The 71629-nt window shown below is 36.2% G+C and overlaps 5 protein-coding genes across 10 annotated transcripts; 2 read left to right on the top strand and 3 right to left on the bottom strand.

Moving 5' to 3' along the window:
- The first annotated feature begins 12478 nt into the window (after window positions 1-12478).
- LOC112275228 (WD repeat-containing protein PCN) lies at window positions 12479-17870 on the top strand. Its single transcript, XM_024505405.3, has 11 exons — window positions 12479-13162; window positions 13644-13790; window positions 13933-14218; window positions 14364-14427; window positions 14649-14762; window positions 14982-15138; window positions 15324-15507; window positions 15697-16493; window positions 16709-16881; window positions 17010-17270; window positions 17424-17870. The coding sequence occupies exons 1-11, from the start codon at window positions 13001-13003 to the stop codon at window positions 17773-17775; spliced, it is 2697 nt and encodes an 898-aa protein (XP_024361173.1). The 5' UTR covers window positions 12479-13000; the 3' UTR covers window positions 17776-17870.
- Window positions 17871-26788: 8918 nt separating this feature from the next.
- Window positions 26789-30725, top strand: LOC112275305 (peptide-N4-(N-acetyl-beta-glucosaminyl)asparagine amidase A). 2 transcript variants are annotated; one of them, XM_024505556.3, is made up of 2 exons: window positions 26789-27474; window positions 28262-30725. In XM_024505556.3, the coding sequence occupies exon 2, from the start codon at window positions 28333-28335 to the stop codon at window positions 30130-30132; it is 1800 nt and encodes a 599-aa protein (XP_024361324.1). In that variant the 5' UTR covers window positions 26789-27474; window positions 28262-28332; the 3' UTR covers window positions 30133-30725. The 2 variants fall into 2 exon arrangements, with proteins under 2 accessions (XP_024361324.1, XP_024361323.1); XM_024505555.3 differs by having other exon boundaries at window positions 28253-30725.
- Window positions 30726-32268: 1543 nt separating this feature from the next.
- LOC112275226 (uncharacterized) lies at window positions 32269-38238 on the bottom strand. 4 transcript variants are annotated; one of them, XM_090246140.1, is made up of 13 exons: window positions 37866-38238; window positions 36102-37555; window positions 35867-35968; window positions 35666-35722; window positions 35450-35515; window positions 35001-35174; window positions 34665-34751; window positions 34364-34505; window positions 34188-34234; window positions 33800-33930; window positions 33540-33606; window positions 33219-33378; window positions 32269-32938 (listed from the first exon to the last, which is right to left on the bottom strand). In XM_090246140.1, exons 2-13 carry the CDS (start codon window positions 37158-37160, stop codon window positions 32322-32324), a joined length of 2709 nt encoding a protein of 902 aa, XP_090102266.1. In that variant the 5' UTR covers window positions 37161-37555; window positions 37866-38238; the 3' UTR covers window positions 32269-32321. The 4 variants fall into 4 exon arrangements, with proteins under 4 accessions (XP_090102266.1, XP_024361171.1, XP_090102265.1 ...); XM_024505403.3 differs by having other exon boundaries at window positions 33195-33378; window positions 37866-38180; XM_090246139.1 differs by having other exon boundaries at window positions 33195-33378; window positions 37818-38050.
- A 5473-nt stretch (window positions 38239-43711) lies between these two features.
- Window positions 43712-50087, bottom strand: LOC112275401 (phytyl ester synthase 2, chloroplastic). 2 transcript variants are annotated; one of them, XM_024505766.3, is made up of 19 exons: window positions 49604-50087; window positions 48784-49066; window positions 48403-48662; window positions 47987-48194; window positions 47680-47784; window positions 47361-47540; window positions 47134-47231; window positions 46780-46993; window positions 46498-46554; window positions 46238-46312; window positions 46047-46126; window positions 45664-45712; window positions 45443-45499; window positions 45182-45288; window positions 44848-44985; window positions 44574-44670; window positions 44382-44397; window positions 44146-44210; window positions 43712-44022 (listed from the first exon to the last, which is right to left on the bottom strand). In XM_024505766.3, exons 2-19 carry the CDS (start codon window positions 49054-49056, stop codon window positions 43951-43953), a joined length of 2151 nt encoding a protein of 716 aa, XP_024361534.1. In that variant the 5' UTR covers window positions 49057-49066; window positions 49604-50087; the 3' UTR covers window positions 43712-43950. The 2 variants fall into 2 exon arrangements, with proteins under 2 accessions (XP_024361534.1, XP_024361535.1); XM_024505767.3 differs by having other exon boundaries at window positions 49655-50077.
- Window positions 50088-50855: 768 nt separating this feature from the next.
- On the bottom strand, window positions 50856-57314 carry LOC112275363 (protein NRT1/ PTR FAMILY 8.2). The gene is made up of 7 exons (XM_024505685.3): window positions 57059-57314; window positions 54799-56031; window positions 54181-54398; window positions 53240-53817; window positions 52939-53026; window positions 52291-52632; window positions 50856-51905 (listed from the first exon to the last, which is right to left on the bottom strand). Exons 2-7 carry the CDS (start codon window positions 55178-55180, stop codon window positions 51390-51392), a joined length of 2124 nt encoding a protein of 707 aa, XP_024361453.1. The 5' UTR covers window positions 55181-56031; window positions 57059-57314; the 3' UTR covers window positions 50856-51389.
- Between the last annotated feature and the right edge of the window lie 14315 nt (window positions 57315-71629).

Genomic DNA, 71629 nt, shown 5'->3' with positions numbered 1-71629 from the left:
TCTATTATACATACTTAAAGTTAAAAATAATTTATTCTTATTTAAATCCTAATATTTCAGGTTTTCTTCAGGTATATAAATTTAATTTAATATAGATATTTTTTTATCCAAGTTTTAATTTCTATAAAAAAAATACATTTTTAAAATTTATTTTTATTTTTAAAAAAATATTTTTTTATATAAACGTATATATATAATACTCTTTCATGTTATGGTAGTAGTTGCAAGACTTGCATTCAATTCGTACTAATCTTCTTGCCAACTTATTGCATCCAAAATGACATTACTTTTTTTTTTTTCGATTTTACATGTTATTTAAAATTCTTAAAAACTATAATATCATGTCAATTATAATTTTTTACATTTATTTTCAGATGAAAAAAACATACATTAGTTGTGTGTATTTTAATCTTAGTATATTATGACAAAGCATGATCTATTTCAATTGCGAATTAAATGCAATTTTTTCCACATTTATGTAGTTCATGATTATTTGTATAAACATTCAACTTTTAAGACCAAAAGTAATAACAACTTATGATTTTTGTATTGCTTAATTTTTTAAATTTTGAATAGCTTAATTTTTATCAATTTTTCATAAAGTATTAAAAAAATCCTAAAAATTAAATATAACTCTATTGACTAAAAATAATTTTTTTATTCAACTTGTGATTTAATGTACTTTATTATATTTTAGGAGGATATTAAATAGATCCATATTTCTATTAAATCAATCCATCTATGATGAAGAATATGATAATTATGATGAATGTGATTGATTTTCATTGATTGTAGAGATAGTAGTACAAAAATGAATCTAGAAGTCATTTTTTTCTTTTCATAATGTTTAAAATGAGTGGATCAATATAATAAAAGCTTGAAACTATTTAATGTTCTTATTTTATTGTATCCAATCTAATGATAGTACAAAAGAAATAAGAAGATTTATAATTATTAATAAAATCTTGATAAGAAATAATAATAATAAAAGTAATATATATAATAGTAGTAATTTATAGGATTATAAAGATTAATTAGATATAATAATAAGAATTTTATTTTATTTATTAATTTATTATTATTCTATTAAATAAAATTATTTATTCTATATCAAATGCATAAAAAATTAAGACTAATAAAAATAAGTTTTAGATTTGTGTGATTGTTACATACAAATAAAAATATTAACTAGGATATAAAAAGAATAAATTTTCTACTTCAAAGGTTTTTAAAATATTAATAAAAATAATACCATCTTATAAAATTTTAAAATATTAATATTTTAAAGATGTTAATATTATTATGTAATAAACAATTAGCAATTAAGTTCATTTAATTTGATATAGATGCATTAGCCTTTATTACAATGTTTTTTTTATTTGGTATTTTTTTTGTAGAAAATAATTTTTTGATAAAAAATTGATAATTTCTTGTATTTTATAGATATATTAAATATGACTAAATAAAAAATATACTAATTTAAAGATATTGCTACGTATAAGTTATTTATTCAACTATAAAAAAATTCTCAAAATAATGCTTTTTATTTAAATAATTTATTTAAATCCTATTAATATAATTTTATAAAAAAATAAATGTAAGTATATCTAAACTTGTCAAATTCAATGCTATTATATTTGATATGCTGCAATAGCCAATAAAATTTCAATCTATCAATTTGGTTTTTTAATTAATAATTAATAATCTCCAATACTTGATATTCAATAAATTTACTATGCAAAATTGGATTTCTTAAGTGCAAAATTAATTAAATTTTTTTATTTTTGCAAACTTTTTAGCTTTTCACATTAATTTCATACAAAACCTAAGACTAGCAATGAAAAAAGAAGATGCCTAAAGAATGTTGAATTAAGCAATTCTACTCAACATTTGTTTATTTGTAGACTTGACTTTGTATCTTTCTCAATACTTTAAGATTAGGCCCAATACCATTTTTCAAATGCTCTTCCTTAATTTTAATAGCATCTCTCATCACCAAAGACTAGACATCTAAATTAAGCTAAGATCCATATGCTTCTATTTTTCTTTGTCTTCAATGATAATGACTAATTTTAAAAGCTCCTTATTTGTAAATTCATGATAAATCTCTTGATCACTTTTTGAATTTTATAAAGTTTTAATAGATAAGGAGTTTCTTACTCTAAGAGCAAATATTTGGTAGGTGAATTCTTTTTTTAACATGAGTTCCTACTTCAATAGGCTAAAATCATATGATTCATCTTAATTGCATGACACATCTTATAAGACATCTTTTAAAATAGGCTGGTAGTCTTCATAGTAGGAAGGTGATATAATATTTGTATATTTTTAATAGTTTGAGATTATATCAAAAGAAATATCATTTTGTACTATCCTAACTCATCTCATTGCTAGAATCCAATCCACCTTATAGATGTTAATACATGATTTATCATCTTCTTTACAATCAATAATATGTTAAAATTAGAAGCTCTTATAGGATCTTTTCAAATAAGTAATAATTCAAGCATCCATAGATTCTATTTTAGAAGTAGTGTTGAGAAGAAAAAAAAAGTTTAATGTTTGTAAAGTTGACATTTTTGAGTATATATGACAATGTGTTTAAAATGAGAATAATACTATAATTGTCAAATTTTATTTTAAAGTTGATATATTTATGCTATTCTTAAAAAACAAAGTATAGTTATTTAGATTTTTTTATTATTGCAATACTAGAACCTAAGCTTAATACTAATCTTCTTATTGAAGCATCTTAGTTTTTTTGTATGGTCAATGAAGAAAGGATCCAACATGTCTTTGTCATAAATATTACTAATCAAGGCTATAATCAACCAAATTTTGTCTTTTTTTGGTCTTCTAATTTATTAAGGAGCAATGATTATATCTATAGCTATAGAAGAAAATAGACATATTTTTTTTATGTTATAAATATCATATAAAATATATTTTTTGGTTTTATGCTTGATATTTGACAAGCTAATAGATATTGTGTCCTTATTTGCTGAAGTGCTCTCTCTCTCTCTCTCTATAAAATGATTTAAAGCCATGATAATTTTAAAAGAATTTAAATCAATATTTTAAAAATTGTATATCAAGGATATGAACCTCACAAAATTAAAATATCAATATACTCTTGTATCATTCAAAAAGACTAAAAAATCTTTCAAAGATGATATAGTATTAAATTAAAATGATTATTGCCAAAGACAAAAAGACTAGAGAGTTTTGAAAGAAGTCTAACGACTAAAAAGACATTGATAAGAGTGAAGAAGGCCTCAATATATACTCTTAATTAGAAGCTACAAGGCAATGTCCTATGGGACCTTTAAAATGTGTTGACTTTGCAAGTCACATATCTTAACTTACAAGGCAAGTTTTCTAAATGTGCGCCTCGTAGTTACCTTATTTTATAAGCTACAAACATGTGATTAACTTTTTGATTAAGTTTCTAACCTATTAATCAATTAAAAACACATATAAAGTCAAAACAACATCTATAAAGCTACTAAGAAGCTTCTCTAGAAAATATCATAAAATAAATCTACTTTTATTTACTTCTATTTAATTATATAGATAAATATTAGAATAAATATGTATATTCATGAAATTATTCCTCTTCTAAGGATGAGTTCAACGAGAAGCAATCATCATATGTTGAAAAAATCTAAAATGTGGCAAATTATATTTGCTACATACTCTAATCTTTATTTTCTTCAAAGATGGTTGATAGATCCTATCAACGATTGATAGTGCTTTATACCAAGGTAAAAAAAACCACCATATTATTTTATTGTTGTTGAGGCCTTCATAACTCCTTTCAAATAAAATATTTTAAATACCATCAAAAGTTGTTCTTACTTGGAATAAAATCACCAAATATCAAGAGTCCTTCTAACATTGTGATATTGAACATATTCTTATTATAGATTCTAAATAAATAAAATAGTATCAAAAGATATTTTATTAATAAAACCTTTTATATTTAAGAAGCTTTATACATATGGCTTTCTAAAGAATCTAGAAATGTCCTAACATCCTTTTACTATATCAAAGCATAATTAATTAATTGCAAGTAAGTTTAATTTTCTATAAATTAAAAAAAAATCCATAATCCTCTTATAAAAATTCATCTTTATATCATAAATTTTTTCATAGCTCCATATCTCCGTCTTTTACATATATACAAAGTCTGGGCTTCTAAAAATTCTTTTACTTTGCATAAAATGTCCAAATTATTGCAAAATCCTTTTAAAATATTTTTTTCCTATAAAAGATTTTTTTCTCTCAAAACTTTAGAAATTCATACCTCTTGATCCAACCATTTATTATTTTTCAAATTCTAAATGATGTAGACTTTATCCTTAAGTGCTCTTAAATTACAAGCATTGACTTCAACTTCCTATGATTTCTTCATCTGAGTTTAGAATTCATCAAGTAGTACATAAAAAGTGTAGCCAAAAAAGTGCTCTCTCCAACCTTGGTTGCTAATCCTTCATTACTTTTTGTATGTGCATGTTATGTTCAAAATAATGAAAATAGATACAAAATCAATACCTTAACTTTGAGCACATATATCTCTTTTATAAAAATTCCAAATCATATAAAATTTATACCACAACTATAGTCAAAAATCTAAATTTCTTGATCCTAGCCTCCTAAGTTTGAATGACCTTACAAGAGTAAACCTAATCTCTAATAAGGCCTTTGGCAGCTTCGTTGAAGCCCATTGGACATGTCTTTTAGCCAATAGCAATAGAATTTTTTTTCATTCATCTCCATTTATCTATATGGATGACCTAAATTATTTTTTCAATGAAAATTCCTCTCCAATTCTTTTTTTTATAAGATTTATATAATAAATTCTTTTGCGATACACCATGTAAAGTCCACAGCAGCTCAAATTTTTGTACCAAAAGCCTTGCTACCTAAGTTGGTGAGTCTACTGAAGGAAAAGATACAAATGAAAATACTTAAACCATCTATGGCTCCATACTCTAATTCATGGTTTATAGTACTAAAGAAGTTTGGAGCTTTGAGATTCATTCAAGACATGCAACCAGTCAACAAGGTGACAATAAAAAATAAGGGATCAGGATCGATTGTGAATAAAGTTGCTGAGGCTTTTGTAAGATATACCATCTATTCTATTGGAGATTTTTATTTTGGTTATGATCAATTTCATCTTGCATCAAAAAGTAGAGATTTGAAAACTATAAAGACTTTATTGGGACTTATGAGGATATGCACTTTGTTTCAAGGCACCACTAATTCAATAGCTCATATGCAAAATGCCATAAATCAAATATTGAGGGATTTTGCAGATAATATACTAAAAAGACTATTCATTTTGTGGATGATATACCAATTAAGGATTACAAAGAAGAAGCTAGAGATTTAATATTGGATACTGATGGATGCAAAAGGTTTGTGAAAGATCACATTGAAGATGTAGAGAAGATTTTGAAGAGGCTTGAAGAAGTGGATTTAACCTTATCCATTGACAAGTCGAAGTTTAGAGTTGATTAGATTGTGGTGGTTAGATACTTATGTAGAAGATATGGCAGAAAATATAATTCTAAAAAGATTGATACTATTGGTAGGATAAAAGCATGTAATAACATCACTAAAGTAAAGAGGTTTTTAGGAGCTTGTGTCTTCTATTAGATTTGGATTCTTCACTTTACTCACATAATTGAGTTATTATATAGTTTCTTGAAAAAAAGAACTAAGTTCAAGTGAGAAGAAAAGCAAGGACTAGCCATGGATGGTCTAAAAGATATTTTGAAGTCTCCACCAATCTTGAGGCAAGTTGACTATGATTATGGTAGAACAATTGTTGTTACTATTGATACAAGTCCTATTGCTATTGAATGGGCTATTGGTCAAGATGATACAGAAGGTAAGAGATTTGCTATTAAGTTTAGAGCAAGAATTTTCACGGATAAATAGAGAACATATCCACAAGTAAAGAGAGAGCTTTTGGAAGCACTTACAGCTATGAAAGCAGACAAAAATTATTTAATTAGGGCCAATGTGGTGCTAGAAACTGATTACTTACCATTATTGGATACAATTGCCAATTGTTTTATTCATGATATTTCCATGCTAAGATGGATAGCCTGTATTAGATCATTCAACCATGTATTGGTGTATATTTTTGGCAAGAAGAATTTTGTAGCAGATATGTTATTTAGAGTCAAATATATTTATGAAGAAGAAATGAAAACACAAGAGATTAGTGAAGATGATGAAGATGAAGACTATGGCTATGTCTTAGCCATTAATGGAATAAACATAAATAATAAAGATGTGGCTTTTAGAGAAGATCTTTATAGAAGCAAGTTAAGAGACATTGATATCTATTTGAGTAGTATGAAGAGAGAAGGCCTTCAAAGACATCAAACACTAGTCTTATAATTATATTTTGAGAAATAGTTTATTATAGAAGACATCAAAGATGATAGATGGAGTATCATTGAGAGTAGTAAATGATATAGAAACTAAGAATCAAGTTCTTAATGAGTTTCATGATATACTTTGGGTAGGCCATAGGAGAGTTTGGGCCACCTACCATAAGATCAAAGAGCAATATTGATAGAAGGGCCTCTACAAAGATTAGGAGGAATTTATGGCTTCTTATATTGAATGCCAATTGTAGTCCAAAGTTAGATATAAAGATGAATTACATCTTACATATCTACTTGCTATGCATTTTTTGTAGGTGATTGACTTGGTGGCTATGCCATTAGGATTATGGAGGATGAAGTATCTTGTTTTGGCAAGAAAAGAGCTCTCAAACTATATTGAAGGGAGAACTTTGAGAACCAAAATCATAAGAGGAGTATATAGATTTATCTTAGAGGATATCTTTAGTAGATATGGTAGCATTGGAAGAATAAGGGCTAATCAGGGAGAATTGAATATAATAGAGGCCAAAGATTTTTTTAAAGATATGGTGTGAAGTTGAAGTTGACAACTGCTTATAATCTTGAAGCTAATGGCAAAAGTGAGAGAAGACATTACATACATAGTGACTAGACTAAATGCACCTTCTAGATAGTAATTCTATTCTTGAAATAAATAGAGAATTATAAGAAGCTCTTTGTCATAAGTCTCATAGTTAATCTCGGCTATTGAATTTTTTTTATAATGAAAAGCTACTTAGTAGAGTTTGTTATTTGCTCTCATTTTTGACAAAACAACATGTATAAGAAAATTTAATGCATATGTTTTCATAAAGAATGGCTTCAAAAAGTTGATGCAATATAAGATTGGTGCAAAAATAAATGTTCTCTTCAAGGCTTCAAAAGATGCTTTAGATTCTTTTTTCCACTCAAGTTTGTCTTTACATGTCAAGCGTATAAGATGACCTGCAACTTTAAAAAAAATCTTGATGAAGATTTAATAATGATTAGAAAATTTTAAAAAATATCACACATCTTTGATTATTTTTGAAATCATTCAATCTATAATAGTTTGAACCTTCTTAGGATCCATTATATGACTAATTCTTGAAATGGTGTATTTTAAAAAATCAATTTAAATAGTATGAAATACATACTTTTTTGTTTTGGCATATAATCTTGTATTTTTTAGTTTTTATAATACACCACAAATATAAACTTCATATTCATCTTTGTTCTTAGAAAAGATTAAGATGTTGTCTAAATAAAAAATAAATAAATAATAAAATTGTCAAGAAACACACAAAAGACATCATTCATTAGATGTTGAAAAGTAGCTAGTACATTTGTAAGTTCAAAAGGCATGACATTATATTCAAAATGCCCATACATGGTTTGAAATGCAGTTTTTTATTTATCTCTTTTTTTAATAAATACCAAATTGTATGTTCTTCATAGATCTATTTTTATATAGATCTTTACTTTATTCAATTGATCAAGAATTCTTAAAATCAAGGATAGAAGATACCTATCCTTGATGGTGATCTTATTGAGTCCTTGATAATCTACACACATCCATCAAGCTCCATCTTTTTTCTTTATAAATAAAATAGGAGCCTTGGCTGGAAATTTTAAAAGACACATGAAGTTCTTTGCCAAATTTTTATTAATATATTCTTTGAATGTAGCCAATTTATTTGATAATATGCTATAGATAGGTTTGAATGATAGTTGAGTTTCTTTTTGAAGATCAATGGAACAATCATAAAGACAATGCTCTAGAAGCATATTTATATATTTTTTTTAAAGACGTCTTGATAATCTTGGTATTGGCTTGGAATGCTACTTAAAATCTTTTTTCTTTAATAATAGATATAGCGTATATAACAAAAGTTGGCCCTTCTTTTATAACATGCATGAAAGTTCTTGCACTTACTAATAATGGTTTGGATGTATTGAACTTATGGATTTCTACTTGCTTAGTAGAATCTTAAATTAAATTATGGAAATATCAAGATTGTGAGAAATCTAATCAATCATGTATATATTTGATTTTCTTAATTAAAGACACATCTTATTTTTTGACAAAGTCATCGTCTATAAAACAAGCTGAGGCTCTTGAATCCAATAAGACCAAGACTTTGTGATTTTTTGGTCCTAAACAAACTTCTATTATAAAATAAGGTGAGGGATCTGAGAGAGAGAATAAGACCTTTACTAAGAGTTATATAAGATTTCAGTTGCATGATTCCTATGGTAGTTGGAGAGACTTGTTTTTTGATATATTGTCTTCTTTAGCAATCATGCTCCTCATTTTGTGGTTGCATTGCTTCTTTGGATAATGTTGAGTAGTGTGCTTGGATTCTCTATAATATAGGCACAATTTTTTTTCATGGCAACAAGTCTTTTCTTGCTTAATAAGAGGTTTAATATATACCATATTAATTTGTATTGATTTTGGGGTTGATAAATAAGTTTTTAAAAACTAAAAAATTACTATTATTAATTAACTTGTTCCTCTCCAACCAAATCTTTGTTCCTAACGCCTTTCAAATAATTGATTATTGTATGCAATGGCTTGAGTAATAAATTGTTTCAAAGATTTTTCTTTTGATATTATCATTAATAAATCTTTGATGTTGTCTTTTAATTCATATTAAAATTGATTAATAAGGGCTTTGTCATTCCAATCCACATCACAAGCAAGGATTTGGAATTTAACAACATATATAGTAGCTAATCATGATCCTTGTTGTAAAGATAAGAGTTTGGTTTTTGCTACTCTTTTTTGATTATTTTTTCTAAATGTGGCCATAAATTCTTCTAGGAATGAATTTAGATTATAAAAGAATCATGAATCCTTTTCTATTAAAAGTACAAAGTAAGAGAGAGCACTTTTAGATAGAAATGTATTTATGAATCCAACTTGAGTAAATCCATGAAGGTATTGGAAGGGATGCAACCTTAGATAGAATTTGACTTATTTCAAAAATCCTTGAAATTTTGATCTTGTTTCATCATACTTCTCAAGAATATTAATCTTTGTCTTCATTATACTTGTAGAAGCAAAACTTCTTCGATTTGGTTGTGAGGTTGATCTATTTGCTTCCTTTAACTGAATAAATACTTAATATAAATTTTGAATTTCTTTCATAAGCATAGGATTAGTGTTTCTTTGCTTGGCATTGGTGGTGTGAAATTTCCACCCTAAAAGTATTGACAAGTTTATAAAGATTTGCAATAGAATAAAATCTATTTTTATTTCTTCTAAGTGTAGCATCCATAATTTTTTTTTCCATTTAAAATAACTTAAAAAATTTACAAGTCAAATTAGAAAAGGATAATCTGCAACCTTTAATATTAAATGAAAATTTCCACAAAGAAGAATAATCTACTCTCTTTAAAAAAAATCAATATTAGAAAATTAAATAATTTATCTAAAAATAAGTAATCTACAAACTTCAAAATACAACAATAGAAGTGGGATTATCTACTTACTTCTTAAACAAGACAAAAACAATGAATTAAGATTCTTGTAAAATTGTCAAAGACATAAATTTTATAAAAATAAAATATTAATACATTCTTATGTTACTCAAAAAGATTAAAAAATCATTCAAAAATGATATAGTACCAAACTAGAATGACTATTGCCAAAGACAAGAAAATTAGAAAGTCTTGAAATAAGATTAAGGACTAGAAAGGCATTAAGAAGAGTAAAGAAGGCTTCACTCTTACTTTTATATATACTCTTAAATAAGAGCTACATAATGATGTCCTATAAGACCTCTAAAACATGTTGACTTTATAAGACATGTGTTTTAACTTACAAGACAAGTCTTATAGTTAGCTTGGTCCACAAGCTAACAACACGTGGTTAATGTATTGGCCAAGTTTCTAACCTATCAATCAACTACAAACACATGTAAAGTCAAAGTAGCATCTATTAAACTTCTAAGAAGCTATTCTATAAAATATTATGAAATAAATCTACTTTTATCTACTTCTAGTTAATTGTATAATTAAATATTAGAATAAATATGTATATCCGTGATATTGTGATTATTTGTTCTCAAGAATACTAAGCTAGTTGGCAAAAAATTTGGGCTTGCGTTGCAAGAACCATTTGACCAAACCATTGTCGAGCTCTGGATGGTTTATTACGCATTGTTGCTTCATCTTTAAGTTTGTTAGAGTCATATCAGCATATTCATTCTCTTTCTTAATAATATCAAAAATAGTACTTTTAGTAGATATTTTTGCTAGACTAAATTCATCCTTGGTCCAAGTTGCTAATTTTTTTTGTATCATTCATGGTGTACTATCAATTCTTGCACATTTTACTTTCTTTTGTTCATTGTGGAAGTTGCGAAAGACAAGGGCTTTTTTTAGACAAGGCATTTTGTAATAGCTTGTAATAATAACAAGCTATAAGAGTGTTTATTCAAGAATAAGAGTATATATGCAAGAAAGCAAGTGTTATAAGATAAGAACAAAAAAATGGAGTTTTTTTTTTTTTTTTTTTTTTTTTTTTGCTTGTTTGGTATAGCAAGTAAAAAAGTAGAGTATTTTCAAATTTTGAAGTAGGATTTTTTGTCTTCAATTTACTATTAACCATGATGAAGATGATAAATCATACTATGTATTACAAAATAAATCCATTAAGTGTAAAGAGTTCTAAATTGCCTTTACTACATACCAATTGTCTCTCTTATACATGACTAAAGAACAAGAAATGATGAATACATTTACTTGTGATATTTGATACAAACCACATCCATGGATGGTTTTGGATTTGATAAGATTGATTATATCTAATAATATTTGTTAAATATTTAATTATAATTTTATTTATTTATTATTATGTAAAAATAAAAAGTAGATTTATATTTATTTGGACTTAATGCATTCTTATATTAAATATATATTATTTGTTATATTGACCAACTAACTACCATAGTTTGATGGACATGCAAAATATATGCAATGTTGTCTTCTTGCATTGTATTGTCAATCCAAATTTTTAGTACTATATAAATCTAAAATATTTAATATTTAAAATATCTAAAATATTTTATTATTTTGACATATATTTATATAATATTAATATTAAAAAAACCATTCAAGATCTAAGGCATATAAAAGAACTAATTGTATGATAATTAAAATAAACAAATAAAAAATTAGATAAAAAATTATATATATAAATTTATTTAAATTAATTTGAATTATATATATAGATGATTATATTAAATATAATATAGTTTGTAAGTAGTTCTAATAAAATTACATAATGTTGTTCTATTATATATTAGCTTGTCAAATTTAACTCTTATATCTAAATAGAGAATAAACTTATTTTTTATTTTACAAATGTTACAAAGTTTAGTAGTAAATTCAAACCTTTTATATCAAATTTACTAATGCAAGATAAAGGTATAATTTGACATAAATGTTTGAACTAACATTTATTTTGATAAAAAAGAAAAAAATAGTATATATAAATATATGTATTTATATATATATATATATATATATATATTGAGAAAGAGAGCACTTGAGTGAAATTTTATGCATTGACCTAGGAAATATAAGAGAGGCAATATTTTTCATCCAACTATGTAAGATGAAATATTTGCTACTTGTACTAGTATAATTTCCGAGTATGTTACGAAGCGTAATATACTAATTTCAGGTCCCATTTCAGGTCTTAAGGATCTGATCCAAAAAGCGCAGAATTCAAACGTCGGTTTATAACTGATGCCCGTTTGAGCCGTTCTAAACCCTAAACCCTATTGCCGTCCACTGAGGACGACCAGGCTGTGTCGCATTTCGCCGTGGGCCAAACACATCGTCTCGCTGTTGGATGAAGTTATTTCGGAAGGAGAACGTCATTCATCCACCATGACCGTGGTCCCCTGGAAAGGAAGGATCTCGAGATAGGACCGAGGGATGAATGAGTTGGGAGCACCCTATGTTCATTCATCCACAAAACTTTCATTCATTCCGGCGTCCTCACGAAGGCTTCTCTTAGTCATTTGTATTGCTCCTATACCCCATTCTCTTTGCGCCGCCCTGGGCTCCCCCTCAAGCCTCCAATCTTCTGTCGCGACGTTTTTTGGCTACGTCTTCCGTGTGGTCTCGCAGATTAGCTTGGAAGTCATATTTTTTTGCGGTGGTTCCATCGACATCTTTCTGGCGCATTTTGAGCTGCTGTGGACTTTACACGGTGTATCGCAAGGGAATTTGTGCATCTTTCATATACCTGGTTTTGTAACCCAATTGCGGTGCCGGATGGGCGTGCAAGCATGGCAGCATTGGATCTCGGGGCTAACGAGATTGTAGGTGCGGAGTTGGAGAATATAGCTTCTCGTTGGAACTGTCTAAGCAAAGTTGATGCGGTGGCTGAGTCGCAGTTAGCTGACGAGAGGGAATGCTACCGGGAAGTCTTTCTTTTTTGAGCAGTGGTGAATCATCACCCTAGGTGCTGGTTTGTCGCAGTTCCTGAACTGGAAAATAAGCATTTTTCTGATCATTTTTTGGGAGTTGCCCCTTGGGCTCCTAAACCCTGATTCCATTTTTTGGGTTTCAACACGATGCTGGAAGTGCACAGATGCCGACAGATTGAGTGGTCCCCAAGCGCTGTAGTTGCACTTGCCACCAGCATAAATGGGGCTGCTGTAGCTGTTGCTCGGGAGAACGGTGCTATAGAGATCTGGAGTGTTGCCGCTGGGTCCCTAGGATGGCATTGCCAATTGGTACGTGCTTGTTACTCTTTTTTCCTAGCTCCTTGCCCATGTCAAATTTAGGTTTAGGGTTGGGGTGGCTCTGGCTTGTGATGCTCACTTGTTTCGTGCTTACACAACTTGTCGTGGAAGAAGACGGGTCTTAAGTCTTTATTCTAAAGCTACGATAGTGTTTACATGCACTTGAAAATTGAAGCCGCTTACAGTTCAGAATTCATGTTATGCTAACGAATGGTAGTTGTCTTTGATTGCTTGGTATGGAGATTGTTGATTCTGCGCATCACAGTTCAAACTACGAAGAACCGGCAACGTAATGAAGAGGATTATATGGATTATTCAAAATCACAATGAGAGACTTGAGGGTTTAAGGGTTTTAGCCACAAGATCAGGTGTTTTGTTGCGGAAAATTCAGTGTGTAAATATTGATGGGAAATTGGTGACCACAAATAAGGACTGGATCGCATATTCTAATTATTGGATGTGTTGATTGCAGATCATCCCAGGGAGACAAGGTGCAGCTATTTCGTCCTTGTTATGGTGCCAGTCCCTGGAGGAGGATGAGTCCCCTCTGGGCAGATTGTTCTCCGCAGGGTTGGATGGCTTGGTCACTGAGTGGGATCTTCAAACTCTCCAACCGAGGGTGAGAGCGCTTGTTGTAATGGATTTTGGCTGTTCACTAACCATGACCTTTATTTCTGATCAGAAAATTCGAATGCTTTAATTCAGTATACAGAAAATAATCTTGGGAATACTGGCTCTAAAGTTTTCTTCTTTCATCGCAGGCGGTCGTGGAGTCTATGGGAGGGTCTATATGGCATTTGGCTGCTGAGCACATTGACGCGGTAGTTCCGAAGGGCTTGAATGGAAGCTCCGACAATAGAATTCGGGGAAGTGAGGAGAATGACAGTGACGATGAGGGAAACAGTAGCAGCAGTGATAGTGATGACGAGGTTGAAAGGAAACCGCAAAGAGTAGCGCTAGCTTGTGAAGATGGTGTTGTAAGAATATTTGAAGTGGGCAACTCAAAGGATGGCCTTGTCTATCGGAAGTCATTCCCTCGAGTGAAAGGTAATGTCCAGGGTCGAATCGTCCCTGTGTGCACGTACATCTTCATAATGCCACGCAACCATCATCCACTTCGTTCCAATTGTTTGTTATTTTCCACGTGTAATTATACTCGGTTCTCACAACCTTAACGTGCTCTAATGCTCAGGGCGAATTTTGAGTGTCGCATGGTCATGGAATGGTGAAAGGCTAGTCGCAGGTGGTTCTGATGGGTGAGTATGTACTTGTTTGTGTCATCAACTTGTTGCAGTATAAACTTCAGTCATCAGTTCTTGCTGCTGTTACGTGTTGTCTCTTTTGAAAGTCTGAACATCATGATGTGATGAACATTTGGGCCAAAAACCATGGTTCAGTTTCTTTGACAGATCTCCAGTCGGGATTTTGAAGTAACGGTTGCAATCCCGAGTGAGTAATTATCGCAGTGCTTTTGCAGGTGCATAAGGTGCTGGGATATTGCTAATACTAGAGAAATTTATCGAATCACTGCTGGCATCGGAGGCAAAGGGAGGGATTCTGATTTGTGTATTTGGTCCTTGTTGGTTCTAAGGTGAATACTTTTTTACCTCCTGAAGTTTTTAATGAGTATTCCATTAGCATCGATTTTAATATTATGTTCATATTCCTTGATACTTAGGTATAGAATTCAACACTAGACTACTTAGAGTATGATTTTTAGTGCCTCTATCAGGAGAAATGTCCTATTGGTATGAGTTACACTTGGAACTTCGATTAAAATCCGTTAATATTATTGTATCGGGTTACACAGGAATGGAGACATTGTTAGTGGTGATAGCAGTGGGAGCACTCAGTTTTGGGACGGACAACTTGGCACACTGTTGCAATCTCAGACTCGGCACGGTGCTGATGTGTTGGCTTTAGCTGCCTCTCGTAACAATGTTTTTGCCGCAGGAGCTGATGGAAAGGTTCACCTTTCTTCCAAAAATATTTTTTTATTCCTGAAGCAGTTTGTCATTCGAGGTTTTTTGTGAGCTTCGTTCTCGGTTTTATCCAGTATTACGGCGTTTCGTGGATCAGAATACACCTTCCGTATTTGAGAGTACTTTAACTTACCTTTTTCATTTTCAGTAACGCGTGTGGCATGAAACAGGTGGTACTATTTCACAAAGTGGGTGAGAGTCAACGGCTGGATGCTTCGTCATCAGACGCTCTTGACGTTGCAAGAGGTGTTTCGGGTGAGAAATGGGTCTATGTGGGCAGCAAGCGAACACATACCCACGACGTGAGGGCCCTCACCATCGCCACTCCTATCGTGTCTTCGCCTGTACCTGCAGGTACTCCTTGTCCGTTTTTCGCCGGCTTATTTTATGGCTTGTTGGGGGTGGATTATCAGGTTTTATCTTCTAAACGGTTAGATATATGCACTTTGCATGGATGTAATCTGACCATCCAACAGCTCAATGTGGTATGGTTCATAGGATTCTTCAGGTAGCATTTGTCTTACAACTTTGATTTGTGATCAGATAAGTCTGGAACGAAGATGGACAATGGGGAAAAAAACAAAGTGAAAAGGCGGCGAACCAAAGAAAATCCAAATTTAGCTCCAAATGATCACAAGAAATGGGCCCGTGCACACACTGAAATGTTAATTTCTGGTGGTAACGACGCAAAACTCTTCACATATCCTGCGAATGGATTTCTTTCTTTCCATCCTCACGATGTATGTCCTTGTCCTGAAAGGCCCTTCATCCAGCTTGTGGAGCATTCCTCCCTTATTGGAGGTACTTTGATGATGGCTCAGCATTCCAATAGAGTTGATATTTGGAAGATTTACAACGAAAACTCAGTAGCTATTGGATCTGCAAATGGTGTTTACAGTCAAAATGGACATTCCGTCTTGGGAAAGCGGAAGTGGGATGGAGGTGCTGATTCAGGTAGTGATTCTAAAGCATTGATACTGCATAGCAATGGGTCTGCTCACACACAGAATGGACGAAGAAAGTCGTTCCCGGTAGAGTCTATTAATTCCCCTCGTTATTCTCAAGGAAAAGCCTCTGGCACGCCACCAGCGCTTCTAGCTACGATCAAGATAAATTCGAGTGAGCACATTGTATGCAGTGCTATATCAGGCAAAGGTGACCTAGTTGCATTCGCCGATAGCCAGAGGCCCCGTCTCTACGTGCTAGAGCGTAAGGGGGCTAGTGAATTGTTTCAAATCAAAAGGAAGAAGCTTCCTGCGGTTTTACAAGCTGCCCACTGCATGGTTTTCAATGCGGATTCCAGCCGTTTGATTGTGGCAGGACCTCAAGGGTTTATTTGGGTAAGTCTTGTTGGTTCTATCGGATCTTGTTTTGAACTACTTACTTTCATTCAAATTTCTTAATACTGGGCATGGTCGTAATTTTGTAATAGCTTTTTGGCCAACTGTCTTTCTCTTGTTGGAATTGAAGATGAAATGAACAGTAGAATGCAAGTTGGCTTTACCATTGGTGTGCATCGCTTCTAAATTGTAATAATGTCTTGATTATATTACAGGTTATGGATTCAAGCAGTGCAGAACTGGTCCATACTTTTCACGTTCCTTCGCATAACAATGTTGGATGGGCGAATGGGATTGTAAAAATAATGTGCACTAGTCCTGATGGGCAATGGCTAGCTGCTGCATCGAGCACAGGGCACATCGCTGTTTTCAATTTGGAAGTTATGAGGTATTTGCGTTGTTACCTGGATGCTTTCTTGTGAGTTATATCCTATTCTATGTAGTCTGCAGCCTATTTCTTCAACACGGACTGCAAGCATTAGTGCTAAGATGGTTGTTTGGGTTTTGATTATGCAGGCACCAGTGGACAGTACCAGTTCTTGATGGAACCCCTGCAACAGCTATGGTATTTTATCCAGGGAATAACAATGTTCTTATTGTGAGCAGTGCTGCTAATCAGATTCACGCTCTAGACGTCGAAGTGAGGGCCCCTGGACAGTGGTCACGACGCAATGGAGCACGTATTGCAAAGAAATTGCAGGACTTTCCGGGTACAATCATCGGGCTTTCGCTACCCTCACATCCGAAGTCTACATCTATCATTGCTTATAGCTCCAGGTACCCTAGTCTCCCCGCTTCGCTTCATAAAGATATTTGCTTTGTGATTTTTTTCAATCTGTTGTTGTGTCTACGCATAGCTCTACTTGTACCTCGTCGTAAGTTCAATGTGGAGATCTTCCCTGTACTTACAGTTTTAGGGTTGATCTGCAGTGCAATGTGTCATATCGACTTCAGCCAACCAATTGGAGATGAAGCAGGCCCAATGGATGAAGAGTCCGGTAAAGGTCCAAAAGCAATTAGTAATGGCAAAGTGCATGAAGGTGCGAATTCGAATGGTATACTTGTGGAAGGTAGTTCTAGGACTAGTAGTGTTAGGGAGAGCAAGACCTTGGTGACCAGCAACGGTAGCGAGAGCAAGAGCTTGGTGGTGGTGAATATGAAGAACCCAGTTTTGTTTTTAGGACACACTGGGCGTAATTCCGTGCTGATTGTAGAGAAACCTTGGTTAGAAGTTTTACGGCAATTTCCTGCCCCTGTCTCTAGACATGTTTATGGCAGTTGAGATAAGGCAAGGGCTAATTCATCTCTTGTTCTCTCATTTTTGAGTGTATGATAAAAAAAAATCAATACTACTTTGGCTCTCCTGACTTGAAGGTATCCAACGGCAGCTTAAGTATATAGCTGACTCATGATGTCCATGGATACCTACAACAGCGGTATGGTGACATTTGAAGAACGTAAAGACGGTTTACTCAGGAAAGGCTCAAAACTCAAAGTAGCCAATGTAGGTAGGAACAAGAAGATAGACTTCACACAAGTTTATGTCTTTGCTAACGCTTTATTTATTTATTTATTTAGGGATTAGGGTGTTGATTGAACCCTAAAACTGGTTCATTTGGTGTGGTGTTGGTGTGGAGAGTTTTACAGGGTATCAAAATATCAAATGGAGGGTACCAAAATATTTGTGTCTTACATAGCTGAATAGTTTTTGGTGGTTGAATGTAATATATAAAAGGCATAATAATCAATCATTCAATGTTGAACTTTGATTATCTTTAACAAATTTGATATCATGATATTTAAAATTAATGAGCACAAGTAAATACAATAAAATAAAATAAAATAAAATGTTCTACTAAGTGACACTTTGATATTTGGAAAAAAAAATTCGATTTGAAGTTTAATAATATTTCATGTTAAATCATGATGTAATAACTTTTGGTATGAACAAAAGTTTTTAAAAAATACTTTTTTTGTTAATTCAATAAAAAAATGTAATAAATGGCTAAAAAGATTTGACTACTTTGATTATATAGGGTTAAAAATAACTTGTGATAATTAAAGCCACCTTTAACTATATAGGGTTAAGTATTACTCAAAAAATATAAAAATTTCATGTTATAATATTTTAGTTAATAAAATTTTATTTTTAAAATTAGAAATATTTGAATCTTTCTTGGATATTTTTTATTTTACTATATCTAAAAATTACTAACAACATGCAAGAAAAATACATAAACTACCAAAAATAAATAAATAAATAAATAAATAAAATCTGTAATCTCCAACAATTGTAGATACAAATTTTATTAGAGATGAATTATGTTAATTTTAAACACTATGCTGCATTACTTAGAGAATGTTTTTAATTATTTAGAAATACTTATAGTATTTAAAAGTATCTTAGTTTTCTTTGATAGTATAAGGATTTTAAAATTTTTCTATTAAAAAATTAAATTAGATAATAATTTTAAATATTTATATGTTTTTTCAGATTTATATATATATATATATATATATATATATATATGTATGTATATTTCTAAAAATATTATGCCCTTTCCATTAAGATTATAATGGATTTTAGTTCTAAATACAATATTTAAGGATCTTTTATAATTTTAGGTTTTATCTTAATGTTGTAGCCAAACATCTCTTTAAAACTTAATTTCAGTTATTTAGTCCATCATGTAAAGTCTAAATTCTAGGAGATTTTTACATCTTAAATATTTATCTTATTTATGAAGTATTTGTTTATTTTCTTTTATAAACTCTCATTTATATTTTATATTTTTATATTTTTCATAATAATAATTTATAAAAAAAAATATAGATAAATATTGTAGATTTGTGATTATTTTATAAGCTTCTAAACATTAAAAACCTAGTGAAGAAAAAATAATTTGTAATGAAGTATTATTTTGATTTCTAGAAAAATTGTTACACATGTAGATGGTATCAAAAAGACAATGGAAAATAATATTACAACAAAGAAATTTAAAAAGATCAAGATACCAGATTAGAATCAAGATTAAGAACAAAAACATATTTAGATTGCTTCAAATTTTGTATAGGAACAATTGAAGTATCTCTTGTCTTGTCTCACTTGTACTGTAGCAACTAATACTTATAGAAAATTCTAAGAAAAATTTGTAAAAGCTCTAGAATGTCCTAAAAGTCTAAAGATTTTTTAGGTAAAGGAAAGAAGGTTTTGGATGACAACAAAAGGTATCAATATTTTAAAAAAGATTATAGAAATTTTTGAATTTTTTAAAATACCAATGAATATTCTAAAATAGAATAGAAGGTTCTATAAGCTTTTATTTGAATTAGAAGATAATGTGGTATTATAGTCTAGAAAGAGAATTAAAAAATCAAAATAATAATAAAAAATAATGATAATATCTTTTCTTAAAGCTTAACATGTACTTGTAACAAAAATAATTTGTGACTTTTAAATATAAAATTATTATTAAAAAAAACTATTGAAGTTCTTCATAAATTTAAATAACACATTGTGCATAGAATTTGCAAAACATCTAAGAGATCATTAATGTATCAAGTATTTTGACATCCATCATTAGTTCATAAGAGAGTATATAAAAATATAAAAATAAGAAACCATTTTATCTTGACAAACATAAAATGAAAGTAGATATTTCTTGTCTAGAAATATCAATGACCAAATTTCTTGTTTGTAGAAATGTATTAAAATTTCTAATATCTTAAGTAGAATAGTTCTACTTATTGGTAAATATTGGATTACAAAACCCATATGAAATGATAATAGAATTCACAATATAATATTACATAATTTGTACAACCATACAACAAATTAATCAAAAACAATTACGTAAATTTATTTCCAGTTTGGACAACTCCAGCACGTCATAAAGTTACAAACAATCTATTATTACTCGGTGGAAGAAGTAACGTTAAAAAGGACTACCAGTCTACTTGAATTTTTAAAACTTTAATCTTAAAAACATTTATAAGTACCAATTTTAATCAAATCTATAAATGATTTGTCCATTGTATGAGAACTGAAACGTTTCAGTTCTAAACACAAAACGGACTCATCGCCAGGAATTCCACATTTATGAAGTGAAAACTTGCAGCTCTGAACCCTATTGTGTAGGTTTCGATGGCGAAACCGCAACATTCTTCTTCATCTTCTTCATCTTCTGGCTTCATTTCGTGGGTAAACTGGAGCACACTTGATTCCAGTATCTCTGATACGGAACGTGGAGGGCAAAGTGGCCCACTGAATCCTGCTGGTGAATATACTTAAGAAGACTTGGTCCACTTCGAAAAAAAAAAACAAAACAAAACAAAACAAAAACAAAACAGAAGCTCCGTCTGCAGTCTACATGATCTATCACATGTGCTGAATTCAAGTCTAGAATTTTGCCCACTAGGCATGCATGATTGCATGCTTTGTTCCCACATATCCCCTACTGATGCCTCAATGCCGCAATAGTCTAGAAGCCCTGATAAGAAACTGGGTTCTAGTGAGTAACGATGCGTTGTTTTAATTGAAAGAAAGTTTCTCCCAATGTTGTGATTGTCGGCAAGGTGCACATTGGTCTTCGGGGCACTAGTCGCCAAGTGGGCAATTGCTCGTTGAAACTTGCAGAGTGGAGTTCCTGTGCTGAAGTCCTACTTGGCGAAGGTTTCGGAGAATGCGCTGGAAAACTAGACTCGTCTGCAGATGCGTTACCTTGCGAGCATCGGGAGCTCCATCCCACCATGTTTCTGGACTCCGATAGCGTCCACAGACCTTTCAGATTCAGATCCAGGTGCAGGAGCAAGTCGGATTGCACGAAGCCTCAACGGGAGACCTGTATTTAGATGGTGAATAAGATCAGTCGTCGACGCAGGTCCAGAGTGGCATTAAAACGAGTGCGCGTAGATCCTTTTGCAAGATCCTGGGTCGTTTCCCATGGTTCCATATTTGGGATTATGGTCCCACCGTCGTTGACGTGGTGCCAAACGAAACCCTAAGCGTTACTAGACTCCTTCCCAGTGGCTGATTCCGCCACCAGCAACGATCAGTAGGCCGAAACATCCATCAGCTACCAACAGAGTTCGTGCGATATGAGGGTATTGCAGTTTCGGTTTCTTTTCATCACGTGCTAGTTTTGCGCGCGACCGCAGTACCATCTTCATCAATGTAATTGGTTTGGAGGAATAGTCGTCACTGTCGATAAACATGGATTAGAGATCGTACGTCGCCGAGGTAAGTGTGGCCGACAGAACTCCCGGTGAAATCGGCCACTTGTGCAGCACTTTCTGCTGTATTCCTCCGCAATTTTCAGAACGGAGAGCATTCCCATCCATGCAGCGAACTAAAGAACTCGTCTGGATCTTATCCCAGTGCTTGAATTCGTCGTGACTCCTCAAACTCTGAGCGGGATGCCAAGGTGCCTTCCTTAGCAAGGCTTGCTTTCATCCCCACGTGAAAACGGGGGGTGGGAGTTTCGATGCAACAAGGATTTTGTTTAAAAGAAGAGAACAATGAAAGAACGGATACGAAACAAATGGCAAGTGCCACAGATGTGTTGTTAAAGCATGATTGGGTTTGCTTGTTGCCAGGTCTGCACATTTACAGCCTCATTGCTGGTAAAAGAATGGCCATTTCATTGTTATCATGACACCGAGACTTTTGAGGATTTAGCGCTTATTTGTTAAAAGAAAAACAAACCGTAGTAATTCCATATTGATACTATCAAGAGTTGAATAAATTACGTTTATAGACTCAGATAAAACATGAGACGTAAAAGTACACAGTGATGGTTGCACATTATTTACAATGATTCACGTGCAGGGTCTTCTTCAACTTCAGAAGCGTCGCTGTCTTTGGTATGGGCCAAAGTCTCCATCAAACTGCTGTGAAAGACATGTTTTCCCTCAAACGAACACAATTTTACAAAGGACAGAAGAATTTAATTCTTTCTCCACTTCCGTCACTCGCACTGTCGCCCAGTTTGTGAGCGTGGGCAGGAGAGGGGCAGAGGTGATGCGTTATTCAATACACTGCTGATAGGCGAGAAACGCAACGAAGCATTCCCTGCCATGGCTGTCCAAGATGAAGCTGTTGACCTATCCTCTGGCACTGACGCACCCAACGTTCATCATCGACAGGGAGAATCGACAAACAGTGCAAAGTCAACTGATCCAACCAGCCAACTCATCGACCTAAAACTGAAACTCCGGTGCCGAAAATCCAACCGCAAAGGAGAATCAGAAGGCAATCAACCAGGTGGTGAAACAAAACGATGCAAGGATTCATAGTTGTGTTGTGTTGTGTCTAGATCCGCCCTGGTGGTATGCGCTTCTCACCGTTTTCTACCTGCAATTGTCACGCCGGCGCTTTTTTATTCATCGTTTTGCAGCTTCGAGGAGTTGGATCAGGGGACTTCGGCTGCGCTGTGCCAGACACTCTGCCCATGAGGCGCAGGTCCCGAGGTGGATTGCTGACTTTTCAGGGCTCTATTGGGATATTCTCACTGCGTCCGCACGGGCACCAACTTTCGTGCACACGAGCTGTGCTTAGTCTAGGGCTATGAGGGGCTGGGGACGGATCACTCCTAGGACTCCCTCAATGTTGAAGTCATGCATTGCGGAGCAGACTTGTTGGTTAATATACAGAGAAACACACACACACACACAAATATTTGTATATATATATATATACACGCACACATGCACATACACACATATGTTGACTGATATTTCATATTATTTTTTCTTCATTATTTAATTCTAGTATTTTACCTACACCACAAAAAAATATAGTTGTTTTATTATAATTTCTCGTATGCTCTCCTAATTATAAAATGTTAGTTCAATGACGTGCGCCTTCATGTTGCACATTTCATGGAAGAAAGGTCCAATTGCGAGAACGACACTGTACATAGGACTTGGACCTGTAAATCTTTCGCTTTGCGAGGCAAGGTAGAACTGAGTTTTACTTTACACACAAATGATAAAAACTTGTGTGGTGGAACAGAAAACACCTCAGTGTTTGCATCAAAATGGAATAGTTATGAGAGAGAGAGAGAGATAGAGAGAGAGAAGAAAAAGAAAAAGATCATATATAGGTATATAAAAAAGATAAGTAGAAAGTAGAAGATGAAAAACAAATGAGTGGTAGGAAGGCTTTCGTTAAATCAGAGCCAAGTTTTAACCTGAACTTCTGAAGGATTCGTAAAAGATATTTCAAAAGGAGCACACAAATGAAGAATCGTTTTACATATCTTTGAAGAGAAGATAAACCGTTTCGAAGCGGATAAACCGAGATTTGGATTTTGCTTAGAGATCCTGGTTCAGTGCTTTTATATTGAATTCCCGTTGGGCAAGAGGTAGGTGGTGGCCATCCAGTCAATTCCCAACACATGCGAACAGCCCGACGCCTCTTCGGCAGTGGCACCACCTTCAAGACGGAAATGAGTTAGAAATTCTAGAATCGTCACGCAGATCCCATTCGGAAACGCTATTCTCGAGTACTCAGCCTTGAAATAGACGATTTGTGGGGAGATGGGCACCTGGAAGGATGTTCCGAATGGGACCGCTCTGACAGCTACTCTCTCTGTGGTGTGCCAGGAGGGGCCGATCGAAATGGCTGGTCATGTGCCATGGTTTGGAGGTGGTCAAGATAACTTCTTGGACGGTTTTCACACTCACGCGTGCTGGCAAGAAAGCCGGGTTAGGGGATACAAAGCAGGAAATTCCTGTCCGCCTTCGATACAATGAGCACTAAGAGCTCCAGGGCGAGGTCCACCGCCGAGACGTAGCAGTGTGTACAGGTTCGGAGGCAGTTCAAGCTCTAGAGGGAGACGGAAAAGAATGGCAGATCCAGCGCCAAGACGGGGCGCAGGGAATCAAGACAGGAACGTCCGCTCGTCTCAGGAGGGTGGCCAGTCTATGGGATCTGAGAGACAACCGCCACCGCGACGAGCCGGGGGGGGGCGAGAGCCAGCAGGTCGGGAGAGGGTAGGTGGAGGAGGAGGAGGAGGGCGAGGCACAGATGGATCTGGCAAAGGGCGTGGCAGCACCAAGCCCATGAACGATGAAGGTTTACACGGTGCTAGTCACATTCCGACGTTCGGAAACTGGGATACCGCTGGTGGGACGGACCCTAACTTCACCGTCATGTTCACGATTGCTAGCAAGGAGAAGAAGGGCGGCCCTGCTGCTGCAGATCCACAGGCAGGGAACGCCTCCGGTGGCGGTGGCACTGGAGATCCCTATGGAAAATCCAACGCGCAGCCGAAGAAGCAGGGCTCCTCTTGGTGGTGCTTTGGGTAGAGTTGCGGAATCTGTCGCCCGTGCTCATTTTTGGTGTTATTTGTACATGACTATTCGGCCTTGCTCTTGTTGGAAATCCCCTCCACCCTCCCTGCGTGACTTGTAGTGCATGCTATGAGGATTTCTGCACTCTCTTAACGACACCCTGGAGTATCATCTTCCTCAGCCCTTGCAATTTCCATAGTAACTCTTTGCAGTCTTCTTAGATGCAATTCGTGTTGTTGACTGAGGCTTCAGGGAAGTGTGATTTTAAGACACTTGAAGCGGTAGTGATTTTGTGATGCAGATATATTTCCTTCATGGAATCATGTGGTTGATGCTCAGGCTTTCAGAGTGTATTTGGAAGTAGATATGAGATTAGTACGCATTGAGTTTGTGTAATTAGGATGCTAGCATGTGTATTAGGATGCTAACCGGTTAATACACGCTGTATTAAACGGTTAATACAGCGCCTCGTAACTTAGTTGCCTTGATGGCCTAGAGCACACGATCGATTACGTTGTGAATCATTTTCTTCATGAGAGACCTGAATTAACTTGTTATTTCAGGAGGGAGGTACTCTTTATTCAAATTGAAACCTTCTAAATTTGATCATCACTTCAAAAAAAAAAAAAATTGACTTGTGTAAATGTATTTTGTATCCGTTCCACTACATGCATGAACAACTTTTTGAATGGAAATGGCAATAATGTTTTTGTGAAGTTAATTGATAATAATATGAATTAAATAGATTTATATGGATCTTTAACATTTTGAATAATGATAAGAATCAAATTATACATGCTCCTTAATTTTTTTTAGTTTTATTTCAAAGAACATTGTACGAATAAGTACCTAAAAGTCAAATATGTTCTCATAAAATTTATAATGTATATTAGAATCATCCTAAAGCAACTTGATTGTGTACATTTGTGATGACTTTGTAACTATAATAAAATACGAATTCTTACTTGTCAAAGAATCTTGAACATGGCTATTTCATTTTAAATGCACATGTATGAATATGAATGTATATATATATATATATATATATATGTGTGTGTGTGTGTGTGTGTGTATATATATATATATATATATATACACACATATACACATGAAATATTTGGTATAACAAAAAAATATGCTATAAACTACAATAAATAAATAAAATCTTGTGTGTCATTGTATTTACAATAATAAATGAAAAGAATCACATTGTTTTATGGATATTTTCGATACATAGAAAATTATAATAATCAACATTTTTTATTTCAATAAAAAAATAGCAAAAAAAACACATGAATTAAATGTTTCATAAACCCATATGAATAATCATTTTATATGACAAACATTGAACATATAAATGGAATTTATTAATTATTATAAAAGTTTGATGCACTCTTGTTTTTAGTTAATGATACATCTATGTTAAAATAAAAATATAAGACTTATTCACGATTTATTCTATTTGAATACATATAGAATCTACTATTGCAAATTCAGTACAGAATGAATAATGTTTATTTATTTTATGTTTTTTATGTTTTTTCTTTTCTTTTCAAAATGCATTCTCTTTATCAGTTTTTGATAATACTTATTATTGTCTACTTATCTTGTTCACCATTTGCATTGCTAAATAAACAAATGGTAAAAGCTGAACCTTCACACATGTCCACAGCAAGTCTTAAGATTCAACAACTTTTACCATTTTTCAAACTAAAAAAAACCCTTTTATCTACTTCAAATCTCCATGGGTCATTCATTACTCCAACTTTCTCACATGTTTGAGCAACGTCCGCTCTTGTATAATGGCATGATTTATTTGGTTTTCAATTCCAACTAGAAAATGATATAAAAATACACTAAAAAATATTCACTGGAATTATGGTTTTTGCCGTAATACAAATTTGCAAAAGAATTTCCTCATTAAAACCAAATCCTACAACATCATCCCAGTTCAACGAATCAGGTCCGAAGCCAGTGATCTATAGAACAAGACCCACTGGATTGTGTCTAGATTGAAAAGAGAGATTCAACGCAGTTTAAACAAGCGAAGAAGGTTGGATTCCTGGTGACAGAAAATTGATAGCGCTTCGTTGCAGATCCTGTCGAGGCTTTGCAAAATAATCCAACATTTGATTGCTGTTGTTGATGTTGTTGATGTTGTTGCGAAGAACCCACAAATCATTTTTCTTAAGGGGGATTGTGCATGTGATGGGGTATAATGGGTTAATTCCTCCTCGCAATGATGTTGCAGCAATAATTTTGAGCCCGCAGTTATTGCACGGCTTCTTCAGAGACAACTGCTGCTGCTGTTGTCTCTAATTTCTTTTCTCTTTCTTCTGTTTTCTTGTATTATTTTTATTTATTTATTTTGTAAGTGGGTTTCGTCGCTTGGTCGCATATCCCTTGCCATTAAATTCCGAGATTGGGTCGCGCGTCGCGCAGTGATTCACGAGTGCTTGTCCTGCGTCGTTGTCACCCACGAGATTCCTCTGCTTGCTCTCTCGGTGACCCACGAAACCAACAGCTGCAGAATCAGATCCAGTCGTGGGAACGAGAGGGAAAGAGCGGTCGGAGTTTGTAAGATGGAGGATGAAGATTGTTGGGGACAGATCGGGGTTTGAAACAGCGTGAAGGGGTGTCGATGTGGGGTCCAGGTTGGAGGATTGCAGCCACTTCTCCCTTGGAGGTATGAAGATTGAACTAGAATTCTGATCAAGTTCAGTTTGGGCTCGTTTCAAATTCTTGAATGATACTGCGTAGTCTTGGTTTTGCGAAGATTCACAATTTGGTGGTGATTTGCTTGCATGCTTTCGCGGGGTACGATGATTGGCTGAATCTGGGCAGGGAAAGAAATCTAGAGAAGAAACGTATACGTAGAATGGAAATGGTTGTGGTGACTCGCAGCCTTCGCTCTGCAACGCATTGTAGGTTCAACGAATCTTAGTGTTTTGGGAAAATCTTTTTTACGATTCTGCTTAAATTTGTGCACTGAGAGTCGGCGATGATGGTTGAATTCTTGTGGAATTGTGTTGGATTAGCTATGATGGTTCATCTGTCCTCGTCGAAGAACCCTGTTTCTGCAAAAAAAAAAAAAAAAAAAAAAAAAAAATCAGAAATCTTCAAAGCAGCGCAACTTGAAAGTTTGCAGCTACATTGACCATTACCATTGCTCTATCCAGTCGGTTGCCCCTGGCACAATCATGAACATTGGTCAGTTGAGAAACAAATGACAGGATTTCTAAATATTGGTCATGACGCTATGGATTGAGTCACCTTCTAGGGTTTGCAGGCATTTCCAAGCGCCTGCTACAAGATGCTTTTTCTTTTGTTAAAAGGTCTCTTCGTGCTTCAGTGTGTTTGTAGGAGTCTGTACCGAGTCAAATATTGAAGGCGCCGGTTGAATCTTCTCGTGGCTGTGGTACCTGGGTGAGATATTGATTAGTTTTCATGACATTGATACAAAGGTTGTGCAGGTTTAACGACGCAAGCTGTAATTCCCTGATAAGGCTATGCATCTCTGTCGAGTGTAGTTCGGCATCAATTTATGCAATTCTGCCTCGCAAAAATGAGCAACAGAATGGGTCCCGTGCATGTGTTGTTACTTGTTTTGACTATCATCAACAGCCCTGGCGTTTTCAGTGCTGGTTTTCCTAATTGGCGATTGGGAAGAAGCTTTGAACAACACTTATCGGGTGAATCGATTGACTATAAAAAAGACGACGTAGAGAAGCAGGAGTTTTTTGAGGTCACAAAACCCGTTGACTTACCTCAGGGCGCTCACAAGGTTTGTTCCCAAATCCTGTTGCAGCACGTATTCGGCAACACGATCAATGAACCTCCTACACTGGCCCAGTACCAGCCGCCGCAGGATTGCATCAGTGAGGACTGGACCGCGATCGTCTTGAGATGGGAAGCTACATCAAGGGGACGCCAGTTTGATCGTATTTCTGCCGTATGGCTCGGCGGGGTGGAGGTGTTCCGAACGTGTACTGCTGAGCCGACTGCACAAGGAATTGAATGGAGCGTGGAGAAAGATGTGACTCCGTTCGCGTCCGTCTTCAAAGCACCCCAGTTGCTCGCTGTCATGCTCGCCAATGTCGTGAATGAAAAATACACAGGGCTGTTCAATGTGACACTCTCAGCTCATTACTACTCTGTTGGGGAAGCCGAACATTCCCGGGAGAGCTATGGCGGAGTCGCGGACTTGATTCTACCATTCGCCGAGTCGTCACCTCTTAACGGTGGACATTGGTTCCAGCTCCAAAACGAGAGTGACTTGCGGACACAAGAGATCAAAATTCCGCGAAATGCATACAAGGCTGTGCTTGAGGTCTGCGTGTCCCCTCACGGCTCCGACGAATTCTGGTACACCAATCCGCCAGATGACTACCTCAACGCTAATAACCTCACTGAAGAAATTCCAGGAAATGGCACTTTCCGTGAGGTTCTCGTGTCGATCGATGGTCTCCTTGCGGCTATGGTTAACCCATTTCCGGTGCTTTACACGGGCGGCGTGAATCCTTACTTCTGGCGCCCCATTTCTGCCATTGGTTCCTTCGCTCTTCCCTCCTACAACGTCGAGGTAACGTCATTTCTCGGCAAGCTCGTCGATGACCAGAACCACACATTCAGCATCACTGTCACGAATGCAATACCCTACTGGCTTGTCTCGGCAAATTTACATCTCTGGCTGGACCACTCCACAAATGCCACAACAGGCGAACTCTTCGAACACTCTGCACCTGCTCTCACATCCCACATCATGTCCAAATTTGAAGGATTGAACGGCACCTTCCACAACAAAGCCTCAAGGGAGCTCTCCTACAAAGGCTACCTAAAGTCATCCTTCGGCAACCTCACAACAACCACCTCCTATATCTCTCACTTCTCCAATTACCTCAAATACACCGATGACGGCCTCTGCAGCACGATCAACCAAAACAGCAAGATGGATAGCACTGTCATTGTGAAAGCCGAGGCGCGAGACTTAGTGTACGAGCATCGATCCTATGCTTTCCCCCTCCAACTCTTCTACGACCAAATCGAATATCCGAATAAGACGACCTTTGTGGAAGCTGGAATACGCCATGGATGGAGGGGAGAGCAAGAGCGGCAGTCCAGCATTGGCAGCGGGCAAAGCTCCTTCAGCAGATTGGACAACAAGCAGCATTCGAAAGGGCAGATGTTCATTCCAACTGAGGGGGGAGTTATCGGGTATGCATCTACCGAGCAATGGTATGCTTACCACGGTACCGATGGTTGTTACTGGAGGTATGTGGGGGCGAGCAATTATACGTTCCTTTATGACGATTCTGGTACACTTTGCACCAGTTTACTTAGCTAGCCATTTCATCTATTTTTTTAGTAGTAGAGTTGACTAGTTAGGTGATTTCAAAGGTTTCAGAGTACAATGAAAAGAGTTAATTTGACGGGAAAGAAAGGATTCTGGCGGTGCCACGAATCCCTGGCGAGTTTCATGAGGAAAAATCTCCATGGAAGGGTGATCACTTTCCTAGACATGGTTGAAGGATTGGAGACATGAAACGTAGTCGTCGTTGTTGTTGACTTGGCAAAATTTTAGAGTATTTGCCTGTGGACTTGAACCCTTTCTTCTTGCCGACCGTTGTTACACTGTCCTACTGTTGCACCGACTTCTACCAGTCACTAGTTCGCTCTAAATTGGAATCCGCTATTGCATTTTCGGCATCAATAAGATTCTCTACATGGGGGTTTTGTACAGCTCACTTTTGCACTTCAGATTAGCGGGATGTAGTGAATTTGATTATAATTCTAGAAAGCAGTGATAGGGACCGTTGAATGTTACGAGGCATTTTTCTATGTAGGAGACATTCACGGCATTTATCTGATATACAGTTGAATAAGACCTTCACAAAAGACTGCGACGGGTGGGATTCTACCCGGAGCTCCTTAACTATATGTGTTGATTCCTCGGAGTTTTTGCCAGGTGCTTCAAAACTTGTTGTGTAGGTCCCTGCTCTCTGCACTGCTACCTCCGCCTTTCACTGGTCTTCGCTGCTTTCTGTCGAAATATTTTGCGGGATCGAGGAGAATAGTGAGTTAATGCTTGAACCGCGGTCACGTGCTGTACATGTGGGGTGGTTCAAAGCTTGCAAATGTTCGGTGTCAAATGTTAAAAGTCTAATTTTGTTGGTTGACAGATTGGAGCAACTACGCGCTCGGTTTGGTATACGATTGATAAACTCTCTTAAGTTTGTTCGACTCTTTCTAAGCATGAAGGACTTCGCGTCTCTGATGAATCACGCGTTAAGATCTGTCATTACTATTTGAATCCCACTGTAGGCATCGCAGAGCGCCAATTGGCAACAAGTAATGTGTGAAGATGCTGAAGCTGACATTCATGATTTTCAAAACATGGTTGATCAAGAGATGCCTACGTCTTCGTGTCTGCTGGAATGGATTGAGAGTGGAGATAGTCATCTGTAAAAGCATCTCACGAGGACAAAAATACGTCCAGAAACGGCCGGTCTTCAATTCGATGTTGAAAATTGTGTCGGCAGGTGAGTCTGTAGTAGAGCTTTTTCAGAGTAAATTGGTGCCGAGGGCGATGCGCTCTAACAAAGTTCGAATCTGTTGGGTCTGCTGGCTTAGAACGTGAAGCTGCTGTTCTTGGCACTTTTTGCCATGCCTACTGAGTGTGCTTGAAAAGCCTTTCCCTCATGGTTGGAAACAGATCATTACTGCTCGTGAACCTATACCACCAAAAACGTGGTTTTTTGTGGTTTTGAGGTATTTGCCTGGGGGTTCGTGTAGAAGATACTTTTTGAAGGTAGCATGCCTCCAACCTTTTTTTTCAACATGGAATATGTCTAAAACTATTAATAATCAAAGTATTTAACCTGGTACACTAAACAAAGTTGCCAAAATCTTAATATTAACGTAAAGTATTATTACTTAATGTGTATTAAACTCGTACTTCATTCGTAAATCTCATATTCATACGAAAACATAATGTGACGGTAATCAGGTACAATGCTCAAAGTGCTCCTTTTGTGTTCACTTCCGCGGTTTGTAAAGTCAGTAGCCTGTGGTAGTGCGACCGCACCCCTCCCATAGACTACTTCAGAAAGCAAATTGACTGAAACGCTTTCCCACGATGCGAAAGATATATACAAGCTCTAGGAATTGAGGACGCTAGTTCATTACGGTTACGGGACAATTGAACTGGATTTTGGTGATGCGAGTATCACAAGTCTTGACACGTGATGGCAAACAGCAGTTGCATGCTCTCTTCATTTAGTCGTCACATCTACTTTACACAGAACTTCTACTGATTTCGTGCATGCAGTTATCTTTCGTCGTCGGAACAAGAGCTACTAGACAAGATAAATAAAATTGAGGACCCTTACTACCAAGGATTTGATAGCCAGATCAAGACCAATAATTGATTCAATTAGCATGTACAGCAGACTTGTACCAGCTAATGGCTCCGTCACAAGGCTTTTTCATTCATGACCAAGTGGATCTCCATTAAGCAAAGAACACCACGTGGTATTACATTTCGTCGCTTTCGTAATCCTCTTCATCAGCGAAAGTGAAGAGAGAAGTATCTGCTGCACTAGCAACAGCCAACGCTTGAAAATCACTACATGAGTCACTGGACATCACACTCACATCATCTTCAATCCGAAATGAAGAACCCTCATCTTCAACCCTTACGGGTGAACTGGGGTTCTCAAAATCCAAAGGGAATTCTACAAATTCTGTATCGCACACAGTGAAGTCATCAATTCCTCTTCCAGAAGTAAAAGAGTTTATATTTGCTGATCCGCTTTTGTCATAAGCATGCGTGGTTTTTTCCTGAAGCCCCTCATTCAAGCTTTGCAATCTAGAGCTTCCAGCCGACCAGCCAACTTTTGAATTATCATCAGATCGTGCAAAGCCACGGTTATATTGATCAGAAAACAGCCGAGGGCTACTAGGCATGCTGGCGGATCTTGTGTGACTTCTTAATCGGTCCACAGCATTGAAAATGCCTGTGCTGACATCTGACACAGCATTGGACAGTGCAAGTTGCAATGTCATGTGGCTAGTTGAGGCAATAGTATCTTGTTCATCTGTATATGGTCGGGTTGAAACCCCTAGACATTCTTCTGCTTCTCCTTCAATATCTGCGCAAGTATAACAATTCTTCACTTAGTACCACACGGGGTGATCTAATTTTATTTTTTGAACTGTTCATGCGGAGAAAGTAATGGATCTAAATGCTATATAATATAAAGAAGAATCTAGTGCTGAGACAATCAGTCGATCTTGAAAAAACACAGATTGTTTTTGAAATGCCAGACAGGCGCCAGCAGTAACACGAATCGCAAGGTAAAACTTTGAGATCTGGACAAACTGTGAGGCCGAAAATAGAAAAAAAACCTGAAAAGAAGTACTTCAGATCACCTGTAGCTGTGTCAGTGCATGAAGATGTTTTACTGGATGCAATAGCAGAAGGAAAACAAGATCTCAGGCTTGTGGAATCTCGGTCCCATGTAGTTGAAGTTTTCAAAACTGGTAGATCCATATCTTCCAATTCCAGTTCTACTTCAAAGTTGGGTACTTCCTGTATACAGAATGTAAAATATTTGTTAGACGTGAAAATTACCTCAGTTAGGTCCACATAAGTTATATATAGAGTTTAATACTAAGTCCATAAAATAGGGTCAACTAATGCTCATTAAGTTACCAGAAATAAGCCTATGACCAAAGAGTAGAAATTTTAACCTTATCAAATCCATCCAGGTCTTCTACTCGAAAAATGATATTCCCTTCCATATTCGAGTTCAACCAGCTGTGTCAATACAATCCACCGTGTGTGTCAACGCATGAAACATACAACCACAATACTTCAAGCCAATAGATTCTTCGAACTTCAGCACAAAAGAAATAATTCTTTAATATTTTTAAGCATGACACTGGAGACGCTACCATTCCCGGAAGGAAAATATTAAAGAGCAACAAAGCTTAAAAAGCGGGTTGCTGACCAGGAAAAATCAACGTGACGGTTCTGAAAGTGAACTTTGAAGTCCCCATCAACCACAGCAGCATGTCCGTCTTCAGGCAGCTCAAGTACGTAAACTCCGGATTTCATGGCACTCAACCATAAGTCTTCGGTCTGCGGTAATACCCAAAACCATTAAGGTGTGAAATCCTAATCCTCCGCTCATAGTATGAAAATTGAGAAATCAGTGTAACATTCAATCTCATGTGTAAATGTGAATTGGACGAGTATGATTATCCGGCTACCAGCAGAGGATGTAACTACGTGACATTAACAGTTCACAGAATACAGAAGGTGGTGTATCTGAAGAATAACACCTCCAAAGCACGAAAAGAAAACACATGATGCCAAGGAGAGGGGAACTAGCATACCAGCATAAGACTTGTATTAGGATGTCTCCTACTCGCAAACAGCACACCTGGTACTTATTGACAAGTACTTTGTTAGTTCTTATTTCATGAAAAGTAGTTCTTATGATACATTTACAAAGAAAGTATCCGCATGTCGCATAAGATGGAACTTTCAGAACGGAAAATAATCGTAGTACCATTATGATCTGAAACTGTCACGCTTGGACGAATCCAAGCTGGGCAGTTGTTGAGGCGTATACTCCTCAAGGTGCACTTTCGTCCAGTTGGAGTACATCCATGGTATTTTTTGGAGACCTGCTCATAGTATTTCACGTATCGCTGTCGAATCACAGGACACCATGTTGCGACACAAGTTAACAGGTGAGCACCAATACTCCCATTCAGGAAAGAACATTCATTCGTATTGAAAACCTTATCAGAACAAATCAAAATTGTTGCATTCTACCTTGTCTTTTCGTGAAGAGAATGATCACTTACAAGCTGGCTGGGAAGTTCTAAACAGCTACTACCCGCACATCGTTTCAAGTTGTAATGGTTTATTGATTCTTCTGCACTGGGGAAAAACTGCAACAATGAGCAAGCCAAACCCCAAATCAGACATTCTGTAGGCAAAAAGAGTAGCATGACAAGAAAACATCCAGTTCAAACCAAACTGCAACAAATTTTTCCACACCTGCATGATTCGGGAAAATTGAAACTAGTTAAGAAGTTTCAAAATCACTAAAAACGTAAAAATAAAGTCACAAGATTGTGAAACACTGCCTCCAGGATAGTATCAATGTTCCATCTAAAGGCACGGAGAGATGCGCTTACTCTGAGATGAAGGAGAAGACAGGATGTCATAAGCCCAGTACGCTCCATCCCTCCCTTACAGTGGACCACTGCCACATTCTCAAGGCCTTCCTTGAGCCATGTATATGCAGCCTCACAAAATGCTGACAAGAGCTTCAGAGGACAATTATTGCCACGAATGGGAAAATACGCCACCTGACAGTTAAGGTTCCGATAAGTTGCAAAATTGAACAACATTGACTTTACTAAATGAGTGTAGAGACATTCACAATTCACATCAGTTTCAGAATTCGAGGTGATGATCTTTGAGGATGTTGTCATAATTGAACCCTTTCAAAATGTAAAAAAGAATAGACTTGTGCCAGATTGTAAACACATATATTTCGTAGATAGACGTGATCATCATCGTTTGAGCTAATGAATTTGGAGCTCGAAATAGACAGCATAAACCAAGATAAATGGGAACAAACCTTGTCATGAAGAAATGAGGCATCGTAGAGCTTCTCTGAACACAAGTTGAAGATTTTGTACTTGCCCTGCCAAGACGATCAATAGTAAGAATCAGGTTCTCTACATTCAAATGAAAGCTCATTCCCCTCCTTTTTATACTTTCTTGCACAAAATGCATAAGATGAACAATTATAAGAAGACGAAGAAGACCAATAGAAGCGTATAGGACAATGTACCGGATGCTGGTTCTCGCAGAACGTGACGAGCTCCTCTAAATGGCCTTGGTAATTACCCTGAAAAGTACCCTCGCCAGAGAAGAAATCAATTTAGGTATGTATGGGCTCTCTATACACGCGTGCACTAGCCAAAACTTCGCACGTCCACTACTTTAGCCATCGTGAAGCTAATACTTCAAAAAATATCTCGAGAAAATTTACCTCAGCGAAACCAAGAATGTTGGAACTGCTCTCGGCACCCGGAAATCCCACAGCGATTATATTTTCGGTAATGTACGCTATATCAAGCTGGACCTGGCCATCCTGTAAGCAAATGAATTGGCACGGCTGTGACGTAGTTCCCGACTCATGAGTTATACATAACAAGGTACCTAGAATACAAATGGAAACAAATCCCAATTAAACAATGAAAGTTATCGCTGACCTTAAACTATACCTGGTACCAGTGCTTATTCTGGGACACGAGATGCCGTGCCTTGTCTTGAACAGCCTTAACAGCGTTTCTGGAGGAATCGATAAATCCCTTAGTTAGGACACCGAACGAGTTTTCAAACCCCTCGATTGGAGACACTTTGGCTGATGCCCGCTTTCCAGATGGCCCTGAGAAAAGACTGTATGGCGAGGACTCAGAGATCTCAACACCTACATCTGCGGTAGGTTTGAACCGAAAGCTCCGTGCCCATTTGGAAAATCCAGAAGATGAATCCGCTTTCTGCTCCTTCGCAGATTCTTGGCCATGGTTTGAGAGGCTCGACAGCGACCGTGAGAGAGACTTCGCAATAGGGCTCGAAATTTCTTGCGACTTGTGCACAAAACTAGATGACCTAAAAAATGATTTGATGGATGACATAGGTTCCGAAGCAGTAGCTACTGAAGGAGCTTCAGTAGGCTGAGAATCACTCGAGTCCACTATGGGGACCCGATTAGATGTAAACGAGGAGGATCTAAAAAGGGATTTAACAGACATTTCTGGCCCATCTGCTCTAGTAGCCTGTTGAGATGAGCTTGGAAGACTTGGTTCTTTCTCTGAAGGCTTCAAGGTGTTGGACCCTGTATCAGACCCTGAACCAGACAACGGAAGCTTGACAAAAGAAGATCGGTCAGAGAGATAATCCGAATGGAGGTTTCTCTCAGTCTTCGACTCAAGGGATGAGAAGGTGGCAGACCTTGATAAATGCTTGGATTTTGCAACTGGCAAAGGTGGTGACGGAAAGTCCGAGAGTGACGTGGTGTGAAGGGATAGTAACGACTTCGGATTTGAGGATTGCCTGGGCTCATAACACTCGGGATTTCGCTCCCTCAAGGCCTTCTCTGAAGCCTTCAAGATCGCTTGGTTCCGGAGGGATTGGGTTTCTTGACGTCGCTCCAGCACCAACCGATTAGATGATGACCTACTACGGGGCTGGCCTAACGGGTGATTAGAGGGTAAACCAAGTCTACTTGGAAAAGAGTCGCAATCAACACCCATTTTGAGAAAACGTTCCTCAGTCTGCATCTAATCAGCCCTTAGAAAAACACCAGAGCTGCGGGAACTGTCGTAAGGATAAGAATCTCGAAAAAAAATAAAGAGATCCAGCTCCCTCTACATTGTCGCTGCCGACTAATTTTGTTGATGCAGACTAACTTGGTTGTTGCGGACCAAACTAGGGTATAACTGAAAGTACATGATCAGTAACTTTGATAACCCCGCGCCAGAGTACAGGAGGTGTCAGATTGAATCAATGAATCCTAACACAAATGCAAGTGCAGCTCCCATAGCGGATGGTGATTAATACCCCTTCCGCTCGCGATTTCCTCAACCTAACCCATTTGTTGAGATTACAAAGACATAGTCAGCGCGCGAATCAACGTGCACATCGATGTCACAGACACACGTATCACGGATCACAACTGCACAAAATCACATGGCCACTCAAAGAATCATCACTCCAGCCTTCATAACCCACGTCGCAAAAATGACAATGCTCCACGTACCACCAAGAAAACACCACACTAAAGCCTCGAAAACTCAAACCCCACTAGCTAGTCACCCTAAACACCACGCCCCTCACGACCACCTGATCAAAATACCAAAAAAAACACTACTACTACTACTTCTACTACTACAACAACTACTAAACAAAGTACTCTGTTCACCATCAATCAAACCCACTTGACATCGCCAGTCCTTTCTCATTCGCATGAAAGCCTCCGAGCTCACCATCACGAAGAAGCAGAAGCACCAAAAATAAACAGAGCCATTCAATAACAGCCCAGCAACGCCACAATCTCTGTTGTTGTTGTTCTCGCCCACTTGACACACACGACACAAACTCACTCTCGCTTGCTTGCTTGCTAGCTTGCTACGAGGAAAGAGAGTAGACTTCAATCCCACAACAAGTGGACCCACGAGGAGATACGACTTCACACAATGAGAGCCTTACTTACAATGCCAGGGAGAGACTGAATGAACAAATGACTGAATGAATGAATGACACACACTCACACTCTCACACACACACTCACACACAGCCAGACAGCCAGTGTCCGATTCCACAGAATAGTTTCCACGGCATTCCATCCCACCTGGAACGCGGCAAATGCTAATACAATGCAATGACTCACTCACTCCACCCCGCATCCAGAGCGGGCACTCCAACTCTGCCCGTTAAAAAAAGAAATATAAACAACAACAACAACAACAACAACAAAGAATCTGATGAGTTCAGAGAGAGCATGTGGTCCTGTGAGTAGTGGCATCCACGTAAGCTTCCATGTCTGCAGCCAGCCATACATCCATCGTTATACGCATGTATTCATCCATCCATCGTAGCGGCGACGGTAGCGCCGTTCGCCGCACAGTTTGTTCCTCGAAGAGAGTGTCCTTAAAAGTAAACCTTAAAGGGGCTTGGCTTTTTACTTTCATACACATTGCCTGCTTTAATACGTGATGTCTGTTTTAGTAACGTTATTCAGAACCATTAAGATGTACTCACAACAACAAAAACAACAACAACAAATAAATAAAATAAATAAATAAAATAACACAACACAACACAACAAAAAAGTAAAACAAAATAATAAAAAATTATGTGTTTTTGTGTGAACATGGATTTGTGAATGTGTATTTTTTTTCTTTTTATTTTTTTCTTATGTGTGGATGTATGTATGTATGTAAGTATGTATTTTCTTGTGTGTAATTTTCATTTTTGGTTTGTGGTTTGTGTTTTGGACTTGATGATTTTTCCACTTAGCTAGATGCAGTAAACATACATCCACTTTATTAGTTTGAATTGAATTCTTTTTAATTTAAAAACGTGTAAAATATTTTAGAATATAAAAAAATGTACCATAATTTTATTTTTTTAAAGTAATGCCTGTAGTATTACATTTAAGTAGACACATAACATAAATCATTTTCATGTAAGAATATTTTAAATCAGGTTTTGAGATGGGGTACAAGAAAAAGTTTAATGGATTGTAGCACAATATATGTTTCAATGAAAGTATACTAATAAATATATGATTGAACAAACCCTTGGAATGATATTAATTTATTCATTACTTGATAGATAATAAAAGATAAAAGTACAAAGTACAAAACCATGGATTGAGACGTATGAAACAAAATCATGAATCACAAACAAAGCATGCAACTCTTCAATAACTTAAACATTTAAAATCAGAGTAACTGTACATAATATTTGTTTGTGCTTGTAACCTTTTAAAGCATTTTTAGCAACTAAAAGTTAAAACCCATATCCATCAATGTTGACCTTTGAATCTTCTTATATCATATATGCTATTTTTATTACTATTCCATGTTATTAATAGAAAATATCATTATTTATATTTGAAAGCAAAGAAAGGAGATTAAAAAGAGATAATTTAAAATTTAAAAAATCTTATTAACTATTTTAAATAAAATAAAATAAAATATACTTAAATCAAGATTAAAATACAAAAATAGTATTAGCAAGAATATAAATGACTTTAGTTTTGACTTTATATATACTAGCTAATAAGAAGGTTATTAAAAGCTTTTTAAATATTACAAGGCTTACAAACCAAAAGTCCTAGTTGTAAGATATTTTATTATTACATTTTAGATACAATAAAAATATATGAGATAAGTTTTTTTTTTTTTTTAATTTAAAGATAAATAATATACCTTCTATACAAGTTCTATAAAGTGCAATTAGATTTTGACTAGCAAGTTGATAAAGTCTAAAGAATATTAAATGGGATTTATCACAAATTTTAATCTATGCTTCACACAAAGATGGTTGATAGGTCCTTTGACCTATCAATATTTACACTTATTTAAAAAAAATGTATATCTAAGTATTTTTCTTATTATGAAGACTTTTATTACTACCATTAAATAAAATACAAACAATATAAGTAGCTATAATATCCACTTAAAACAATAATATTAGGTATTAATATACTTGATATAAAATAGTGTTTATTGAATAGATAAAAGTATTATGATGTAATAATCTAACTTTGCAAGCACCAAAGAAGTGTCAAATTGTCTTGTTAATAATAATTTAATACATTGCATATACTACTCTAATATTTGATTATTAAATATACATTGTTCATCATTTTGAAGATAAAGTTTCTAAAAAAATTGATTTTTTCTTACAATATACTAGTGAATCTTCTACATATTGGAATCTTCAACAAAACAAAATATCAACTAAAAATCTATTATATTATCAAAATTTATAAATACACATAATTATATTTAAACTTTTGGTACATACAAATATCATTATGAATAGAAAAGATTGTTTTTAAATTTAGATTTATTTTATTCATTAAATGACCTATTTTTAATTTAATAATTATACACATAATATGATTAAAGATCTATTTAAACAAGCATTAATAATAAATAAAAAATAACATAAAATTTATAAATAGAATATTAGATTATATTTATTATCATAAAATAAATTTTGATAAATTTTAATTTAATTTTAATTTACCTATTTTAAAATATTAAATTTTCTAATGATTAAAATTAAAGTTATAAAAAAAACTTTATTATAAATTTTATTAATATATATATATATATATATATATATATATAATTTATTTAAAATTAAATAAATAAAGGTAATCATTTGAATAATATGTATATTGTAGTTTAAAAATTTATATGAAGTTTATGACTTTTTAATTCACAAAATGTAAAATAAAATATCAATAAAAAATTTAATAATAGTAAATATTATTGTATACTTATGACAATATACAACCACTTTTATTAAGAATCTTTTATAGGTGATATTTAAAAAAAATAACAATTAACAATTCATAATTCATAATTATAAAGGTTTAATATTTTATATAAAAAATATCCTATAATGCTTAATAAACATATCATAAAAACATAAAACTATAAAGAAAGTTTTAATATCTAACAAAATAAAGATAGGAACTAAGTAAATTATTGTTCAAAACAAAGATTATGATACAAAGTGAAAGTAGAGTTTAGAGCATATTTCAAACCTTTAAAAATAATAATATTATATATAATCCAACCACACAATCTCTAATGATGTTAAATAATTATTTTATTTTATTTTATTTTTTATCTTTTATATCTTTTTATTGAATATTTCTATTAACAATGTTGAAAACATTTTTAGTTTCTCAACAATGTAAGCAAAGAACTTAAATTTTATGTTAGATTTACCTTGTGTTATAAGAAATTTAAATTATATACAATCAATTTGCACGTCTTTTACTACTATTTAAATTATTTTTTGAAATATAGACATTGCTATAAAATTATAAAAATATTATAGAGTAATTTTATTATTTATTTATTTTCAAAAAGTAAGTATATATATTGAATATTTTTTTTGATTATTTGGCTAAATTATTAGAGATTAAAAACAATTAACTATAACATATTTATATTATGTTATACTTTTTAATTTTTTTTAAAGATTCAAGTGATATTATTTTATATATAGTTAATTGTTAGCCTCTAAGATTTTTAAAGTGTATATTAATACAAATCTATTGTTAAAAAGCAAGATCCAAATCTTATTATTTATTCTATGCATTTCATTGGTTTTTTAATAAATATATGTTAATTTAATATAAATATTTTTATATATTATATAATATTACACATAATTATTTTAAAAAAAAATCTATATATGTTTGGTCTGCTAAACATGATTTAGTAAATATAATTTAAAATACTAAATTTGGATAACTATAAGGTTGGAGTTTAATAAAAAGTACTATTTGGTTAGTAAATCTTTTAAAGTCCAATTTTTCAACAACAATATTTTGCCTTTTTTTTACTTTGTCATTAAAATTTATTTTATTATTATTTTAAATTTAAGTGTAAAAAATACTTTAAAATATACCAATCATTTTAGTTGGTAGTCATTGTTGTAAATGAAAATAATACATTCTAAGCATAAAAATTATAATTTTATGCTTTTGTTTACACTATGATAAAATTTAATCTAAAAATCGTGATATAATTTAAATAAAAAACAATAATAACAGATGAAATAAAAATATATAAATATAAATTTAAATTTAAAATATATTTAGAAAATATTTACTCAAAAAAAGAAACTTTAAAACTTCGAAATTGCTTTATATACTAATTAGTAATAAGATCATTGGTAGTTTTGACACATATTAATGATCACTTGACTATAAATAACCCAAATACAATTTTATCTTAACTTATAACCTTACTTAATAGCTAATATTATGGAAACAAATAGATCAACAATCTTCTTTTTAAAATTAATATGAAACTTCATCTCATAAATCAATATAAATTGTATTAAATTTACTAAAATTCTGACTATCATCAATGGCTTTCAATACTTAAAAAACTTTAAAAACATTAAAAATATATAAAAATAAATAGGCTGGACAAGTCCTCTCTTGTCAACAAAAAAATTGTTATTTTACCTTTATCAACTATAATATTATCTTGAATTTATCACAATTTGTTACCAAAGTGCATATGGAATTTACAATTAATATCCCCAAAACAAAAAAAAAAAGGAAGTTAACTATAACCATCCAAAAAATAATTAAATAAATAAATAAACGAGAAAAATAAAAACAAAATTAATTGACGTTCACAAGAAACATTCTTGTAAAAAATTTTACAACTACACAAATCCTGAATTGTATTATTTCTATGCACACGTGTATTCTTCATATTGTTTGCTTGCTTGCTTTCTTATTTTGGCACATCCAGGTGGTGGAAATGGGTGAACTGATGCTCCAGTTGCTTAATCCATTACCTGGCTCGTGCAGTTCTGAGCCCATATTGGTCAAGAGCTCAGTTTTGTATGCAAAATGTGTTTGTTGTGTGATGAGTCTCAGCATCGCATGCGACCAGGTGATAATACTGAAGCGTGTTGGATTGGATTGTGCTTAGCCATGTGTTCAACACGATTGAGCTGTGTAATGTTTCCCAGCTGCCGGAAACACCCATCTTCTGGTTGCATATTCGTGTTAGCTTGCTCGTAGTGCACCCAGAACCGGCTTTTGGAGATGAGCCACCAACCCCTATTTTCAGCCTTGGCCACATTAGGGCCAGTCACTTTTTGACACCACTGTAATAACCATGCCTCAAAGATGCCGAGTTAAAAGTAAAAAGCATGAATCTCACGAGCGAATCGCTACAAGTTTCCACAATTTTCCACAATTGTAAAGAGGAAAAAACTGTAATTATTAAGGCTTCTGCCCGGAAACCTGTGACTTGAGCAGCAAACACTGAGCATTGGCAACAACATGTGTTTGGAGACTGTTCAAATCTTGTGCTTACTTTACTACTGTTGGCGCAGATTGTTCAACACAGCAGACGATCTGAGAAATGTCACAAGCTCCCAAAGCAGCGTGGAAGTCGGAAAACCTTGGTGCTACTCTAAAGATTTTACTCCCTAAGGATAGTTCTTGATTAATAGAGAGGCACAAAATTTTCCAGTGCAAGCCATAGATTAGACATGATAACGAGAATCTGGCAAAGCATGATTGTGAATCAAAATCGGTTTACAACACTGGTTTTAAGGTTTGAAGAGGGGTGTCATATATTGAAATGTCCAAATGTTTACAAAGAGACGATGTTTCTCGGTATTAGTTGGAGGGTCATTTGTTTCTCTTTTTGAAGGAATCCTAGTAATGCTGTACATGATGGAGCACTACAAAATAATCACACAATCAATACAAAACAAAGCTACGCCTGACTACCAGCAAATCATCCCAATGTAGGAACTAATAGCCGGAGCATGGAATGGTATAAATCAGGTTCGCGGTTTACGTTCAGGCAACAACCTTCCAATTTTTCCCAGCACACGCGTCGGTAACTCCCTCTCCTGCAACATGTGTCATACAACAAATGTCATAGATTTGCACCAGGATCGTACACCATCACGAAAAAGTAAATTGATATAATGCGAAATATGATGTTTTTTGCCAAAGAAGGAGCCGATTCTTACAGGATCTTGTTCTCGTACTTGCTTCAGGTACACTATAGCATCCTCCACCCTATTCTTTACTAACACTGCAGAATCCAACCATGCATATATAAATATATACACAAAATTGATCTAGTAAAACTTTGTCTCTATTTGATAGCAAACAATCCAAATTCAAGCCCATCTTGCATACTTCAGAAGGTAGCAAACCCACAAAGATAAATGTGGAAGGTTGGGAAAACGGTGGTGGAACTTACTGTACAAATCTTTACACTGCATCGCGCAATAGAGTAGCACAACAGCAACAAACAAACCGATCTCACAGTTAGTAGCATAGAGATAACGCTACTGTTACACAGATGGAATGTAATTATTGAAGGAGGAATCGATTGTAGTCAAAACCAAAGCTGAAGGCATAGCACCCTGGTAAGTATCTCACTAATACGTACATCCTCTTTGTTTTTTAGATTACATTTGTACGCGGTCGTGTCTACAGGATCTGCAAAGTGAATGTAGATGCGCTCTATACTGGGAACAGGGATAACACTGCACACAACAATAAATACGTTCAAAAAGATAATTATTACTACTATTATTCAACCGAAAACATATGTAACTCACGGTGACCTACAGAAAATAAAACCAATGTGAGAATAGTGAGCAATTTACAATTCCATGTAACATATCGACGACATAAAAAAAAAAATCTTTGCAGATATATACCTGGGTAAACCTAATCCAGGTAAGGTCGTGAGAGGATAAATATTCTCCATGCCAATGTCAAATCGTTTGTAAATAGCTCTTATAACTGGTCCGAGGGGTGATGCAAGAAAATCATCCCCGTCATATAAAATATTGTATCTGTTACCACGCACAACTATCGCATATTATTGAAGTGCCAGAACATAAGAGATTTGATCTAAAAACACAGTTGAGACACTTAAAAATCGTCAGATGTAAAGGAATGAGTTGTAGCTGTCTCATAGCAATAGAACTCAAGCTATCCGGAATTTGACAATCAAAACGTAGGATGAAGAAGGAAACATGTTAAACGTACGCATCGTCTGCTCCCAGGATCCCAAATGGAACAATTATGGCGTTTAGCCGAGTAGCCATGCGCACAAAATCAACTGTCTCTTTCCACATTAACTTGTACTCTTCCCCCTGTGTGCCAAAAGAACAAGATATTACTACACAACCATTTGGACAATATATGTCACAAGGGGGACAACTGAGAATGAGATGCCAATGACTGAAGAATCGAAGCTAAAAGTCCGCATATGATCTTTCTTTTATTAAGGTCCGAATAAGCACTTACTTTCCGTTTGCAAACCTCTCGCGAACCACCTGGAAATAATAGAACGTCTTCTCCATCCTGAGGATGTTAAACCAATAAATTCTGTCAGATCTAAACAAACGTAGCGCAAACCAATCAATGTGGCATAGAAAGAGAACCAACTCATCAAACAAGACGTGATGAAAGAATATATTGCTACTAGTATAACGAAAAATCGACTAAGAGCAGAATCGGATAATCACCTTTAGTAACTTATATGCCGAAAATTTTGATGCTTTCACATTCCCATACCTAAGCAAGCAAAGCACTTATATTAGAATAGTACTGCAGGAAATAACCCATGATTGTTTTGCGAAGAGAATCATTACTGTAGCCAACTTGAGCCCCACGTATTCAGGGCAAGAATTGTTTTTTTCAAGGTTTGACAATTTTTTCTTTAGAAGAACAAGCGAATTCAACGAGTGATTCTACTATGAAATTGTGCACATGACAATACACGCTAATGCATGTGGAACATACTTGTAAGAAATTAGCTAGGATACCAAGTTCATTATTTGCGTGGATGAAGCGAAATAAAAATGTTCCAAATCACCGTATCGATCTTATTGATGGCAGACAAACATACCTCTCAAATACAGGTCCTACACCGGTTGCCCAATGGCCTGGATGAGCTAATCCTCGAACCCGAAACCCCCTCGTGTAAAGCTACAACACAATAATGAAGAAGAAACCATGTCAAATGAGGAGGTTAACTTTCAAGGTAAGAGTACAAAAGCACTCTTTTCGCTAAAGATGTGATGTCACAAAGAAGCGCACCTCATGAACGAGAATAGGTGAATCGTAGATCCCGAACATTGTGTGATTGCCTACAAAGAGTCTCGGTCTTCTCGGCTGCAATATGCAAGAAATCAAAAAATTAAAAACTACATTAAAAAAATCTCGATTGTAAACCTAATTTGTAAACAAAAGCCTCGATTCATGCACAGGGGCACCTGTACAAACCTCCTAAAACAAACATGATCGACGTGTAATATTCAGAGTTAAATAAAGCAAGTAAAAAGGTGACACCCATAAACCTCCATTTCTGGATGTGGGAGAGAATCTGCCCCAGTAACATATGGTGATGTAAGTATCTGCAATTCAAATAGAATTCTCTATGAGAGGTCACGAAGATCGATAAGATACCAAGAGTGCAGTACGCCAACTTTTGTCTGTAACCACGACTTGATTTCCACAACACGGGATTGCAAAATAAAGCCCATCATACATGTGTTGGCCAAACAAGTAGCACCTTTTTAAGACACTTTCTATGGCCAGCAGCTGAATGGCAACCAAAGGTATCCTAATCATAAACTCACCTTCCATGGTTCTAAGATCATTCCCAATTCATCATACTGTTCGTCAGGAACATCATGCTTCCTCTTTAATAGCTGGTTGGGTTGTTGAGGCTGCCCCTCTGTATGCGACTCAGATGTAGTGGATGAAGTAGAGGGACTCAGGGGTGGGGCAAATCCATACTTGTCTAATAAATGCGCCAAATCGATTGCATCTTCAAAGAGAAGTGTGTGGCCGCTGAAAATGACATGAATATTAGAGACCATCAATGAGTGGGTGGTTTGACATCTCCAGATCCGACCCTCTTCTTCACAAAAGTATCGACATAATGGAATATATCAAAAAAACCAGTAACTAAATAGAATAACATTGATTACCTTTCAGCCATTATCACTCGCTTCGAGTTCGGAAGAAGTCTCTGCAGGCGAAGGCACTCAGCTGTCGAAAACAAGACCCGATCCTTTGCCGATGCAAACTGTACCATACATCAACAGCATTCCTACGTCAAACGACTTGGCGAATTTTTCCCAATTTTTCAGGAAAAATAACACATCTAGTTACTAAAAATTCACATGCGGTGTAGATATTTCAAACTGATAAGTACCAGGATAGTTGGTACAGTGATGTTTTGAATCTCCGTATCAGAAAGTCCAAAGCTGTCATTTAACATAGAGAATCGCCAAGCTGCACATTGAGCAGGAACAAAATCGATAGGTGACAACATGTCCTCGTTACCCGTCCTCGAAACACGGCCCTTCCGCACCATCAGAGGCAACATTATATCCTGTAGTCCATAATTGGCAGTTTAGCACTCAATAATCGCCTTATTGTAACATGTGTATGTGTATCTATCAACATGTGTAACATGAAACACAAGCTTTCGATGAAAGGATGTGAACAAGAGAACGTGCGCATTGTTAAACCTGCGCTATTTCATAGAGAGGCTCAGGAAAAGCTGACAACAACCCTGTCCGTGCAGCAAAACTAGCAAGTGCATTGCTCTCGATAAAATTTGTAGCCGGATTGATCTGTCCATACCCAAACATCCCATCACTTTACTCGATCAGAATATAAATACCACCTCTATAACAAAGAAAAAAGCCATCTGATAGTGTTTGAGCTGCGACTGAATGCAGCACAAAACAATAATTCAGTATGCTTATTCGCACAGCAACAAAATCAACATACTTAGACATGAAGAATTCAAGCTGATTTGAGAAATAAGCATACCAGTACTAGCCGGGAAACTATATGCGGAGCAGCTTGCGCTAACCGGATTGCCAGGCAGCCACCAAATGACTCACCAAGCACGGTTAAATGGCGACGCTTGCCTGAGTCGAATTCCACCTCTTTTTCCATTAAAGGGAGTATCTTTTGTACAAGTTGTGACCATGATGATCTGTCGTCACTCGGAATGAATACACATCGAACATCGTATCTAGAACATTACACCACAACAGCGTCATTAGTCAAGGCACAGCAGTCTACATCCGTCTTTCATAGTCAAGCTGTCCCTAATTTTGTAACCAGTCCCAGATTATTGTGCCGCCTTTTGCACACACTGCACACGCTTTGATTTTATATCATGATTGGAAAATTGTGGAAAACGAAGCATGAAAGATGAGGTGGTCGGAGGAGGGTGTTACCCTGCGGCTACAAGCCCAGGCAACTGGCGACGTATTCCTTGTCCGGTGCAGTCCATTCCCGGAACATACACCAATAACGGTGCTGAGTTTGAAGGAACTTGTGAAGGAGGGAGAGATGACTTCAATGGATTTAATAGGGTGACTTGGACCATGCTGGATGGAACGTCAGGCAAGGGACAAGATGGTTCAGATGTCACGGTTTCTGTTAACGTTGTCATTTCCTTTTCAGCTTCAGTCTCTACTTCGTCTACTGTCTCCACCTGCGCAGCATACGACCGCGCCTGTCAAACAATACTTGGAAATGGATTGTTGCATAAGACAATTACTTAGCACTAGTAGAGAAGATCTGATGACCCACACAAATGATCTGGAAGATGTTACCTGTTCTAAAGAGGAAGTTGCAGCCGGGGATGAATCTCTAGCGCTGTACACACGACAGCGCTGATTGTAAGAGTCTACACCATGGCCAGCGAGTAAAGTCGCACTAGTGTCTTGGAATACGAGCTTCATTACTCCCATAGCAGGAAAATTCAATCTCGTGGATGCTCCAAAAGTTACATTCTGAGAGGCACTCGGAGCTTGACTGTCGCGGGCTAAACTGGAATTGAGGTGGGTGCAAAGAAGCTTGTGGGCATGAGCCCCAATCAGCGCCATGGCTAGTTCGCTGCAAAACCAAAGTTCAATTGAAAACGTGTTAGCTGGATTGCGTGAATCGAAAACAGGCGTAGGTAGGGACAATGCAGCCGTTGATTGAATTCACTCGGTTTTGCAAACCGCCTTCTTAAGCAGTCTGCAATTCACGGCCTGATGATATCTAACGTTTTCATCTGGAATTGCACACGGAGATAACGTAGCGGTGCATTGTGCGATTCAGAGAATACGAAGCGAAACAATGATTTCAAGATACACGGTTCTTCAACCTCAGTTGCAGGATAGCACAGATGTAAATATAGGGTGGCTACTTGATACCAGTTTTCTAACTCTATAAGAAATCTAGCAAGAGATCTTCACTCGCCAAGCAAATTTCCAACTGCATGTTGATCGGACTTCACAGGCGCATATCATGCGAATGCTGTAACTCTCTGCTCAGAGCTTGGACCCTAAATTCTATCAAAAATTGCAAACTCTGTCTCGAGAAAGGAAAAAAAAAGAAAAAAGAAAACATTAGAAAATGAACTCAACTTCTGAGTCAAGCCCTCACCACAAAAACGACCAAGACTCAACACCCTTGCCAAAACCTCCACAATCCAACCTGAGCTCCTGCAGACTCCACCTTCACGCAAAACGACTATCCCAGTTCCGAAAGCCTTCCTTCACCTGCGAGTCGAAGATTCTCACACAAAAATCTCGAATCTCTGAGCTCCAAGCAACCACACTGGCAACCGCTACCCAAAAGCGGGGATGAATCAACGAGAAGATGTGAACGGCCGATGCTGAAGGCCAGTTTGGCGCAATTCTGCTCCAACCCATATCTTGGAGCCCAACAGAAAAAGCGGCAATTCCATCCGAACAGTAGATAATGGTACTCACACGCAGTGAAAAGTGAAAGGGGGGCGGAGCGAGCAAGGGTGAAAACCCCGTTTCCCCAGCTTGGTGGCACCGCTGCGAGCTGCCTCGTAGTACCACTCTCGAGCTCTGGAGCTCGTGGCGTCGCGCAAGCTCTAGCGCAGCTACCACCACTCTCCTCCACTTGGAATGGTGTCGGCACCTGCTTTGTGGAAGGAACTCTGCAAAATTCCTTTGCTTTTTTGTTTTTTGTTTTTTTTTTTTTTTTCTCTTTTGGGGGGGGGGAGGGGGGGGGGGGGCATGTTACGTATCTCACTAGGACGACAGCTCTCTGCTTCTGTATCGAGTGCTCCCCATTTCGACAGTCGTCCGAAGCTGAGCGCTCTTCGTGCTTGCACCCTCATCGGAAAATGGTGGTTCGCTTTCGCGTTGCCACATTGTAGGGTCCTTCCTGGTCGTGGCCGTTCCTCCATAGGATGGGGATATTGTTCAGTTTACTGTTGCTTGCTCCAAGTCCAGATTGCCCTTTTTTTTGTTTTTTTCTGTTTTTAGTTATATTTGGACTTGGCATCGGATTTTGACTTGTCTCTGTGACTTACCATTATATATTCTGATTTAGACTTGGGTTAGACGGTAGTCAAACAGCTTGAAACAAATTCCACTTAGTGTGTGGATTTGATAGTTAACGCTTGTGACTGATGTTGATTTTATTTATTTATTTATTTATTTATTGTTTATTATGTTCTTCCTAATCCATTTTTAAGTGACAAGTGCTGTGGAAAAACGTGCACATGCAGTTGCTGAAATCCTCTACTCGAGGGTTAGTTTTCATGGTTACAATTTGGAATCAAAACTGATGACATTTGAAGAATACGTTATGGACAAGATGGGTAAGATCTTGCCAAAAGCATTCGGGACAAATTGTTACTGAATGGATTCAGAACTAATGGGTGCCAAAAGATAAGTTTTCACTCGTTCCAAAAGTTTTTAAAGTCAACTATTGAACAGAGAAATGTCAAAAAAAGGGGCCCACTACGACCACTGTCTAGGCCAATGGTGGTTACACATCTTGTCATTATCAATTCAAGGGCTCGGCAGGAAACGTGTGGAGTTCACAATCCCAAGTCGCTGCAATAGTGATTGCTAGTCATCATTAAATGATTCTAGCTCCTCAAATATCCCATTCTTCACATGGATACAAATCTGGTTTCACTAGCAAACATTCCGAAACAAATTTCTAAAACAGGCTTCTCTGATTTTCAGTTCAGCAAAAGTCCAGCTGCCATGACAGGCCCGGATGATAATCGAAGGCAGCTTCACCAAGCACTTCGTCTGATTGAGCGCCTTGGGTGTGAAATGCTTCACTGTTCCTACGAGTTGAGTTGCATGCAACATGTTTAGTCTTGCAAGTGAAGGATGGACAGACTGTGTGCGCTAGCATTTGATTTCACATTCCGGAGTGGCATCTAGGTCGAGCGACTCTAAGTAATCACTCCATTCCCATCAACCGGGCAATTAATTGGACCCTCCTCGCGGCCCTTTTTATGACTTTCGTCAGTATCATTAGCTAAAGCTTGAACCAGCGCCTCCCTCATAGTACTTTGCGAGTCTATCTTGTACTCGTACATGTGAGCACAAAAAAGATACACAACGAAGTTAATACCACTAAGAACAGCCAGGAGCCAAAAATAATAATCCATGTGACCAAGGCTAATCAGGGCATTGATCCAAGGTTGCTGTGCATGGTGCTCTGCATACTTGGTGGTAATAGTTATCAAAAAACTGCCCAAGTAAGCGCCAAGAGCTGATGTAGCCGAAAAGAATGCAGTCCCAATGCTTCTCATCCCATCGGGAGCTTGGTCATAGAAAAATTCCAGTTGGCCAATTGAAGCAAAGATCTCGGCAAGTCCAGTCATGCAAAAGGGAATTGTAAGCCACCAGGCTGAGAGCGGAACTGTTGCATTGTAGCTTCGCGCCGTGTTTGTCTCCCAAGATACCTTCACGCATGTATCCAACTTCAGCTTAAACAAACTTGATGTGAATCGCAGCAAAGAAATTGCTTCGAAAAAGAAGGTGCTAATCGATCATTATATTAATCAACATCTAAAAAAAAAAAAAAAAAAAAAAACTATTGCTTACCAACAGTGCAGAGTAGCAATTTGATAATAAAACGTAGTACATATCAGACTGTATATTTTATGAATCAATTTGCTGCTCCTAGCTGTGCACCTCTTTTCATTGGAATAATGTAAGTCTCACGCCTAACCACAAATTAAACAGAGCATACATTGAGCAATACCTTTAAAGGGCTTACTACAAATTTTTCAAGGATTCTTACTCGCTACTGCGGAGAATGGGACTGATGAGATTTTAGCGATTTACCTGTCGTCGTTTTTTCTCCAGAAGTGCTGCAACGATTGCCGCCAAAATAGAAATAAAAAGGCCTACACCAATTCTTTGGAGGAAAGAAATTCCTCTTGGATTTCCAGTAAATTTTCTCATGAAGGGTACCATGACACGATCATAGAAAGGTAGAAATATGAGTATAATCGTAGCCGCTGCAACAGGCACAGATGCCGCTGGCACTGTAAAGCTGAAGAGCCTCCTGTCCATCGACAGAGCTTGCTGAGCGCCAAAATTTAAGATTTGCAAGAACACAGTGTTCAAAATGATGGTTGTTGCCCAGATCGGTATCACTTTCACCAAAATCTTGACCTCCTCGACCTACAAAAGAACAAATTTATGGCTCATAGTACTCAAGGTTGGAATCGTCAGTTTCCGTTTAATTATAGATTAACCGCCCTTTTCTTAAACGTCAAAATAAAACAGAATAATCCTATGAAAGCCATGTTGGGCAGTTCGATTGATCAACCAAGTTACAAACAAACTCAAAAAGTTTCCCTGGTTAACTTGAATATGACAAAAACCATAACGATTCTGTTTATAAAATAAAATTTACATGATAATCATAAAAATCACTGATGGCAAACCTGACCATCATGTATTACCACTTAATAATCGTTATCTAACCTGCGTGACAGTGCAAAGTCTCCAAGTCGTTACTGGCTGTCCAGCTGCCTTGTCATTAGCTGTCTCAACCGCTGCTTTGTCTAAAAAACTGGACATCCATTTGCACAAGAAATTCAGATACATTGCTCTATTTAAGAAGAAAAGAAAGAAATTTTTTGCAGCGAAATCTGAATTGAAGGAAATTCCCCGAGGTCAAATTCTGAAGGGAGGCCGGCAAGAATGTTAGCAGTAACTCCTAAACTGCTGGCCGAGAGATCGGATGACTCCCACGATTTAAATACATAAATGCAGAGTAGCTCACCTTAGGATGTACGTGTGCTTGAGTTTCCTACTTCCCGGAATAGCTGACTCTTTGTCATAAACTTCGTAGAGGTCATCTTTGTTTTTTGGTGTTTTCACTCGCCTTTTCCGCAATGCGGCAATCATTACTTGCACAAACCTCGTAAGTGGACTTCCACTAGGGATTCTGTGTCTGTAAAACGGCGTTCCTAGGAAAAAAATAATGTTTGCTGCTGCCATTGCTATAGATAAAGTACCAAATCCCCAGGCCCAACTGATGTACTCTGAGATGTAAACAACAACAGTGAGAGAAAGGAAGATCCCAAAAGTGATCATAAAATAGAATCCATTGAAAAATCTTGGGAGTTGTTCCCTCTCTTTAGAGTTCTCAACATCAAATTGATCCGCTCCAAAAGATGACACACAAGGCCTTATCCCTCCTGAACCGAGGGCAATGGTGTACAGCGCCACATATAAGAAAGCCATTTGACTCCTGGACGGCAATTGGCAGGAGCCCAGGAACAGGTGAAGCTCATCACATCCCACACTTGTAGGCCTCAAGCTTGACGAGATTGAGCTAACGGTTAAGAGAATTAGACCCTGCAATGAAAAATGCCACTGTAAAGTAGGATCAAGGTGGAAGATTGGAACTCACATCCCGCAAAGGCTTCATTTACGCTGTTCAAGATACATCCGAGCTCTAAATTGTTAGGAATTTTTGAAGACCTTTTTCACTCGTCAACTGCAACTGTGCTTCATCGTTTTGCGAAGGGTACGAGTTTTCCCACTAAGTCATCACTGCTCTGAGTCGAAGATAAAAAATAAACGAATTTTGACAATTACTTAAATTATTATCTAATTGTTACGAGGACCATTTTGTTACTAATTCTATAGGCCAGTGGTGATGAGTGTATCCGTTGTTATGGGATAGACGATCTTTTAGAGCTGTTTTGTATGGCTTACCAGGAAATATACTGTGGAGAAGATGCCAATCGTCCAATATCGTCCAATGTAGGCATCAGCTATGAACGCGCCCAGTAAAGGGGTGAGAGAAGAAGTTCCCACCACGTTGGTAACAAGTGTTGAAGCTTCTGGAAAGGTGATGTGCATCTCAAGATACAGGTAGAACAATAAGTTCACAAGGATTCCAAAAAATGCCATTCTCTCCGCGGTTTCATTGCCTGCATAACCAGACGCAATTTAAGAGAAGCCTCATCATATGAAGGTAAGTGGCCATAGAATGTGGGGAACACAGGATGTGTTTCCAACAAAGTATGTCGCCATAGATGCCACACCCACTGTCTTCTCAACTAGGGATAGAGGAGGAAGCTAGGTAATTTTCACTAAAAACGACGATCTCAACAGTTCCCTACAGTGCTCAATCCAACCTACCTCCTTGTTCCTATCAAATGTTTAAAACTTCATCATGTTGATTTAAATCTGCATGTTTAGTCACCCAAGATGTCAACGGCATTTGTAAGACACCAACGAATCAACAAAATGTAGAGATTTCTGAAGTTGTTATGTTCATCCTAGCACAATCCGAATTCCACGGTATAATTAACGACGAAGGTCTCATACCGAAAATGAAGAAAGCTGCTCGCCACCCTCCTGTATTTTTCAAGTCCAATAATAAATTCCCACGCAAATCCACGGGAGCAAAGCCAATATTGAGTTTGTCAACACCATGCATCTTCAAAGAATGTGGTGCGACTCTCTTGTGATCATAAGTAGCGTGAACCATGGATGAATCTGCCGCCGGTGCTTTGTCAGAAATTTCATCAATGCATTGCGCAGACGAAGCGTCCTCCTCAGTCGTCTTCTTCGACCCTGCAGCAGCTGGAGAGTATGGTTTCGTGACCGAAGGAGATGAAACTGGTATCCATTGATCTGCAGGTTGCAATTGATGTTTTAAATTGTGATTCTGATTTTCAGTGTCAACCTGACTGTTATGCTTAGCCATTTGAAGCACCAAATTCCCGCGTCAGGAACGTCACAGCTTAGACAATAGTGGAGCTCGCAGTGGGTAATATTTGGAGCTTGATATGTAATATCTCCTGCGGGTCATGCTACTTACAAGATACAATGCCCGCGGCCATGGTGGGAATAGGAAGGACTGACTATCACTTATGAACTCGAGTAGCTGCTCAGTCGCTGCCCAATTTTGTGGGCTAGTGATAAGGACTTCGTTTCACTTAGACCTACTTGTAGGTCTAGTTGGCTGATGTAGGTTGTCAAAGGACATCCAAAGCAGGACTCCCACGCCTTAGCTCTCAGATTGCTGCAAACTGAAGGGGGATTGTAAGTTTAATCAGAGAATAATCACTTCAACAATCGTCGTTGCCAGACCCCACATTTTACAGAGATCTATCCTTATTTGTCCATGTTTCCCTGCACTAGATAAAATTAAATATTGCAGCTGCAGCAGCATGAACTGGTCTGAGATGGAAAGTTGAAATTCTGTAACGATGAACATCTGCAGTAACTGAACCCAAGAGGTTCATCTTAGACGTCAACGATGTATTTGCGAACTAGTCACAGAGCATACAGTGATTTCGGTAGAGGAAGAAACTTCAGATTCGGCAGTTACTGGTCCTGCTGCAATGAGTATCTATCTGCAAGGCGAAATCCCTCTAGACTTCAAGGTTTAACAAGTGACCACGTGCCTTCCTATACATGTCTCTTTCAGCGTTGAGCTGGAATCTTCAAACTTCAGGTCTGGCCATCGGTAGTGTGTTGCGGGTTTAATTAAAATAAAGAAAAAACGTAGCTCAATATTATAAAAATTAGCTTGGCGAATAGGACTGCTCAACCCTGAAACAAAGCAGGACCACAGTTAAAATGGTGTTCATCATTTTCAAAATGAATTAGGTCAACTAAGCACAAGATTGTCACCAAGCACGAATGCGAAAATGCACACAAGCACAGCGATCCATGTGCAATAATTCGTGAATCATTCGAACTGCACTAATCCTTGAAAGATACATTTAAAATCGAATGCCACTGCACGACGCTACGAAGAATCTTTGAGTCTGAACACATTAGACAAGATTAGACATCCAGCATTGAAAGTTACTAGATATAGGAAAATATTCATGAAAAGCTATATGGTCTTAAACTGCAGCGAATATAAATTGACGCCACGTGGCCAGGAAGTAGACTCACAAACAATCACCGCAACATCCACTTAGCTTGCCAGCAAGTCCAACAGGTAAGAGTAAGGTATCAACCATAATGAAACAAATAAAAAATCTATACTGTGCACAAACGCTTTAGAAGTACTAATCACAACAAAGAAAGGACCTCGACCTCCTCGAAGCTCTTAAAATAATTGCAACTCCAAAACCCTTTTAAAAACTTTAAGAATGCTGTATGCACATATGCTGGCCATTAACTGCATAAGCTCTGTAAGTAGAGAGGGCAGAGATGAACAAGATTTTCTTCTGTGGGAAACCACCCAATGCGACCATAAGTAATGGCACAATCAGATTTGCTGGTGTGGTCAGTAAGCTTACTTCCTTACAAGTGGAACAGACAGCCACAAGCTCATCATGCATTGCATATGAACACACAAATGAGCAATACTGCCGGGGAGTCACTTCTGTTTTTGAAGAACTTTCACACGAGCTAGTTGACGAAATGCAAAAAGATGAACTAAAAGATGAAGAGACTGGACTCAAGAACAAACAGCAGTTACGCTTTCTCGCCATGAACTCACGTCCAACAGTGATAGCATTCTCCAGTGCACTGTATTCACAATTATCGTGTGCTTCCACCGCAAGCCTCACCACTTCAGCTCCACACAGACGCATGCAATGCAACACCGTCACGACTCCAATACCTGGTCCTTTATCTCGCATCTACAACGAAGCAGTAGCAACTCGAGGAAAGACTGTATGTACGCCAAAAGCTTTAGGTCTTTGTCCAGAGGAGCAGCTTGTGGCCGATCCGTCACAGCTTGCGGTGCGCTCAACAGCGATCATGGAGAGAGATGCATCGCAAGTGAAAGTTCAGCGGGAACATTGGCCCCTCTTCGCGATTCGCGGTTGCACCAGGAATGGTGCAGAGAAACGCAGGTGATACGTGCGGCAACCACAAAAGCCATCATGTGTGCAGTGCGCACAGAATTGGACAGGGAGTAATAACTTGGTCCTGCCGGTGTTGATGTGGCAGCGGTGGCTGTCAACAGTAGTCCTGCACCATAGCTACTGTTGTACCGTACTTTTCAAGAGTATGATTGATTAGCGCCATGTACGTGCACGTCAATTGACGGCGACACGCAATAGTCACCATGATATGTCGCCGCGTCCAGATTGAATCCTTCCCGCTTACAAGAAGCTTCAACACACGATTACGTTAATGACCACCTGCTGCGGCGCTATGCTCCAGCATAAATCTGTGTTGTTACGAGAGAGTAGGTAATCCGCTCTTTGCCTCCCTCTTCCGTATCTTCCATGCTGCTCTCGCTTCCCGTAGCCTGCTTCTGGATGGTTCCTGTTGCAGCAGCAGCAGCCTCTTTCACACCATACTCCAATGCTGGTGACCAAACTTAGTCATATCCGTTGTTCATGGTGGAAGGCCTCCATCCATCTAATTTCAACTATCGTATTCCAATTTATATATATATATATATATATATATATATATATAACTAACATATACTATTTCATCAGACGTAATTTTTTACGAGATAATATTGTTACTTAGGACATTTTATTAGCAACAACATGATCTATATTACAAACGCCTAAACGAGTAATCCACACAGCCGTACAAAACAAAAACAAAACTAAAAAACATTTCATGCATGAAAGATTTCAAGCCATTGAGAATCCTGATGAATCTTCTTTTTATGCGTGTTGGCACAAACTAATAGGGAGCAATGAGGGATTGATTCTATGCATTCCAGCCATAAATGACCGCAAAGAGCTCGAAATGCGAATCACAGTCGAACTGTAAGCTTGGACCTAGACATCCCCAGACCGCGAACATCGTGAAACCTGCGATACTGCACTGACGGTCACGATACCCCTGACGCACTCAGTGCGGACCATCCATGATCTAAGACCACAGAAGACACACCTATCTCCGCCTCCAACCAATACCGGAACTCGGTTGTCCACGGAAATGGGTCCTCCGATCTGTTCCTCTCTGTCTCCTGGATGCCTTCCTCTGCTTCGTTCGATTGCTGGCCTCTGAGCTATGGACTGGTCCACACATTCCGGACTTCGGAGCGGCAGATATAGGGTTTGCGTTGCGAAGGGTGGCTGGCGGAGGTGGCGAAGAAGAAGGTGGGGGAGTTGTTGCTGTTGTTGTTGTTCAGGCGATCTCGCTCCCAAAGACAAAATGCTCCAGACGCTACTGATTCAATTGCTTTACAGTTCCCCTACATTATTGTCCTCGCTGTGTGCAGGGGAGCTCTGGCTTTTGTATGATTACCACGCCTAGTGCAGGTGGAGGGCGAGTTCTCACCTGCAGGGAATACTAAAGCCCTCTTGCACATGCTTGTATTCTTATTATTATTATTCTCATTATCCTCCACCTCCTCCTCTACCTGAAAAGCGTCTGCTTCTAACGACTCTATTTCTGAAAGAATGTGCTTGCTTTGAGATCAGCGAGTGACCCAGCTTGTCGACTTTCATCCATCCTTTCGATACTCGCGATCATTATTCATCTACGAAGTATCCCTGAACAACTTCCATCCTCTCGGAATTCGTGCTTTACATTCATCACCCACAAGGTATTCGTGGGGGTAATTTCATCCATGTTTTTTCGTACCCTGCTGCTTTTGACTTTACAGTATTTACTGTGGTACTATATTTGCTGTGGGTTTGTTGGGGGAATTCTGTGCTGCAGGTAACAACCGAAAGGATGGACCAGCTAGTTACTGTGACCGGGACTTTTCACCCCGTTAATCTTTGATGGTTCACCAGATTACTGCTAGTAGTAGAAGTAGTTGTTGTTGTACTTGTCAAGGCCTTATACGTGTCAAGGCCTTATACGAAACCAACTGATCGATTCTCATATAGTTAAAAATTATTGCCCGAAAGGCCCTAACAACCATCTCATTGTTTCACAAAAATACAAAAGTCATTGGAAAAGACCCCAATAATAGGTACGTTGTTCCATTATATTTCATGATATTTTGATGTCATTCAAAGAGATATGTAAAAAAATATAATTAAAAGAGGAAAAAATCATTGTTTGCATAACATATTATTTAGTATTTGTATCTCTCCATTATCTCCTCATTTTATTTATTTTTTAAATATATTATAAAGACACAAGTTTGATCAACCTTATTAGAAATTGAAATTAAATACCACATGGTAATTTATACTTTAACTTTCTCGACAGAAATTTACAAACAAATAATTGATTTATCCAATAAACTCCCAATTTTAGCCATATATTGCCTTTGTACTTAACTCTGAGATAAATTGAAGAACCTTCATTTGCGAGGTGATTTTTTGATTTTATGTTTCTATTTTATTTTTTTCCTACTATTAATTTCTCTGGTTACGAACATCAGTACTTTTGCAATGTGTCCAAAATTCATATTAGAGGGAATCATTCATTTTAATACAACAGTGCTGTAAACAATAATACTCTACAAGAAATTCTTCTGGTATCATAAGATATCACATAATGGTATTAATTTTCTATTCTCTGATTCATTAAGCAATTTTTGCAGATTCTAATTCTAACTCTCAAAATTTGATTCATATTGCCAACTTGTAACATCCTAACTGTACATAACATTAGTGTAAAGCTATCCATTTTAAACAATATATATATGTAACTTATAACATATTTATAGCTATAAATTTTTATTCTCTCTGTACTTGGTATAAAAATATCCTCACACTTTTGTTATAAAAACAGACCCATTTTATTTATTACATTTTAACCTATCAGTAGCTTATTAATTGTTATAAAAAATGATATTGTGACATCTTTCATTACTCTATGTCCCCCTTTTGAGGGGAGGTGCATTTATAATTACATCTACCATGTGACTCTTATTATTCATCAGCAACATTTTTGTAGTCCATGTATTATCTTCAAAAGGTTGTAAAATTTCAATTCATACCACATTGTTGATTTAATTTTTATTTTTACACCATTCCTACAATATATTTAAAGGAGTATCGAGAATTTTAATATAATGTAGACTATTATATGCTATAATATTGCTGCTTTAAAATTAATCTAATCTAATCTAACCCAACATATTTTATAAGTGTATTTTTTTGTATGATTTCTTATGTTTAAAAAACTTAGATTTTTAAACTTTAGGATCTACTTCAATACTTTATTGAGTTGTATTGTTTTAATTCCAAGTTCATTTCTTAATAATAAAATTTAACTAAGTCTATGAAAATATTTTAAGATCAACCTTAAAAGAAAAAAAAAAAGAGAAAAGATAAATGATATAAAGTTGTCACTCTTTGAAAACAATTTCAATAACTTTTCATGTCATGCAATTGATAAATCCCTATTTAATATGAATTTAATTTAAGAAGTATAAAAACTTCAAATGATACTTAAGATCTATAAAACTTAGTAGGATGAAGTGCCAAAAATAAATTTTCTTATCATTTATAATTAGATTTTAAAAAATAAATCATTAAAAAAATACATAAATATAATATAAATCTATAGAATTAAAATAAAATTATCCATAATAACTCATTTTTAAAATATTAAATCGTAACAACATATATTCTTATTATTAATTATATTAATAGTTATTATGTATTAACTTATTATACAATCAATATAAATTTTTACATTAGAACATTTTTTCTTAGAAAAAATATTTATACAAAGTTAAATAAATTTTATTAATTTATTAATTTTATTTTATTAATTTTATTAATTTTATTAATTATATTTTCTTAGTAATTTTAGTATTTTTTCTCTATTTTTTAATTTTTCATTTTAAAACTTAAAATATTACTATACTCTAAGGTCATGCTATTTATGGTTTTTAAAGAACTTAAACATGGTAATAGTTTTTTAATTAAATTTCAATTTTTTACTAGTCCTTATAGATATCAATAATAATTATTTACTTAATGTAACTTAGATAATCTTAATTTTTTTACACTTATATTCATTTTTTTTTGTATTTAAAAAAAATATTTAGTTGATTATGCTTTGAGCTTTGAAAACATCGAAGATTAAATTCTAAAATCTAAATGTTTCATGTGAGTCTCTTACCTACTTATATTAAAATTGAATAAAAAAATTTATTTTTTATCGTAAATAAAATATTTGGTAGAATGATGTAATATGATAATTTTATGTTGAATAAGATTTCTATTTTTTATTATATAAAATAAAAGGAATAAAGGTGGATTAAAGTAGATGTTGGATTTTTTGTATTATAATGGATAATAATATGTATTGTAATTTCTTATTATGATATTTAATTTTTTAAAATATTTAGAAAGTGGGTGATTTTTCTTCAATACATGTGTGTGTATGTGTGTTTCAATATATATATATATTTCAGTTTTCAAGTCAAAAGTTGATCACTCCTAAAAAAATATAAAAAAGAGAGTATATGCATAAGAATAGATCAATTAATGTTTCTTCATTTTAATTTATAAATTTATTTTTTCATAATTCATATAAACAAAAACTAAAATAACTAATTTAAAAGAATTTTTAGATAAATTATATTTATAAAGATATTTTTTTTCTTTATTACTTTTAGTATATAGGATCTTGATCATATTCAAAGAAGTGCATTGTGATAGAGCAACATACAACTTTCCATGTGCAAATACCGGGATTCAAAGATCTATTCTTACATTCTTTAATGATTGTCTTTGAGATTTGTTAATTGTCATTCCAAATTCTACCTTTATTAGAAATTACCTTTATTACAATTTGAATAAAATCTCTCTAGGTGATGGACATAATGTGATCTTTAGAAGAAAAGCCAACTATTTTTTGTAATTTCTAGATAAAAAACTTGCCTTTATAATTTGATTACTCAGATGCGTAATGACCAATTGTGATCAATTGCAAAGTCCTTGATACAGAGCAATGTTTTGCAACAACATAATAGGACATCCAATCTTGAATTTTAAGCTAAATGGTGGCAATCTAGATAGATTTAATATATTCAAAAACTTGATTAGATAATAATTACCATTATTGGTACCATTTTTTATAATTGCTACTTTTATATTGATATAAATATGTGAAATTTTACAAAGTCATTTAACTTTGGCATACATTCTTCGACTATTTGTTTTAGCTTATTACAATCCCATGCCATATATTCCATAAACATTTGATTTGTAGCATTTCAAAGGCATTAATAGATTCAATAAGTATTTTATTATATTCTTAAAAAATTTCATCAAGAAAAAATAGTCCATAATATAATATATGTCTTTGTGTTGGCCTTTTAATTCTATAATTTTGAGATAATTAATAATCTACATAATTTCAAAAAAATTCTTTAAACTTCTCTCATGACTCTTCTAGATGTACAAATGAATATTAAAAATAAATAATAACAAAAAATATTCTTAATTACTTCATCATTTTTATTACGAAGGTATTTTTTAAGAAATAAAGGATATAGAGATACGTACAAGAAAATTAGAAGTTGATTTTAGTAAAAATTACTTCAAAAAAAAGATACAAAAATAAGAATTGATGTCTAAGAAGGGCTAGTTGCCAATTAGGATTGAAATCAAATTCTAAGGTACAAAATCATGCACTTATAATGACTCTAAGGTTCATTTGTAAATTAGACAGTAGAATTTGAGGAAAGACTTTATAGAATTTTTTTGACCATGAGTTTTGGATAATTTGAGTTTGTAATAATTCAATAAGAGCTTTGTAAAGTCAAAGTTGTTTTAGTGAATCTAATTTTATGAAATAAAAAAAGATTTATATTTGGAACTTTTTTATAAGTTTGATAGTAGATCTATAAGTAAAATTTTGTGGATTTATAATTATAATTATTTTTATTATAATTTATAAATTTGAGCATGATAAAATAAAAAAAATTAAAAATTATCGAAGTTCAGGTAGATTGGAGTCTCAAAAATGGAGTTTTGAAGGTCAATAAGGGTGAAACAAGACTAGACTAATTTAAAAATCCATGATCCTTTTAATCCACAACAATATAAGGCCTCTTCACAAAATAGGACAAAATAGACTAGAAAAAAACTGAATGGAACTAAACAAAATAAGAAATGAAAGACAAAATTGAGCAAATAGAAATAAAATAGAATAGATCTGAACATAAAGATGTAGAATCAAACTTTAATAAGAGAAAGGATCTGAAGCCATACTTGATCAAATGTCCTAAAAGGCCTTGGCCAATTCTATTTATAGCTTATCCTATCACTTTAGACTTTCTAGAATATTTTTAGGTAGTGGATCCTATATAGATAATCACCTTAAACTTCTTTTTTAGAAGGTTCTATAATAGGCCCCACCTAGATAACGACCATAAGCTTTCTTCAAGAAGATTCTATAATAGACCCCACCTAAAGAACTATCCTAAATCCTTTCTAGAATATTCTATGGTGGATCCTATTTAATCCACTAACCTAATATCAATTCTAAAAACTTCTATGGCTCCAATTATCTATATAATTATCTTATCTATACCTTGTTACAGTTAAACTTCTTCTATTAATACAAAACGTCTTTGTTTCACTCACGATGGTATCTTCAAATTGTTTCTTGGGAATGGGTGAGGTTTTGTGCAGGTTCCCATGTTGCATCATGAATGAGATAACCTTTCAAAAGAACTTTATACTAAAGTTGTGGTTGTCCACTACCACCCCAAAAGTAGTGATATTCCAAAATGCTGTCCACTTCATATTCTTGTTGGTCTTCAACTACAATTGGTAGTGGTGGTGGTGGTTGATGTTGATCCGGAAAGCGCTCTGGCTTGATATAAAATTCTTTTAGTTGGAAAACATGAAAGACTAGATAGACCCAAATATGTGGCAGAAGCTCATGCAGTATGAAATATCAGATATTAGTGCAGAAATGCGGAAAGGTCTAAGCCACCAAGGTGCTAGTTTATGGATTTGGGTTGATGTAGTAAGTGACAAGTTGGCATTCAATAGTAATATCTAATCACCTTTCGGGAAGGTCTTGAGTTGCCAATGGTTATTCGTATACTCCTTCTATTGATTATATGCAGTAAAGAGGCAGTGTCATGTCTCTTATAAGGCTGTTGTAAGTTGTTGTAGGAATTCTTCTATTATCAAATTCTTGGTATTGATGGGACGCTAAAAAGTTACTAGCGTAATTAGATGCTGACCGATATTAAGGAAAAATGATGAATGACTAGTACTTCCTTGAATACTATCATTATAAACAAACTCTAAGGATGTCAAGTATTTATATCAATCATTATCATGAACTGCTACAAATATCCATAATATATCTTCTAAGGTCTGATTTGCATACTTTCTTTGCCTATCTGTTTGAGGATAGAAGGCTATAGATATGACAAGTCGTATGGCTAGTAGCTTAAACAAGGCTTGCCAAAAACTTTCCATGAAATTTGGATCTCGATCTGAAATGATGACATGAGTTAATCCATAGTCACAAAAGATGGTATCAAAGAAGGGTTATGCAAGCGTTGGGGCATCAATGTCCAAGCGCACCGCGGCCAAGTGAACTTGCTTTGAGAGTCGATCTACAAAGATAGTAACCGCGATATGATTATGAGGCATCTGCGACAAATACATAATGAGATCTATACTCACCTACTTTTAATGTGCAGTAGGTAATAAAATTGGTTGCAATAATCTAGAAGATGTTGTGTTGCTGTCACGGACATACATATAATTACCTATATGAATAGATAAAAGTATGTAAAAGTAGATAAAAGTAGGTTAATTGTGTAATATCTTCTAGAGAAGCTTCTTAGAAGCTTCATAGACGCTGCTTTGACTTTATAGGAGTCTATAGTTGACTTTTAGGTTAGAAACTTGGTCAACAAGTTAGCCATGTGCCACACATGTTGGAAGCTTAAAGAACAAGCTAACTACGTGGTCCATCCATAGAAAACTTGCCTTGCAAGCAAAGGCATGTGGCCTAGAAAGTCAACATATATTGGAGGTCTTATAGAACATCGCCACGTGGCTTCTAGTTAGATAGTATATATAGAGGCAAGAGTGAAGCCCTCTTCACTCTTGTCAACTCCTTTCTTGCTTCTAGTCTAAGTTTCAAGGGTCTCTAGTTTTCTTGTATTTTGGCAATAGCCATTCCAGTTTCTTTCTTAATATACATATTTCTATTTTGTCCTATTTCTTTTTGAGAAAAGTCTCACTTACTCTTTAGCTTTCATCGAGTTCTTGTCCTTGACAGATTGAGAAGAGTACACTTACAATATCAGAGCTTTGTCTTTTCTTGATTAAGAGTGGATTACCCCTTTTTCTTGATAAGACATAAGCGCATTAGAAGTTGCGGATTACCCTCTTTTAAACTGATATTGTTCTTAGTATTTTCTTTGTTATCAATTCCTCTCTTCTATTTGTTTTGAGCGTTATTAGACATCTTCTCTTTTCTAAGTGCTACTATGGCAGAGCTTGTTGAAATGAAGAGTGCAATGGCACAGATGCAAGAGCAATTGAGGGAGTTAATGCTTGCGATGCATCAACTCAATTTACCACCACAAGGAGCAACAAGAATGGTAGGAAGTGAAGATATAGAGATGATTGGGGCTGCTTCAACATCTACACCAAACCATGTCCCTTCTCCCAGAATGGAACACCCTTCGAGTGTTAGAGAACCGAGAGTTGCCTTGCCCGAGAAGTTTGATGGTACCAGATCCAAGTTTCGAGGATTCATCAATCAGGTCCAACTAGTAATTGAACTTCAACCCCAGAGCTATCCAACTCCAGGGTCACAAGTTAGATTCATTGGTACACTCCTTTCAGGTTCAGCATTGTCATGGTTTTCATCTTTTCTTGAACGACGAGATCCAATATTGGATAATCTGGAGGCTTTTTTGGCGGAGTTTCGATCCATGTTTGGAGAACATGATGCAATTCGTGTTGCAACCAACAAGATCCGTATTTTGCGACAAGGCAATCGATCAGTAACATTATATGCTTCGCAATTTCGACAACTTGCAACTGATATCAAGTGGGATGATGCCGCACTTGTGAGTCAATTTCTCTACGGATTACAATATGAGGTAAAGAAATTGATGCTTAATTTACCTGATCCTCAAACATTGAGTCAAGCAATTGACTTTGCTGTGAAGTGCGACAATCGACTTTTTGAATTTCGATCCGAGAGTCGTACAAGTGGGCCTCAACGTTACTACAATTCAATGGCAACACCGACGTCTCCTCAACACATACCTTCGGAAGTAGAGGATATGCAAATTGATGCGGTACGTTTCAAACCTCTTACTGAGCAAGAAAAGTCTCGTCGTCGACAAGGAGGATTGTGCTTATATTGTGGAGAACCTAAGCACACTGCTCAACATTGTCCAAAGAAGCGACGTAACTACAAAATGAGGAGTACGACTGTGAAAGAAGACAGTATGTCGGAAAACGAGTACGTCCAGCTACAATAGGGACCGTGCGGCTGGAATCTTGTACAACTTCTAATGAAGGTCCTATCCTCTCCTCAGAACCATCTCCTTGTTTTATAATAGATGTGCGTTTAGGACCTAATAATTACAAAGCCTCTGCCTTGATAGATTCAGGAGCCTCAGCTTGTTTTTTAGATGAAGAATTTGCTAGATGTCATAGAATATCATTAATACAAAAAACTAAACCTGTACACGTAGAAGTTATAGATGGTCGTCCGTTGTCTTCTGGAGATGTAACTCACGAAACACTTCCTGTAGATGTAGTAATAAATGGTCATAGTAGTTGCGTAATTTTTAATATAATTAGATCTCCCTCTAATCCAGTAATTTTAGGCTTATCATGGTTAGAAAAGTATAATCCTCGAATAGATTGGATTTCTCGTAAACTTGATTTTCCTCGGAGCATTAGTAACAGTTCTATTAATCAAGTAAAAAACCATGAGTCTAGTATAGAAAAACCCGCACTTATAGGTGCAAAAGCATTTATACACGCAGCAAAAGAAGGATCAACTTTTGCTATTTATGCTGCACCTATTTCTGAAAGCGTAAAGACTTCAAGTGGCATTCCAAGTCAATATCAGGATTATCAAGACGTTTTTGAGAAAAAGAATGCAGATATTCTTCCTGAGCATCGCCCATACGATTGTTCAATCGATCTCAAGGAAGGAACTCAGCCACCATTTGGACCAATTTACAGTTTATCGCAAGATGAGTTGGCTGAACTCAAGACATATATTGACGAGAATTTAGCGAAGAATTTCATACGTCATTCAAAATCTCCAGCAGGAGCTCCAATTTTATTCGTAAAGAAAAAAGATGGATCTTTACGAATGTGTGTTGACTATCGAGGACTCAACAAGATCACAATCAAGAACAGGTATCCATTACCTTTGATATCAGGACTCCTTGACCAGTTAAATCAAGCTAAGATCTATACAAAAATAGATCTAAGAGGAGCATATAATCTAGTACGGATCAAAGAAGGAGATGAATGGAAGACTGCGTTTCGAACCAGGTACGGACACTTTGAATACAATGTCATGCCTTTTGGACTCACGAATGCACCAGCTGCTTTTCAACATCTCATGAATGATGTATTTCGTGAATTCTTAGACAATTTTGTCGTCTGCTATCTAGACGATATCCTGATCTATTCCAAGAACGTTGAAGAACATGAAATACATGTTCGTCAAGTATTACAAAAACTTAGAGATGCAGGATTGTACGCCAAGATGGAAAAGTGTGTATTTCACACTACTCAAGTTGACTTTTTAGGATACATCATTTCAAATGATGGTCTCATGATGGATTCTAAGAAAGTCCAAACAATCATGGATTGGAAGATTCCAAAGACTGTAAGAGATGTCCAATGTTTCTTGGGATTTGCCAATTACTATCGGATCTTCATCAAAGACTTCTCACGAGTTGCAGCTCCACTTACACGCTTGACTAGTAAAGATAAATTTCAATGGAATCAAGAAGCGGAAGCAGCATTTGAAGCCTTGAAGACATCGTTTGTCTCTCCACCAGTCTTATATCGTGTTGACTTTTCCAAGGTATTTTTTATGGAAACAGACGCATCGGATTTTGCCTTGGGTGCAGTTTTATCACAAATGGGAACAGATGACAAACTTCATCCGATAGCTTTTCATTCAAGAAAATTCTCAGCAGCCGAGATCAATTATGAGATCCACGATAAAGAACTTCTTGCGATCGTGGATTCCTTTCAAGAATGGCGTCATTATCTAGAAGGCGCTTCTAGTCCAGTCACTGTGTATACAGATCACAAGAACCTCGAGTATTTCATGTCAGCACGCGTGTTGAATCGTCGTCAAGCTCGTTGGAGTATGTCTTTGTCAAGATTCGACTTCATTATCACTTATCGGCCAGGAAAACAACAAGGTTTGTCCGATGCCCTGTCTAGACGTTCTTATTTTGCACCAAAAGAAGGAGATGCAGCTTTTGAGCAACAAAGAACGGTCCTCTTGAAACCGGAGCAATTTCATCTCCGAGCAGTGAAATCAACATTGACTGTTGATTCAACTTTTCTCAAGCAAATCCAGTCCAGTATGTCCTCAGACCCTCTTGTTCATGATATCGAGAATAATTCTTCCAAGTCTCATGATTCTTCTAAGTTCGAGTTCAAGAATAATCTATTATATTTTGAAGGACGCCTATATGTTCCAGAAGGAAAAGCACGTTTGCGTGTTCTTCAAGCACGTCATGACTTTCCAGCAGCAGGGCACTTTGGATATAATAAGACTCTGGAACTCATATCAAGAGATTTTTGGTGGCCACAAATGTGGAAGTCAGTCAAAGACTTTGTACAATCATGTGATATTTGTTCAAGATCAAAAATTCCTCGACATCGACCTTACGGACTTCTTCAGCCATTACCTATACCAGAACAACCATGGTCTTCTGTTTCTATGGATTTCATCACAGATCTTCCAAACTCAAGATCTTATGATTCTATATTTGTGATAGTAGATCGTTTCACCAAGATGGCACATTTTATGCCATGTACAAAATCTATCACAGGTGAAGAAACAGCTAAGCTTTTCATTGATAATATCTATCGCTATCATGGATTACCTAAAGATATCATATCGGATAGGGGAACTCAATTTGTGTCGAGATTCTGGAGGACTCTTTTCAAGATTTTAAAAGTGGACATAAAGCTATCTTCAGCTTTCCATCCTCAAACTGATGGACAAACAGAGCGCGTAAACCAAGTCTTGGAACAGTATTTAAGGTGTACCATCAACTACCAACAAGATGATTGGACAAACCTTCTGCCATTGGCAGAGTTTGCTTATAATAATACGGTACATTCCTCCACGCAACAAACACCTTTCTTTGCCAATTATGGCTATCATCCACGACTTGATACTTTTGATTTTTCAAAAGTTGATAATCCTGCAGCAGAAGATATGGCAAATCGGTTGTCAGAGTTACATGCAATAATGAAGGCGCAGTTGAAGAAAGCTCAAGAACGACAAAAGATAAATGCAGATGTATATCGTAAAGAGCAACCACAACTCAACGTGGGTGATAAGGTATGGCTACTTCGTCGCAATATCAAGACCACTCGACCTTGTGACAAATTGGACTATCGTAGGCTTGGCCCCTTTTCTGTTTCTGAACAGATCAACCCAGTTGCATATCGGTTACATCTACCGGAGTCAATGAAGATCCATCCTGTATTCCACGTGTCTCTTCTTGAACCATATAAGACAGTGGATATACAAGGAAGAAGACAAATGCCACCGCCTCCTATAGAAGTAGATAATAATGAAGAATTTGAGGTGGAAGAGATATTAGACTCAAGGCGGTGCCGAAATAAGCTAGAATATCTTGTTCATTGGCGCGGATATGATATTAGTGAGCGCACATGGGAGCCATCCAGGAATCTAGCAAATGCATCAGCTAAAGTCAAAGTTTTTCATCAACGACATCCATCAAAACCAAGATGAAAACCTCTCTTATAAAAGAGACAAGATTGAGGCAAGATAACATTCAAATTCCTATCCTTGTTTGTAACTTCTTTGCATTTGTGACGCTAATTAGATGGAGAGCCAACAACCAGCGGATTCAACTCAAGAACCTTCGTTTGCTGACTTACCGGATGAGACATTACGATTGTCACAACCTTCAAGACGACGCAACCGAGATGAAGATCCTCAAGAACGACATGTTCTTCCTCGAATAGATGGTGAGATACAACGCGTTTGGTATCACGACCTTGGAAGAGATTCTCGATGTTTGGTGATATTATTGGAGATAGGAACGACTCCTGATGGTGTTTCAAATGTATTATTTGAAGGAAGTTATGAAGGCCTCAACAGTGATCAAATAACAGGGTGGTCTTCTCGCCCTGGAATGGGACACTATCGATGGCTAAGAGGACCCATCAACTATCTTCGAAGAGAACAAAGATCAGAGTATGTAGCAAATACAATTCGCCGCATATTAGATTTTCTCAATATATAATCACCGCTCCTCGTGGAACTCGTCCCTAGAAGGGGGGGTAATGTCACGGACATACATATAATTACCTATATGAATAGATAAAAGTATGTAAAAGTAGATAAAAGTAGGTTAATTGTGTAATATCTTCTAGAGAAGCTTCTTAGAAGCTTCATAGACGCTGCTTTGACTTTATAGGAGTCTATAGTTGACTTTTAGGTTAGAAACTTGGTCAACAAGTTAGCCATGTGCCACACATGTTGGAAGCTTAAAGAACAAGCTAACTACGTGGTCCATCCATAGAAAACTTGCCTTGCAAGCAAAGGCATGTGGCCTAGAAAGTCAACATATATTGGAGGTCTTATAGAACATCGCCACGTGGCTTCTAGTTAGATAGTATATATAGAGGCAAGAGTGAAGCCCTCTTCACTCTTGTCAACTCCTTTCTTGCTTCTAGTCTAAGTTTCAAGGGTCTCTAGTTTTCTTGTATTTTGGCAATAGCCATTCCAGTTTCTTTCTTAATATACATATTTCTATTTTGTCCTATTTCTTTTTGAGAAAAGTCTCACTTACTCTTTAGCTTTCATCGAGTTCTTGTCCTTGACAGTTGCGTGCTTTGTTATATTGACATGATTTGCGAGAGTATACAAAGGTTCAAACATCATAATCCAAACTTGTCCAAATCCATGTCTTTGAGATCCATTCTAGGATCTTCTCTCATCGCAGATGTCTAGATATTGGGATGTCATGTCTCTCTTAAAGTATATCCATCTAGAGTTTAACATTATCGGGTACATAAATTTGCTTCTTGAAATAGAGCAAGTCTTTACTAAGAATGTA

This window comes from Physcomitrium patens, chromosome 22, assembly GCF_059467195.1.
Source record: "Physcomitrium patens ecotype Gransden chromosome 22, ASM5946719v1, whole genome shotgun sequence".
In the NCBI taxonomy this organism is placed as follows: domain Eukaryota; kingdom Viridiplantae; phylum Streptophyta; class Bryopsida; order Funariales; family Funariaceae; genus Physcomitrium; species Physcomitrium patens.
This window is presented reverse-complemented; position numbering and strand designations above follow the sequence as displayed.

What these genes read in the sequence shown, in the direction of transcription:
- LOC112275226 (XM_024505403.3), bottom strand. Translation starts at nt 37,160, where the DNA reads ATGCAGACTGAGGAACGTTTTCTCAAAATGGGTGTTGATTGCGACTCT. An exon ending in GTCTTCTCCTTCATCTCAGA is followed by an intron (nt 34,752 to 35,000) that starts GTAAGCGCATCT and finishes TCATTGTTGCAG; the next exon opens with TTTTTCCCCAGTGCAGAAGA. An exon ending in TCTGAAGTACTTCTTTTCAG is followed by an intron (nt 32,939 to 33,194) that starts GTTTTTTTTCTA and finishes ATACTTGCGCAG; the next exon opens with ATATTGAAGGAGAAGCAGAA.
- LOC112275363 (XM_024505685.3), bottom strand. Translation starts at nt 55,180, where the DNA reads ATGGCTAAGCATAACAGTCAGGTTGACACTGAAAATCAGAATCACAAT. An exon ending in TCTCCACAGTATATTTCCTG is followed by an intron (nt 53,818 to 54,180) that starts GTAAGCCATACA and finishes TTTTCATTGCAG; the next exon opens with GGTCTAATTCTCTTAACCGT. An exon ending in GACTTTGCACTGTCACGCAG is followed by an intron (nt 52,633 to 52,938) that starts GTTAGATAACGA and finishes GTTCTTTTGTAG; the next exon opens with GTCGAGGAGGTCAAGATTTT.
- LOC112275305 (XM_024505556.3), top strand. Translation starts at nt 28,333, where the DNA reads ATGCAATTCTGCCTCGCAAAAATGAGCAACAGAATGGGTCCCGTGCAT.
- LOC112275228 (XM_024505405.3), top strand. Translation starts at nt 13,001, where the DNA reads ATGCTGGAAGTGCACAGATGCCGACAGATTGAGTGGTCCCCAAGCGCT. An exon ending in TAGGATGGCATTGCCAATTG is followed by an intron (nt 13,163 to 13,643) that starts GTACGTGCTTGT and finishes TGTTGATTGCAG; the next exon opens with ATCATCCCAGGGAGACAAGG. An exon ending in TTCAAACTCTCCAACCGAGG is followed by an intron (nt 13,791 to 13,932) that starts GTGAGAGCGCTT and finishes CTTTCATCGCAG; the next exon opens with GCGGTCGTGGAGTCTATGGG.
- LOC112275401 (XM_024505766.3), bottom strand. Translation starts at nt 49,056, where the DNA reads ATGGCGCTGATTGGGGCTCATGCCCACAAGCTTCTTTGCACCCACCTC. An exon ending in GTAGGACCTGTATTTGAGAG is followed by an intron (nt 45,713 to 46,046) that starts GTATGTTTGTCT and finishes TTGCTTGCTTAG; the next exon opens with GTATGGGAATGTGAAAGCAT. An exon ending in ATCCTGGGAGCAGACGATGC is followed by an intron (nt 44,986 to 45,181) that starts GTACGTTTAACA and finishes GCGTGGTAACAG; the next exon opens with ATACAATATTTTATATGACG.